A 71,866-nucleotide genomic window follows, 5' to 3' on the forward strand; every position below is an offset into this window, starting at 1 on the left:
GAAGACGAGCAAGTCAGGCAGGGACTTAAAGTCTTTTCCGAGTGGCCGACGTACCCACAACTTTACGTCAAAGGTCAGTAATATTTGATGTTTTATGCAAAATTCAGCAATAGTTATATTCAATAATCATAATAATGGTGTAAATTCTGCTATTTTTTAACTGTTATTGGTATGGCAAAGTTTTAAAGCAAAGTGGCAAATCAAAGAAATTAAAAGTATTTTTTAACGAAAGTTGTGTATAAGTTGTTTGATACGGAGTTTTTTTTAAATATGTCTACATAAATGAATAAATTTCCATTTATTGTTATTTTTTTTAATTTAAGGTGAACTTATTGGTGGATTGGATATTGTCAAGGATATGGTAAATGAAGGGGAACTAAAGAATGTTCTTCCTCAAGCAAAAACGCTAAACCAACGAATTGAGGTAAACAAAAAGTTTTCAATTTAGTGCAAAAATATCACCTTTCTCTCGCGAAAATGGTATCACCACTTTCTCATTTAAAAAAATAATCATTCTGTCACAAATTTAATTATTGTAGCTCTTTGAAGCATAACTAATGTGTTAGGCCGCGGGAACTGCCGTCCGGGTCGGCTACCCGTCGCCACGGTTTCCCCTCAGGAATAGGACTTTGTGTGAATTTCGCAGCCTCGGTTTTCTCGGCGCTGCGTGATATCTTTGTGTCGATTTCGTTTGCTATTGCGTGGTGTCGTTTTGAGATCATTCGTCGGGTGGATACCGAGAGAATCAGACGCATTTGAGCACGGTTTGCAATCTCGTTGGTTAGAGACAAGCTGTAGCCTTATGCGAGCACTTGGTGTGCATGGTTGTTTGCCGTACTGATTATCGTTCTGTCCAATAAACGTCTTGCTCGAGAAAGTAAAGTCATTCCTGTCCTTAGCAGCTACTTTGGGGATCGTGTCCCGATCTAGTCTGCGACACATTCTATTCATGATTTGCATTTCATTTGGAATTGCAACACTAATTTCCACCAGTAACTAGCTGCCCTTTGCAATACATTATATTGTGAATTAAAAAAAATCCTTAAATATGTAGGGAGACGTTTTTATCCCCATTGTTAATATGACGTGTTAAGCTCTCAAGTTATTTTATTTAAAATTGCCAAAACTTATACGATTTTAGTATTTAAATTTAAAAAAAAAAAAATTGAAAACGAGTTAAATTACTTTATTTTCAAACGTTTCGGCAAATGCTCATGCCATCATCAGTGATATGAAGGCCACATCAGTTACACCCGTTTATATACACTTTGGTCGCACCAAGAAATGATCTGACGAAACAGGTGCAGATCAACTGCGACATACAATACAATAACAAGTTGTTATCATTCTTATCATTCCTTTGTTAGACCAAAGTGTATATAAACGGGTGTAACTGATGTGGCCTTCATATCACTGATGATGGCATGAGCATTTGCCGAAACGTTTGAAAATAAAGCATGTCGCTTTTAACGTCTATTTGGGCCGTTATTTTCATCATTAAACTTATGAACAGATCCGTATATAGTGTTCCAAAGTTAAATTACATTTTTTTTATGAAACGAGTGTTTTTCAGATTATAAGCCACAATTAAATTATAGTTTTCAATTAATGAGTCCGAATAAATTTAGTTAAGAACATTATTTTTTTATTTCCAGGAAATTCTAAATCGCCACAAAATCATGCTTTTCATGAAAGGCGACCCAACAGCGCCACGGTGCGGATTCAGCCGTCAGATCGTCGACATTTTAAACGCAACTGGGGTGAAATATTCGCACTTCGATATTCTAAGTGACGAGGAAATAAGGCAAGGCCTCAAGAAGTACTCTGATTGGCCGACGTATCCGCAACTTTACGTTTCCGGCGAGCTGATTGGTGGATTGGATGTTATTAAGGAAATGAAGGAGGCTGAAGAATTGAAAGACGCTTTGGAAGGATAATTATGTAATAAATGCCAAAAATAGAGTTAAGGTCGCCTTATAAACATTTGACCATAGTTGTGTAACAACAATTGTCAGGCAATAACAATTTCAACTGGTCGTCATTAAATAAATTAAGATTTTTGTGCTAGAACCAACGCAACAGCATACCTTGTTTTTGGGTGTTACTTGAAACTGTTTGTTTCCCAACCCGTTGAACTGTCTGTTCCTTGTGCATATTTCCTTCAATTTGTACATCTTCACACCTTTAGATGCTTTGTTTTTGCGGTAAGATTAAAAATATAAACATTGTAAACTTCGACTTACTGTTGTTGATATTGAACCTTAACCCAGTGGTCGGCAAACTGTGGGCCGCAGCCTAAATGTGGGCCGCGTACTTTAATGTAGTTGTGGCCGCGTGATAGCCGTACAGACACAGAATTTTTAATTGTGCTCAGCTTTAAAAGGCCCCATGCCAAATGTGGTCCTGGGAGCTTGTTGGACTACGTTATTGTGTTATATTTCACTTTAAAATCAAATATGCTGAATCCGCCAGTTTTTCGTGGTGTTACGTAGCGGGCCTTCAGTAGCTGTGAAAAGATTACTTTGGGCCGCGACAAAAAAGTTTGCTGACCACTGCCTTAATGTTTGTGTTTTTGTCACCAATATCACATTAAGTTTAGCGAATTTCACAATTTTTAAGACAAACTACAATACTTAATTAAGGAGTTTCATGGAATTGTGTTTTTAAGCGCATTCCCTTAATTTGTGCCTTTGCCGTCAAGTTACACAATCTGTTCTGAACGTTGGAAATAAAAGCATTAAAAACTTTGTTTATTTCTGTGTTATAAGCAGTGCACTCCACCAAGTTATATGTTATACAACAACGGTAATTTATCACGGTCTCCACGTTTAACAAAGTGGTTCCAAGTATGGGTCGCTCAAGCACGAAAAGTTTTTTGTCTCTTGCAAAGTTATCTATGAACATTTCGTTGCATCAAACGCATTTTTTGGGTTTTATATCATGAACAGTTTCGGAAAAGTCATAAATTCACTAAAACTATCATATTTCAAAGTAGTTTTGGGTCCTGGGTCCGAGTGTTCACAAAACTCAAATTTAAGTTGCACTCAACAACGTTTTGTGAAGCCACTGATCTTACAGAAGGAACGCGGCAGCATGACAAACAAAGTATATTGGCGGCCTCGGTTGTTTGCGAAACGATTGACAATTTTCACCAATGAAAACTACGTCATAACGTGACATTAAAATAACTAAACTTAAATGCGAGCTAGATCCAAGTTTAAAGGAAGGAATTGTGCGAAAGTGAAATGGCATATAGATTGCCGACCTAAATAAAATCTACCAGGAACGGTGTTGTGAGGACTTAAGCTGATTTAATCGGATTGTGATGGTTTAATATGCCTTTCTTTTCACATCAGTTGACGAGACAGAAAAATTGTGCCAGGTGTTGGTGGCCTACTTATCTAGTTCAGGTTAACTGCTAATTCGAGGTTAGCATATTGATACTTTAGCGCAGGGCGAGCAACATACGGCCGCGACGGGATTTTGAGCGCCCCACAGACAGTTTCCGGCCGTAAATGATATTGTCCGCGGCCTCATTTCGCTACTAAAATCATTATACTTAATGATGCTTTGAGCAGCGAAATATTGTTATCTTATAACATCACATTCCAAACAAACTGATTTTCGGTTTAGTAAGTTCTGCACTTATTTATTCTAAGCGCAATGACATAAGCCGCCATTATGCGACAAAACATGCAAGCTCTTGCAGTAGTTAATCTGGCCCGCCAACCGGGAGAAGTCACCCGTCCGCTAATTCATGCACTTTTTTATATATTAGGGTAGGTTAAGAACCCCTGGTTTGATCTGACTAAAAAACATTATAGTTCCTTCTGCATAGAACTAGTTATTAGCTACAAAATCACTTCCTTCAATGCTTACAAAATTCGTTTATTTATTGGTTTGAAAGAAAAAGGCAGAATTCCAATTATCATGGAGATACATAGAAATCACAACCAACGAGGATAGCAGGGTACGGGGGAAAAACATATTTGGGGTCGAGCAGCAAAACTAAAATATGCGTATAATAATATTCACAATTTTGGAAATAGATGCAATAAGTGTTTTGTTAATGAACATCAAAAAGTGTAAATAGTTGCATGGAGTTGTTGAAACTTCACTTCCTGTGAAATTTACCAAATCTCGAGTTTTAGATTTTGTGAACTTTACAACAACGGCTAGACAGTGTGTTGGGCTGGATCCTTAAGAAAACTATTTAGAATAGCGTCAAGAACTTAAGAACAAAGGGATGTTGGTGATCTTTAGTCGACCTCTTCCATCCTGGACGAGTCCTCCTCATCACCATCTCCCTCCAGTGGTGGCATGTCCTCCATTTCGTCGGCGGCTTGTTGCTCTTCTTCACTGTCGTCGATTCCTGCACACATAGTACATTTTAATGGTGGTTTTGTACATTAAGGCTTGGGAAACCCTTACTTGCAATATTCCTTTTTTTTTTGAAAACCCTCTACAATTTTTGTTTTGGAAGATTGAATGTTGCGACAAGTGCAAATATACCTCATAAAATCGCTAATATTACTGGGGGGGTATTCAGTTATTTTTTCAAAATGAATTTTTAAATGAACATTGTATTTAATTTAAAAAATATTGCGTTCTTTTAACTTTTGAGAAAAATCGAATATAAACGGAATGTATAAATTTGCAAGAGGCTATAAGTGTTTAATTCCTTCAACAACTCACCAAGGCCGAGCTTGATCATTCTGTGGATGCGAGAAGCGTGGACTGATGGCTCCTCCAGTGAGAATCCGGATGCAAGGAGCGAAGTCTCGTACAAAAGCATCACAAGATCCTTCACAGATCTAAAACAAAAAAACACAATTTAAATATCTGTGCTACCTTGACACACTTGTGCATTTAAATTAAAAAACAAGTGGTTCATTACAAGTGTGTCAAGATAATTTAAAATCCTGTACAAATTTGCTTCAGCTTCAATATTTGTGATTGAGTTTAAACATTTTGGCCAAATTAATTTCAGGAAAGATTTGTATTAGATCAAGGTATTAAAATAAAACAATAATATACTTTTTATTTATTTACTTAATATTTCAGTTTTAGTTTGGTTATTGCAAAAAAATTATTGTTATTGCAAAAACTTTGTGGGAAATTTAGAGCATAATTCCAAAAAAGTGCAAGACAATCGAAATTAAGTCTTAAAAACGAGCATTATCCCAGCCTACTTGTCGTTCTTGTCAGCTTCCGCCTTCTCCCTCAGTTTCTCGATGACCGAGTGGTCGGGGTTGATCTCGAGGTGTTTCTTCGCAGCCATGTAACCCATGGTAGAAGTATCGCGCAAAGCTTGCGCCTTCATGATGCGCTCCATGTTCGCCGACCAACCGTACTGTGACGTCACAATACAACACGGGGAGGAGACGAGGCGGTTCGAAACAACGACCTGAAAAGAAAATTATAGTTGCTCAATAATCCAAGCTTAATTCTTTGTTTATGGGATTCTATTATTTTTAACAGGACTTCTAATGTTGCGTCAATTAAGTTTATTTAAATGACAATATTTTAACCAAAATGATTTGTTTAAAATAAACCAGATAAAAAGGAGTTTGCAAAAAAACAAAAAATGATTTCTAATAATTTTTTACAGAAAAAGAAATCAACGAATACATTTCTTCTTAGGATTTAGCCGTTTACACTGAATTTACTACTTTGGCAAATTTTCTGGTAAAAAAAATTGTTGGTGGTTTATTTAAGCTTTGAAATTAAACAACTTTTTACCTTCTCCACTTTCTTGTCAAGGATTTCCTTGACAACTTTGCAGAGGTTCTCGAACTTGGCCTTTGCCTCCTCGAACTTCTTCTTCTCATCTTCGTCCTCGGGAAGTTCAAGTCCTTCCTTGGTGATCGACACAAGGTTCTTGCCGTCAAACTCCTGCAACAAGGAATGGTGGTGTTAAGAGAAAAGTAAAATAGTTATGAAAAAACAAAAAGAAAAGTATTGAAGTTGTATTTCATAATGGCTGTAGGTTATAGTATAAAAAATATCAAAGCCCATCAGAAGTAGGTAGCATTTTGTAAACTTTCGAATAAATCGTTATTTCAAATGCGTTAAGTCTTATCTTTAGCCACTTTAAAATCAGTGCTGCTGTAAAAATGTTTAATATTTAACATGGCAAAGTATCAAAATGGGGTGTTTTTGAAGTCCATATTTTGCTTTAATAAAAAAAAGCCATTCATGCTTTAATTTTTTAAAGAAAAACATCAGCAGCAAATTCAAGTCTAGTTATGGGTTGTGAAGTGCCCTTTATTACTGTAATTTATGCTGTTTTTACCTTGAGTTGTTGGATGCAGTACTCGTCGATTGGTTCGACCATGTACAGCACTTCGAAGCCACGCTTTGTGACTCGCTCCACGAATGCAGAGTTGGCGACCTGATCACGTGATTCTCCCGTGATGTAGTAGATGTCCTTCTGGTTCTCCTTCATTCGGGTCACGTAATCTCCAAGTGAAGTCACTTCTTCGCCTTAAATATAAAATTTAGTTTTTATAGACATTGTAAGAATAACAAAGTTCATTAGTAGGTGGTATTTTGATCTTTTTAAATCTCTTCAGAGAATTGTTTTTCCTTTTAACACAAGTTAATAAGATTTTTAGACAAGAAAATGTTTCAATCCTAAAATCTGGTATTATTTAAAAACATTTTAGGAGCTTGTTATAGTGAATGGTGAAATATCCATTTTGAAGCTAAAGATTTGCCAGGTATTTAAAGACTTGATTAACACTAAACGTTTTATGAATTTTTTTCTGCTCAGACATCCAAGGAAGGATCTTGCAACCGTCATAAGCCGAGCATCGATTTTACCCACAAACAACTTGTGCTATTGTGTATACGTTTATACACAATAAAGTAGTTTGTCGGTAAAACCTTATCTCTGGTCTGGTGGAAACTGCGAATGTTGGAATACATCATCATAGCAGAAAAGAGTAAAACAAACTTGAAAACTGGTATTTTTTTGCTGGATATAGTGTATATATTAAGCCCAGTTCCCTTTTTGTTTCAAGTTTAGCGAAAATGATTTGACTAACTTTCTTTAAATTTAACTTTGAACTATCTTAGCTAATTAAAAGTTTTATGCTGTAATAGTTGTTCAAACAACCTTTGCTTATTAACTTACCAGACTGTGACGAGTGGTATCGGAGGAATCCTGCAATCTTCTTTCGGTTTTGTGAATCTTCGTGGATTCCAAGCTTAAGGTTCTTGGAAAATTGCTCGAAGAACTTCTTGAATTGTTCCTTATCCTCTGAGATTTCAGTGAAAAGCTCCATGCACTTCTTGACGATGTTCTTGCGGATCACCTTCAGGATCTTACTCTGTTGGAGAGTCTCACGAGAGATGTTGAGGGGAAGATCCTCGCTGTCCACAACTCCCTTCACAAAGTCTGTGGAAAAGTTAAGAAATTATTAAAAGTAATTAAGGATCTTCACTGGTCACTAATCCCTTTTACAAATTCCTCACATTGTTGCTTTTAAGTTTAGTGACTATTCTATTATCCCAAAGCCTGTGCGGAAAAATTTGAAGAATGGTAACAGAAGTTTTCAGCACGGCCAATTTTTAGCAAAATTACATTTTTGGTACAGAAATTGTCAAACAAACATAAATTTTATAAAATCCTAAGAAAATAAATAATAAAAATGTCAAATAACTAGTCTGTTCAGGTCATCGGTTTGGTTATCATTTTCTAATCAACTTGGGTAATACCAATCATCATTACAGACATGGAAAAAATAAGGTATAAAAAAGTAAAGTCTTCGCAAACTCCTTCCCATTAATTTTAAGCAATTTGTTGAACCCTAATGAGTCTGACACCAGTTTAGTTTCATGCCTTGAAGAAAAGATATTGCATAACATGTTAAGCAAAACACTAATTTGACCACAGTAAACCGAATTTGGATGAACAACTTACTGAGGTATTCTGGGATGAGGTCTTCACAGTTGTCCATGATGAACACCCGTCTCACATACAACTTGATGTTGTTCTTCATCTTGCGGTTCTCGAACAAGTCAAACGGAGCTCGTTTGGGGACGAAAAGAAGCGCTCGGAATTCAAGTTGGCCCTCAACTGAAAAGTGCTGAAAATACGAAAATAAAATTAAAGCCAGTAAACAGAAAAATTTGCTAACAAAAAACTTTCAAAATTAAGGTTTGGTAACCTAAACACTTAAATTTTATAAATAGTTCACTTCTAACAAGAATTTTATTTCGTAATTTAAGATTTCAAAGTTTGGTTGTAAGAGTAAGACCATAACTTTTAAAAATCAAATTATTTTAATTTTTAATATGATTGATTTTTCTGCTCAGACATCCAAGGAAGGATCTTGCAACCGTCATAAGTCGAGCATCGATTTTACCCACAAACAACTTGTGCTATTGTGTATACGTTTATACACAATAAAGTAATTTGTCGGTAAAATTTTATCTCTGGTCTGGTGGAAACTGCGAATGTTGGAATACATCATCATAGCAGAAAAGTTAAAACTTTTAAATTTGAAAAATTTTAATAATAGCTAGGGTTGTAGTTAACATTAAAAGAATATTAAAGCCTATACAGTAGTAGGGTCGCATTTTGAGAATGGAAACAACAACAAAAATCAATAATGCCAAAAGATTTGCTCAAACTGTCCAAAAATGCTACCTACAGATTTGTGGGTTTTATATTCTTTTGACAACTTGGCAAATAGCTTACCTTAACAGCAAGATGGTCTTCCCAATCGTTTGTGAGACTTTTGTAGAACTCCCCGTACTCGTCGGTCGAGATATCGTCGGGGTTGCGAGTCCACAACGGTTTGGTCTTGTTCAACTCTTCAAGGTCTATGTACTTTTCCTATAAAAGATAAAAAAATTAGATTTTGGAAGTTAATCATCTAACGAAGTTTAGAAAACAAGTTCAGGTTTATAGTAAAAAAATAGTTGTTTATTTCTGCTCAGACATCCAAGGAAGGATCTTGCAACCGTCATAAGTCGAGCATCGATTTTACCCACAAACAACTTGTGCTATTGTGTATACGTTTATACACAATAAAGTAGTTTGTCGGTAAAATTTTATCTCTGGTCTGGTGGAAACTGCGAATGTTGGAATACATCATCATAGCAGAATAAAAAAATTACAACTTTTTGATCGGGTTTATAGGATGCTTTCATTTGTTAGTAGTTCAGTTAATTGCACATAATAACGTCTTTATTAAACATTGAATTCTTATTAAACGAAAAAAACAAGAGCTTTTATTTCAAAGCTAATTCCCCATATAAGTTGTGTTAATTATCAGGAAAGAAAATTAACCTTAATCTAAAGCTTGGTGCAAACCTTTATGGTCTTCTTTTTCTTCTTGTCATCTTTCGAGTCATCCTCTCCCTCCTCATCGAGGTCTTCCACCTTGGGTTTGTCGGCATCTTCCTCATCCTTTTGTTCCTCCTCTTTTTGTTCTTCCTTCTTCTCTTCCTCCTCATCTTCATCGTCGCTGATCTCCTTCTCTCGTTCCTTCTCAACGTGGAGCGAGATTGGGTATCCGATGAACTGAGAGTGCTTCTTCACAATCTCCTTGATCTTTTTCTCCTCCAAGTATTCTTTCTGGTCCTCCTGCAAGAAAATTCAATAAAAACATGAAAATTGTTTTAAGCCAAAATTAAGTGTCAAACACTAAATTCGGGAGTATTTTTTTAGATGACATTAACATGTGTACTATGTAGTTTAATACAAAGATTTTTAAAATATTAATGGAACCAATAAGTCTCTCATGTTTTAAAAAAAATGGTTAATTTGCAAATCAGCAGAAAGACTGGAATATTTATATCTGTAATAACCAAAAGAGAACTAACTTATTTTTTTGAGAATCATTCTAAAATGTCAATTACTGTGGTGTAACTGCATGCAATTGACTTGTTAAATTAACTTTAAAAGTTCTACCCTAAAAGTTTATGGTTTTTGCTGCAATTTTCCACAAATGTTCAGGTTACCTTCATGTAGAGAACGATCTTTGTTCCGCGACCAACATCTTCATCAACTTCAGTTTCCACGGTGAACGAACCACCAGCTGATGACTGCCAGGTGTACTGCTCGTCATCGTTGTGCTTTGACACGACGCGAACCTTATCGGCGACCAGGAAAGCAGAGTAGAAACCCACACCGAACTGACCGATCATAGAGATGTCGGCACCAGACTGAAATAAAGACATAAAATGTGTCAAATGTTATTAAAATAGTTTTTCTAGACTTTAAACGTTTTTTTTTCAAAGTCTTTTTATCAAAAAAAAATGTGTAATTGTTTTTATAAACTGTTTTTTTTTTTATTAAACCTAACTTTAGTTAAGTCATTCTTGTAGGTATTTAAGATTTATTTCAATGAAAAGTATATAAAAAATTTTCAAATTTTTTTTCAGTTTTTTTGTAAAACTTGTTTGTTTTTTATGTCATTTATTAAAAATGATTTAGAGTAAAAAACTGGTAATTTCATTTCTGAGCTAGCAAATAATAGGGTGTTTAAATATGTATAATTTTTTATGAACCACATTAAATTTCTTTCTGCTCAGACATCCAAGGAAGGATCTTGCAACCGTCATAAGCCGAGCATCGATTTTACCCACAAACAACTTGTGCTATTGTGTATACGTTTATACACGATAAAGTAATTTATCGGTAAAATTTTATCTCTGGTCTGGTGGAAACTGCGAATGTTGGAATACATCATCATAGCAGAAAGAATAAAACTTTATTAGCGCCATTCAACTTTATCATTTTTTAACCCCCCCCGAAATTATACTTCATTTTTTTATCCCGAAATTAAAAGCATTAAATTATATCAAAGCTTGTTATACCTGAAGTGCTTCCATGAAGGCCTTGGTTCCGGACTTTGCGATGGTTCCGAGGTTGTTAATGAGGTCGGACTTGGTCATTCCGACTCCGGTGTCGAAGATCGTCAGAGTGTTGTCCTCCTTGTTGGGTATGATTTCTATCTTCAGCTCCTTTCCGCTATCCAATTTACTCGGGTCCGTCAAACTCTCGTAACGGATTTTGTCCAACGCCTGAAAAAAGTAGCAAAAAATATTAAAAACAAAATAGGACAACATAAAAAAAGAAGTAAAAATAAACTTGACCCTTTTAACTTGTCTTATTATTTTATTTTATTACAGCTGTTTTTTTTTTTATTATTCATTGAATAAGTAAATTTGATTTAAGAAACAACTGAGGAAATACAATTTAAAAACTATATTTTATAACAAAAACAGAAAATTACATCGGACGAGTTTGAGATGAGTTCCCTGAGGAAGATTTCTTTGTTGCTGTAAAAGGTGTTAATGATCAAACTCATCAACTGAGCGATCTCAGCTTGGAAGAAGAAAGTCTCCGCATCCTTCTGAACTTCGTCGGACATCTGGAAAAAATAAGAACTGTTTAAATTTGAGATCAAAACTAGCTAAAATTATTTATTTGCTAGATTTCAGGTAAAAAATAAAGATTAGGAGTTCAGAGGCTAAAACTAAAAATTTAATTGAAATTTTGGGCGCTGGTCTAGAATCCTACCACAACGAAACACCATTTGTGTTAGGGTGCGGGTTAGCGTTTGGGTTAAGGTGGGTCAAGTATTATTATTAAACAAAGAATATAATAATACTTGACCCACCCACACCCAAACGCTAACCCGCACCCTAACTCAAATTTTGTGCGTTGATTTGAGAACTGTGGTAGAATTCTAGACCAGCGCCAAATTTTGAGCTTTTAAATATATATTTAAAACTGTGTAGGTTACTGAATTACTTTAAGCATTACTAGGGAATCCACTTATGTTTAAAAAGATGAGAATCAAATTAAAAAAAAATCGTTTAAATTAATTTTTACAATGAAGTTTTTCACTTACGTTTAAAAGTTGTTGATTCCTTTCGGAAGAAATTTAGATTCAATTCAATTAAGATTCTGTAAAACAGAAATAAATTTATTGTAGACTCTGCTTGAAAAAGCGTTGCTGAATAAATAAGAAACTATTCTGAATTTCAACTCAAAACTCCCAAGTTCGGCGAATTTTAGATTTTGTAGAAACAACTCACTTAAAAAAAAAGTTGGCGCTGGTCTAGAATCCTACCACAGTTCTAAAATCAACGCACAAAATTTGAGTTAGGGTGCGGGTTAGCGTTCGGGTGTGGGTGGGTCAAGTATTATTATATTCTTTGTTTAATAATAATACTTGACCCACCTTAACCCAAACGCTAACCCGCAACCTAACCCAAATGGTGTTTCGTTGTGGTAGGATTCTAGACCAGCGCCAAAAAGTTAACAGGACTAAGCACTTGACAATTTTTGGCGCTGGTCTAGAATCCTACCACAGTTCTAAAATCAACGCACAAAATTTGAGTTAGGGTGCGGGTTAGCGTTTGGGTGTGGGTGGGTCAAGTATTATTATATTCTTTGTTTAATAATAATACTTGACCCACCTTAACCCAAACGCTAACCCGCACCCTAACACAAATGGTGTTTCGTTGTGGTAGGATTCTAGACCAGCGCCCAATTTTTAGTTAAAAACACTTTCTAGCTGACTTAAAGCGAAATTAATTCAGTTTTAATCAATAATTATTTCTACATGTTTTTATAATTTATTTGGTCACTAAACAAAGCAGCCTAACACAATTTCCAGTTCACTAAAACGCTTTCATCTACTCCTTTCAAAGCGCAAGTTTTTAACGATCCGACGCAGATTGAAAAGCGCTGCCAACCTCGCCGAAGCAAGTGGTTTATGAACACGTGTTCCACGCGAACATCGCGACTTCCATTCTTTTTTCAATTCTTGCCGCTTTCTCGAACAATCCTCTCCAACCGGCACAAATATTCATCCGCCAACCGCATTTTAACTCAAGTTTTACAAATTCTGCAAAATAATTCCTCAAAAATTATTGCCTATATTATTTTGATAGTACATTATTTATCAGTATAGTAACATATTTTGCCCGAAATATCAGTTTTGAGAAAAACACGTGGTACTATTTACGGAAATGAAATTATACTTAGTTTTGTTCGAGAAGCTTCGTTGATTTTCGGGTGACGGTTGAGGGGAAACCCCTACTTCTCTTTGTGCAATGTGGAAATGATTCAGTAACGATTTTTCTGGAAGATGATTTTCAAAACTGCTGTTTAAGTAGTGGCGTTTTATTTCGTATTGTACTTGCATGTTTATTATTAAATTGGAAAAATAATAGTAATGGTTCAGAAATGCTAGATAAAGCATTGCGGACTTGTTTTATAAATGGAAATCTATAACAAGATATTATTTCGTTGGAAAGTATATAAGCCCATTTCTTCGTACAGTACTTGACATGGTTAAGAAGAAAAGCTATTAAATTAACCTTAATTTATGCCGGGATAAGACATTTGGTTTACTAAAACTAATTTCAAAAGTAAAAAAACGTTTAGTAATTTGATACAATTGGTAGAGTGTTTTTCTCGAACATAGTTTTGTAAAGGTTAAATTCTTTTGTGAAACTGCTGTAGCCACGTTCATTTTAACAACGTGTCTTTGTTGTTGCACAGTTTTGCCGAACCTTCTAGTACAAAAGTTTAAACTGCTAAAAGAAGTTCCGTTTACACAACCTGCTGTAACTTTAGTCGCATTGTTCGGTCTGCAAGTAAACAAACCAACAGGCAACTGAATTTGAGTAAATTTTAGGCTGAAATCTTAATTAAGATTGTTTTATATACCTCCCTATTTAATATAATATTTGAAACTCCCATTGATATAGATATAGGTTTAAATAAAGTGTTAACTTACTCGTTTTGATCTGACCCCCCTTTTTATTTGAACAACCATAGGTAACGAATAATTTTAGCCTAAACTGATTTGATTTTGAATAAATATCACGCATGTTGACAAACAACGATAAAACCAGCATTCTTTAGTTCTTTTAATATTTTGTCAACCTTAATAAATATTAGCCGGGCAAAACCATTCCACCTAATCTACATTAAATAAACGAAGGCACGATTTTTGGGGAATTTTAAGCTAGACCCACCTGTCACCCGTCGCGAATCAAGGATTTTTGTTTTAGGCTTAGGCTTGAAATCGCGCGGAGCGTCAAAAATTTTGCATTCACATAATGAAAAATGCCCCGCCCTGAATACGCCCTGTTTGTCACATCAAGCTAGATTCGATTTGTCAACTAGCCTTAGTTTTAAATACACATCTTATTTACTATTTTGCTTGCATTTTAACTGTGTCTATCCACTCAAATAAATAGTTCTGTATTTCATTCCAGAGAACAAATGTCAAACGGTAAACATTAGTATTTTATTACAAATAGAAATGAACCTGCAACGATCTAAAGACGGGGTTAGTAAGAAAAAAAAAAAACGAATAAAGACACAAAAAATATTCCAACCTGGCAGTAATTCTCAGGTTGTTAAGATTAGTTAAACTAAGCACCTTTCAAGCAAAATGTACTAAATGAAAATTAATTTATGCAAAATGTGAAAAACATGTTTCAAAGCACAAAATCAAGAATTTGAGTTGCTAAATTTTGCTGTTTACATTTTGATATAATTGTAAATATTTCAACAAAGGATTCAAAAACAAAATAATAAAAAGGAAAAATATATAGACAAAAACAATATACAGATGTTAGCGATTGGTCAATACAAGAAATGTTATGCATAAAATATTTAACGAAAATGTAGAATATTTATTTAGAATATGAACCGCTTGCAAATTAAACATTAAAAGCGAAATACTGTTCTTGGCAACACAGAATGGTCAGAAATAAAATAACTATAAAAATATCAACTTGAAATGTGAATCGCTTTGTTCGATTTTCACAATGAAATAATAAACAACTGCTTTGTTCAAATGTCTGGAAAGTCTTTTTACAGGCAAATGCAGTTTTCACAATGCTTTAAGTTTGTCACAATTGCTCAAAACAAAAAATAGATGTTTTAGGTTCGCATAAAAATGTGCTTATTGTTTGAAAAAAGCGCCTTTTTGACAGAATAAACAACAATATTATGACATACAGCACTTTTTATGTAGTACCTGCAATTCAAATACACGTAATGAAGAAAGGAGCACTGTTAATAGTAAAATATTAGATTAGCACGATTGTAAAGTAATTTTAAGATGATTCGCACAATTTTTATGAAAAATAAGCTTCAGAAAAACAAGTAAAACAAAAAATTGGCGAAACGTCTGTTGTTAAACAGCTGGTCAAACGGACTTCTCAGCATGAGATTTGGCGCCAGCAGATTAACCTACATTCGAGAATACTGGTCAACCGGTTATGACGTAATAATCCTCTTTGTCGGATATTACACTTTCTAGAACGTGAACAATGGAGGAAGTGTCACTAACAGGATTTTGTTTTTAGCACACGTTTCGTGAAATTTTGATTTAATCTTCACCACATTTTGAGTTTAATAGATAAAACTAACTTCTTATCGCGGGGCAATTATGGACAAGTTTGGAAAATAAAATATTTCCGCCTTTTTTATTCTTTTTGCAACAATTAGCCATTAAATATGTGGACGTGAAAAAAAGTGCCAGCTGTGTTAATTCAGACACTTGCGTCGCACATTTTAACTGCCGCACATCTTCACAACATACTGCATCGGTTTTTGTAGCGGACGGTCGTAAAACAACCGAATCGACAGAGAGGCACGGTTGCAAAACACACACAAGGTACGGTATCAAACACACAATAAAAGCTCAACGTTGGAAAAATGCTGCAATAATCAAAGCCAGCCACCGAAGTCTAAATGCTGTATTTAAGCCATAAATAAAATAAGTATATGAACAACATTATAAGACAGCAGTCAATCAAAATAACTGACAGATAAAAATCAAATAACTGACAGGTGTCAATCAAAACAACCTAAATGTGCCAATCAAATAAATGACCGGTTTTAATTAAAGTTAATGGATCCTGTTTTCATACAAAATGAGCACTTGGCACAGAGAATTCTAGCAAAACCTTTCGACTTATTTTAGGTTATGCTTGGTAGCAGCAGTTTAATCTCCATTTACCAGTAATTAAATGAGTTTGTCAATTTTAAACAAAGTGGTCAGTCATAACTTTAACATTATACAACCAATGCGGTTAGCACAGTTCAGTAAATAGGACCAGCTCATGTAGACATGAAATAATATTGATCTTTTCCAACATCTGTGTGTTGTCCGACAACAAATATATGGGAAAGTTTACCGAAACGGTGTAGCTCTGTTTTTCAACTCTGGTTACACATTGTCAAGTTTGGGAATCCACAAGTTCCAACTTAATCCTAGGTAGGATACTAAAGAGCGCCGAAATGTTTTTCCTGGAGTATTCCGTTTGCCGCAAAAGCAACCGCAACCATCAGCGCTCATGTACAAAGCTACCTGTTGGGCCTCAATGGTCATCTCTCAGTTGCTCATTATTGGTCAGTCAAGCCAAGCCGCTGGAACCCACTGTGGTTCATTGTCCAGCTTGTTAATAAGTCGTAGCAGCTCAGCGTATGATCTTCCCAGCTCCAGGTTCCTTATTGTTTCGTCGAAGTAGTGGGCGTAGGTCCGCTCAATCTCGCGAGCGCTTTCGATTATCTTGCGCAACTCGTCCTCCTGAGACAATGGTCATTGTTCGGTTTGAATTGGGGTGAATTAAATGATGCTTTTTGTGGAAATTGTAAACTTTAAATGGTTTTAGGATTCAAAAGGAATGGAAACAAACTGTATCTAATTTTAATGCAGTTTAAGCGGTATTTAAACAGTTAAAAAAACTTTTTTCGATTATTGGAAAACAGAAAGTTACTTTTCATCGGTAGCACAAACTAATTATCACGATTTTTTTTACCTATAAAACATTAAGTAAATACGCAAAAATACGTTGACATGCAAATGATTTCTTTTCAATTTTTCGTCAATTTAAACCAGGGCTGCGGAGTCGGATTCGAGTAAGACCACATGAAACTACCCGAGTCCCGAGTCCGGCATGCGCAGTACCGAATTTTAAAACTGATATTCCCGCCAACTGTAAATTGTAAAGGTGGAATAGCATAAGGTTGAATATTTTCCAACCATGTGTTGTGAGTGAATGAATTATACGACACCCCTATAAGTGGATTGCTGAACATCCACGTTATTTTAGTTGCGTAAATTGGTGAAATACAGGCTGTAGAGTTAGAGTGGGGCTCGGGACTCGGACTCGGGTTATTTCTAACCGACTCCGCAGCCCTGGATTAAACACTTAATGCTGCTTGCTCAATCCAGCAATATTTATTTGTTTTTGACATTTCAGTTGTTTGAAGCATTACATGCAAGACAATGGTGTTTGTTATTCAACAATGGGTTACCTTAAGTTGTTTTCCCTCTTTCGACATGTTCATTCTTAACCTTTCCAAGGGTGGAGGGGCGATGAAGACGACGTAAGGTTTCAAACCAGAAGTGTAGAGTGCCTTCAGCGACTGAACAAAATATAAAACCAGGCTATTTTAAGAACTTTTACCCAACATTGTATGTCGTAATTAAGAAAATGTATCTATTTTAAATCTTTTATAAAATTCGCAAAACAAAACGTTTTTTCAGTAAACTGAAGAACGAAGCAACTCTGATCAAACATTGTATTTCGTATATTTGTAAGTAAGGAAATATAGTAGACTTGGTACCATTTCAATAAAAGTTGATAAAACTACTTCTTACTAAACTGCAGAACTGCTGAAATAAAAGAACATATTCAATTCAGGTTTTTCCAAAAATCGTAAAATTGAAGCTACTAAATTTACATTTAAACATAAAGAACTTTTATCATAATTCAGGAGTAGTTACTAAAATATATTTAGTTTTTCATGCCCTAAAACAGACTAATATAATGAATATAATATAACAGTACACCATTGCAAATATCATTGTCGGTCATAGATAGTACCCCTACTACAGACTAGCAACATTTAAAAGAAAAAACAAAATATATTTAGTTATTTAAAAAAAAAATTAAAAAACAAGTTATTTCCCAACCTCAGCATGTAGATTAAGCACACATATCTTGCCGAGGTCGATTATTTTCCCCACGCAGTCCACAGTTGTCCCGTACAAGGTCTTCTGGTACGATCCATACTCCACGAACTTGTGTTGCTCCACCATAGACTCGAACTCAGTCACCGACACAAAGTGGTAGTCCTGGCCCTCCTGCTCGCCATCTTGCGGCGGACGCGTCGTGTCTGAAACCACCACTAGAGGGTTAGCGAGTAACCACAGCTTTCAAGCCAATTATAAAGCTGTGGTTTTTAAACTGGGGTGTGAGATTTTAAAGCCGCAGTAGTTTGTATGGCGCTGTGATAAATTTAGAGTAGTTTTTTTATTGTATTCAAAATTAACCAAAAACGGTAAAACAAAAGTTTCAGATTGATACTTACGTAATACTAAACAGCCTCTTGCAAAACTTACATTTCTACTAAAATCCACAATATCCCTTTGTACAATTTATATTTTACCTATTTTGACGATATAAGTAACAGGTTGCTAATAAATGTTCTGTTTTGTTGATTTTATGGGAATTAACCGAAGAGCATCATATATTTCTATTGATGTAAATAAATCGATCTTTACACAACGTTGTTAGATAATCTCTATACAAAAGAAAGTAGCTTAACTTTTACTATATTTTACTCACGTGAGATAGGTGAGGCGAACCTCTCCCGGTCATTATCGACCAGCCTCTGCCTGAGCTCGTGTCTCCCCACATTAGGAGGTCCTATCAGCACTATCGGTCGCTTCCTACCCTCGGGCTGGTGGTACAAGGCCATCTCCTCGTAAGTGTGGATCTCATCGTCTGTAAACAACATTACGGGTGTTAGTGGGTTCAGGGGTTAGTTAAGGGGGTTGGTTTGTGGCAATTCGGTTGTTTAAGTGGGTGATTGGAACAATTAGTGAGTCTTGGAAAACGGACGTCTGATACTTCACATTTTATTTCGATACTGATATGTCATATTTGGCAAAATTATCGCGATTCTAACCGAAACCTGATCACGTGATAACTACGATCCAAAAAGGAATAGATAAAACCAAAATTTTAATGGAATATTTTTCAGCTGTGCTAAAAATTTTAGTTACCTACCAGTTTTATCCTATTATTTTTCTGCTAAAATTACTTTTTAATTTAGAATCGACAGTGGTAGTATCGGTACTCGTCCGTTTCTAGGGTGGCATCGTTGCTGTTTAAACGGCAACCGTTTTCAATATTTGACCACAATAATGGTCACTTGATATAGGGTCGGACCTGTGCATTTGTTTAAAAAAATACTAAAAAATATTAGAAATCATTATATATTGATCTGACCTTGGTCGGCGTTGTACAGCTTCTTCGCTTCTTTCGTTTTTTTCTTCTTTTTTCCACAAAATAAACTTTTCTTGCTCTCTGGCGCCTCACTTTCTTTAGTGAGCGAAATGCGAATTGTCTCACGTCTGAAAATATTTACAGATAATTAAAACAACATCATAAATAAACGGCGACGCCGGCGTAATTTTTTCTCTATTTTTAAACAACACAGTAACAACGACGGTTAAGGTGATTTAAAACAAAAGTTTTCAAAATAAAATCCAGGATTGACATTCCTAGATCCTAGTATACACTATAGAGATATACACTTCTGTTAAAAAAATGCTGCGATAAACGCATTTTTTCCACTAAAATAAGGTAATGGCAAGATATCGAAGCACCACAAAATAATATTTTCTTCTCTGGTATTTTCAATGTTTGAAAGAAATATGTTACAGACATCTCTAATTCCTATATATCAGGGGTGGCCAACCAATTAGTTACAAAGAACCGCATTTGTTACTTGGTTAACCGCAAAGAGCCACACCTCACACATGGAAGGAAATGAATAGCGTATCACTACATTTCTTACTCACTACCACAAAGCGATCGCACAGAGCGCGAACAAGTGTCTTTATTTCGTCGAATAGACAAAATTTAAATTTAAAAGGAGACGCGACGCATTGGATGAAAACAAACACATTTCTCGATATAATATTATATATAAATAATCGAACATATGCTTTGCGTTTATTTCGTTTCAAAAGTGTTACTAGAAATGCAATGGCCTTCGGCAAACAGTTGAGTCGAAACCGAATTATATTTTCTTCTCTGGTATTTTCAATGTTTGAATGAAAAACCTTACAGACATCTCTAATTCCTATATACAGATACACATGGGAACTGTTCAGAAGGAATAAGTTCGTGTATTTACCAAAAATATTGTTATATTATACACAATTAATCACTGGTGTTACAACTGCGCTAAAAGTTCGTAGATCCACAACATTAACTAACTAATGTTAGAACTGCTGTGAAGGTGTGGCCCACCATCTCGGCCAACATAAAGTCCTACACATAACGTATGTCAGGCCAAACATATTTATTACAAGCCAGTGTTCCTCAACCATAGGACGCGACTCGAAATTGCGGCACCTACTGACTGGTTATGAGCAAGAATTCTCGAAAAGAGAAAAAGACATGCTCATATTAATTTAATTTAAACTTATTTATGCTGATACCTTATATTTTTTGTTCGCTTACAAAATTTTAGTGAAGGCAGTCAAGTCGCCAGAGCGTCGCTGTTTCACTTACCCATTAGTAATTAGGTCGCCGCGAGAAAGGTTGAGAAACAAATCAATACAAGTGCACTAACTCACTAAAGTTGGAGCTAATGCGACGGTATGCTCCACAGTTATGGACAAATAAACGTCATACGCAAAATGTAATTTATTAAGTCAAATACATCGTTATAAGAGCATTCACTCACTGATGGTTTTTAGATGTCCTGCATTCAACACCATCATATATAGCAAGCAAAGGTTAGAAACCTTAAGTTTAAAGTGCCCCACCGCCGCAGGCTAGTTGTTTTCTTGGCCTTGCTTATACTACAACCCTGATCAGGCTGACCAAGTCCACCGAAAGCCATCGCAGACTCACCGAATCTGTCGATCAATGATGCAAGCAGGACAGGCTAAAAACAACTAGCCTGCAGTGAGGTTCGAACTCACGATCTCCGGTCAAGCCGGGACCGTCGCTCTACCAACTGAGCTATGCAGGCTCAGAAGGGAACGAGTCGAGAAACAACTATACGCCAATGTTTGCTGACTGATTTCGGATTAAGCATTTTCGCAGGCATCTTGTGCAAGTATATTTATTTTTACTTACTGATGTTGGAACTGCTGCGACGGTATGAGTCCAGCAAGTGTGAGGTGAGTATCTGCATCGTCATCCCTGTAAGCTTGCCACCAGTCAGGGTCGTCCACACACATCACCCTCAGCACTTCACCCTTCTGGAAGGATAACCCCAACTCCCTGCATGGAAGGTAGGGGTCGTCCAGCGGTTCGTAGTCGAACAACGCGCGAACGTGCTTCTGCAGATACAAGGTCAATGTGATGGTTAGTTTAATAAAAAAATGATAAAAATATATATTGAAATGGGGGCTTGGCTTAATGAACCAGAAATATAGTTTAGTTTGCTAAGTATAGATCAGCTCTGATCAGAGTTATCTACATTACGAATAAAAAAAATATATTTAATTTTGCAAACAAAAATGTCAAAAAAATATGTTTTTTGTAATAAAAAGGCGTACAACTTGTGCTCCAAGGCACAGGCCGTTTTTTCCGCTCTAAAGGTGTTTTTGACTTTTAAAAAACATGTATCGTTTTGTTGAATCCTAGAATAACTTACAAGACAGGAGAATGGTTAGTTCGCTGTTATTTTACAAAAATACATTAAAATGGTGGGTTTACTGAGAAAAATATCTAAATAAAAATATACAAAAAATCTTCTCTATTCTGTACAAAATCACAATCACAATCCCAAGGTATTTAAAGCACAACTGACAGCAGCAGCCAAACCGGTACAAGCCTGCTCATATTTTATTTTTATTTCCAGTTCATAAGAACTCAAGACTCAATTTAAAGCACAAAAAAATAAAAAAAAAATAAAAAATAATAATATATATTAAATGATTGGTTTGCTGAATGGTTTAGCTGGCGGGAAATTGCACAAAAAGAACAAAAAATATAGGTTTCTCTGTTTTAATTAGAAAAATATACAAGAAAACATATAAAAAATCGGTTTAATTTTGCAAACGAAGAAAATCTGTCCCGAAAATTGGTTTGTTCGAAAATAAAATCTTTGGATTTTAACAGTAAAATGCGAATAACAACAATCCCTTCAATCCTAAGGTATTTAAAGCAACAACCAACCACAGCAGCGAGATCTTTTGCATCAGGGATATTCCCGTTCACCCCTGCCCCCTTAACTGGGGCCGCCAGCACGAACACCAGGGTCCCGTTCATCGAACCGATGACGTCACCAACTTCGTTGACGTCAAGACCCCGCATTGACCTCCCGTTGACCTCTATGACCTCATCACCCTCGTGTAGGAGGAGGCTTGTGGAAGCGAGACCCCCGCTGATGATGCGACTGATCGTCACTGTTCCGTCCTCCTCGCTACGAACTGTGGCTCCCTGGGTCAAGTGAAAGTACATATTTGACCTCTAAAGTCGATATTTGACTTCTTAAACTCGGTATTTGACTTCTTAAAGTCGATATTTGACCTATAAAGTCGAAATTTGGCCTCTAGTAGAATTAATATTTGACGTCTTAAGTCGATATTCGAACTCTATTAGTTGATATTTGACCTTCAGTAGTTTCTCCCATATATACAAGTTTTGTCCAAATTGTGATTTCTGATCTATTCCACTACACCCTAAACATTAACAGCCTCCGAAAATAATTGGTTAAATCACCTGCGTAATCCACAAACTACTCACAATTTGATCTCCAAAGCCGACATTTAAGCCTTATAAGTCGAAATTTGTAAAGTGTATATTTAACCTTTGGCTGTCAATATTTGACATCAATACTCTATAGTCAATATTCAAGTTCTAAAATACAGATCATTTTCTTGGTACAAACTACTCACAAGAGCGTCTGATGTCTTTTCGATCCTGACGATGCGGACTTTCTTGTCGGTGTACTGGGATATCCTCCTCAGTATCTCCTCATCTTCCTCGAGGTGGATGTTAACGTCATCTTCATCATCTTCAGGAGGTCCGCTGATCTCCGCACAACTGTCGTGAGCCGATTGCAAGCCCTGGGATAATAAAAAAATTTAAGTTTTTTTACAGACTACAGTGGATGGAGACGATGTGTCAGTAATATCATTTTCAAGTCAGGAGCCTGTGATTTTGTCCCCATTTTTCAACCCTAGCCCAGGTCTCTCTGTTTTTCTGTAAACCTTTTTAGTTTTTACATTAATTAGTAAAAGGTAAATAAAACACATGTGTTCAACTGTGATCTAGCCCTTCTGAAGCTGGTTTTTGACCAACGATTATGGCTTATGTATTATTATTAGTCCACCGAAAGCCATTGCAGACTCACCAAATCTGTGGATCAATGATGCAAGCAGAGCAGGATGGAAAAACAACTAGACTGCAGTGAGGTTCGAACTCACGACCTATTTTTTACATGACTGTGTATGTCAATTGTCAATATATCTGCACTGTTTGTGTTTACTTGTAGACTGTCTATTTATCGTGCCCTGTTTTTTGGCAGAAGTTTTGGAGAAATGGATGAAAAATTAAAGGAATCAAAGAAATTAAACAAGAGAAGGTATAAATTTTACAAATTTTTTTATGAAAGCCAATCAATTCAGGGTTTTTCAAGTTTTTTTAAAATAATTGCAAAAATGTAGTTCTCTACTAGGAAATAACTTAATATTTGTTCAATTTACTTGCACATAATAAATAAAAGTTGTATGGAAGAAAAAAGCAAACACCATAAATCACATCTTTATAAAAAAAAAGAAAAACAACTTCAACAAATATTTCAAAAACTTTAAAAATATAAAATATTGCATTGACCAAATTAAATGGGTGGGATTATCTTGTTGAAAGTGAAAGTTATCTTACACTCTCATCAATGCTTTTATCAGTATCCAACCTAAAATATCACTTTCATTTATAAGGGTTAGTATTGATCCAGGCAGTGTTATTTCGAAGGTGTTTTGGGGGACCTAAACGGTCCCCCAAATTTCTCCAGCGGTTTCCCAAATTTTGGACTTGCGACTTTTTGGTATTCAATTGAAACACTTGCGGTCTCTTAAAACTACTTAGCGGTCACCCAAACCAAACCTTAAAAAAAATGGATTCAGGTATTATTAAATTGTTGCAAAAAAAAAAACAATGTCAAAAAACATATCGCTAATAAGGAATAGTGAAAGTAATGTATTTCCAAAATCAAAATATATTTATCTTAATCAACAAAAAACAATACCATGGATGGTCTTACACAAAAAAAACAAAAAACAAAGCAAATATGTTTGATTTACTAGTTTGGGAGTTAATATACTGATGTTTATTAAGTGGCGTGCTAATTTAAAAACCGCAGGTCAAACTATTTCACAGCTTATGAATTATGCAGCTTATAATATTATAATGCAAGATGCTGTTATGCTGTGGATTAAGTTTATAAACAATTGTGCTGCACTTATGTATGCTTATTTTAGTAGTTTGTATGCGTTGTAATGAAACATGGATCTCCTATTTATGTGCGATTAACAATAACGGAATTTTATGAAATGTCAGTTTATTACTCACACCAGAAGGCATTATAATGAATAATATTGTGTTCACGTATATTACTTTTGGCTAAGTAATTAGGTTTATGTAGATTATATTTATAAACGACTTTGTGCTACACTACAAGCAAATGAGAGATACCCATTGCAACATTTTAATGCATTGTAATGATAGAAAACAAAGTCTTGTATTTTTTGGTTAAAATGGCACTGTACAACTCCAATAAGATCAGAATATTTTTAATGATTAATACGTTTCTAAATAATGTATATGTCTAGTCTAGTGAAGTTATTTCTTTTTGATGAAACATATTTGTTGCAGTTGGGATAATGTTTAACAGTGAAAGTATATGGGAATGAAGTTATCACATACTTGTAAGTAAATGTAAAGCCATTAAACACAAACTCTGGGATCTAATACCTTATCCAATGTACCATTAGCATTTAAGTAAGTAAAGACAGACTTGAGTTTTAGAAAATGACTTTTTATGTAAAATAATGTACCTATATTAACTTCCGTTATTATATTTATATAAAATGAATACCCAAGGTTGTACAATTGCATGCATACATATTATTTATATAATGATATACCCATTTATAAATATTCTTCAGTCTTAGGACTGCCCCCTTGAATATCGTTAAATCAATATGGAAAAAAAAGTAAAAATTAATTTTTGCTTATGAAGATAAACATGGTGAAATGCTTGCAATGATTACCTTCATGATTGGAGAACACAGGATCTTTATAAGGTTTGTAGCTTGAGGTAGTTCGCTGTATTGCAAATCATCACAAACCTGAAACAAAATATCTTGAACGTTTGCTTGAGGGACAAAGTGACATGTGGCATCTGGACTATACGTAGGTTTTTTTAATAAAGCTTATATATGGAAATAACTTAAATTAATTGACAATATAATGCAAGTAACATTTATTTAACCCATATTGTATCTTTTTGCATAATAACTTTGCATTAAACTAAACGCCCTAAACAAAACTACATGTTTAATAATTCTGCCATGAAAATGAAAACAAATGACAAATCAACAAGTTCAAATATTTTATTGCTTGTAAGAAAAATATATTATAATAGTAAAATTTCTGACAACATTTAGCAACCTTATAATCAGTAGGAGTGGAACATTGGCTGAGATTGTCCGTAGAGCGATATATCAGTGTGTGCTACTTTTTATATTTATACATTTATCTACCTCTGTGGTCATTTCTTGCAGCTCGTTTGTGATTGGTTTGGGATGGCCGGCAGCATTACTGGAAAGGGTTTTGTGCAAATCGAACGCCTCCTGCATTAAAACAACATTCTATGTGAGATAAATAATTGAATATAAAACACCGAGCAAAAGTGACTGGTAAGAACTTTTATTAGCATGATCAATTTGGAACTTCAACAATTCATAGAATTCACCAAAGTAAATATGCCCAATAATTTGCTTCGAAAAGAATAGTTTTCCTTATGTTTAGATAGAAGGACACGTGGGCCTTAAATGAATTAAAAACCACATATTTCCAACCTGAAATGTGTCTTGTTGAACGAGTTGTTTTAGGAAGGAGAGGTCGTCTAAAAGTGACGGATCGTCAACCTTCATACTGATGTTGTTCAAAGATGCAAACATCGCCTCCAAACCTGTAACGCAATAAAGTGGTTATTTGTGTGCACGTTTATGTCAATGGTTTTTTTTAATATATATAAAAAAAAATATTTGCTTTTAACAGTTTTTAAAATATAACATTAAACAATTTAAAGGATTAATGAGATTCAATTATTTAGTTTCTTCCTGATATTAGTATGAATTTAATAAATAAATTTAATTGTTAAAATTCAGAAATTACCATTAAAGCAGGGTTCTTAAACTTTGGCCTCCTTATGAAAGTTTAGAAGGGCCGAGATAATATGTTTATAAACAGCTGGTTTTTTACTGATTTGAATCTTAGACTAATACTTATCGACCAGGATTACTTTTATTTTCTTGTTTAAAAAATTGATGAGTTCTGCCACAATTTCATGAAAACAAAGCGATATGTCAGGTGGAAAGATTGACAAGCACCTTTTAAAGTAAAATTTTAATTTAAAATGTATGAACATCCGCTGATATCACTTTTGAATGCTTCAACTTTAATTTTTTTTTATTCAATATCTTTCTGATACTAGCATGAATTTTATAAACAAAGCTTAAAAAGTGAGGAAAATACTGTTAAAAATTCAGAAAATACCATTAAAGCATTTGTTCACAAACTGGGGTCAATGAACCCTTGAAGGGTAATAAAGAAGTTTTTAAGGGTCAGTATGACATCTTTAATATACATCAGTAAACAGCTGTGAACAACATTTAGTTTATACAGTCACTTATTTCACTATAAGAGTAATTATTGAAGCGTGTTTATTTTTAGGTTTCTGTGTCCCAACCTTTATGGAGTCAGTTATAATTTCTAGAAAGTAAAATGGTCCGGTAAAAAGAAAGTTTATCGAGCAGGAAATGTACCCACCGATATCACTGTGTGACGCCCCTGCATCGATGTAGCTGTCCCTGATGTAACCCTCGTTCTCAAACCCCTTCAGATTCGCTCGATTTGCTTCATCAGCTCCCTTCCCCTTCAAACTACAACAAATTAAATATTCAAAAATCTTGTTTTTCAATTAGAACTGATTAGCCCTTTTTATTTTGGACAACCAACCAAACCATAATTATTATGGGAATGCTATTTTAAATAGATTTATTAACACTTTTGACTTTGATAAATTCTTGCTAAAAGGGAAACAACCAAAACAAAAAAGGTTATATTTTATAAAAACAAACCAATTTTTTAAATACAAAACTGATTTTTTAACCTTGGCCCTATATATGTAAAACAGTTTTAATACAAAATTTTAAAACAAAATTAATTAAGTTTATTAAACAAAATATGTCATCAATGAACCAAAAATGCCAACCATTAACTAAACAAAATTGTCAAAATGAATAAAAATGTTTTCACCGATCAATTTTCTCCGCGCCCTCTCCTGCCATCTGCTGGCGGATTCTTGCGTCTCTTTGTTTTTGTTCCTTCTGTCGTCTCGCAGACTCCCTCATGCGGTGGATTCGTTGGAAGTTCATCTCGGGTTGCGGAAGCGTGGAAGCAACTTCAGCTGCAGCCTGAACACAATTAACATAACCATGTCAACTACAACATAACGTCAACAGCTTTAAATGTATTGTGCAGCACAGGAGTCACCAAGCTATGGTCCGTAGGATTAAGATAAAGTACAAATCTTGTTGGATGCAACTCAAAATTAAATTTGATGAAATTTTAAACTTAACGACAATATACTAAAGCATCAGATGCAGCCTGGGCACAACAACAACACTGTAAAACTACAACAGAACAACAACAGCCTTCGCAAGTCACCAAACTATGGCCAGCGGCATATTGTCTTAATAAAGATGCACAGTTAAAAGTCTTTGATGCTATTCCAAACTAAGTTGTTGGATTAGTTTTATGAAAATGTAAACAAAATAACTGCTTTTAAAATAATGTTGGGATTTCTTTGCAAAAGAGGAAACAAATGTTTGGCTAGACAATATCAATAGATCATTAATATAAAAACATTATATCATAATAATAATAATAATAGTTCTTGTCATTATCAGTTTTAAAAATGTATGAATGTGATAAAATATAGTAATCTAATTTACATTGTAAACTAGCTGGGCTTGTAATGATTTAAATTTAAAAAATAGGAAATAAAGAATAACTAGTCTTGTCAGAATTTGAATAATTATAGACAGGAAACATTTAGAGTATAATTATGAAGTTTTAGCATGTTAACCTTATAACTAGTTTAATAATGAAGTATTCAAAAATTAATGACAAAACCAGAAAAATATAATCACAAGGTCATTGATTTTACTAAATATATAATTGTGATGATACATAATAAATATATATTGCACAACAAGGAGATTATGGCTTGCTATGTATGGTTGAAAAGTTTGTTCAACTGGTTGGGTCACCAAGTTTTTACATGGTTAGATTAATTGAAATTGGGTTTGAGCAAGACTGTTTAAATATATATATATGAGACATAAGCCTAACTTCAATTCGGATTTGTTTATCTTATTTGTCTTCTGTATAGTTCTCTTAAAAAAATTAGTTAAAAGTCTAATGTTGCCAAAGCTTTGCTGTTTACCACAATTACCACACACTTGGCATTTTGGTTGCTTTAAGAAAAAAGGTTGATAAGCGCTACACAACCCATCTCTGCAATGTTGCACTGACAAGGTAGCATGTGTGTTACCAAACCAAGCATTATATCCTAACCAACTTATATGTCTCATCCTGAATCAACAACTTTTTAACTATACTAAGTGGGAACTACATAAGATTATTATGTATAATACTGCTTTTCATTCAAAATATTGTAAGAATATTAAAATGGAGGACTGTACAACTATAAAGTGGAGAATAGCATATCAGGATTTAAACCAAGCAATCAAATTTTACTTTTTTGTAAATATTGTAATATGTGAAGATAACTCCCTATACTGAATTTCCAAAAAAATGATGGTAGGTTGCAAAATATAACAAAAGTACTTAAGTTCTATTATAAGAAAAATGTCAATGGTTTCTGCAAATGTTGTATTGTCCACAGATAAATTACATATATAATGGTGACAGTGACCCCATACAATTCAGTGAAGCATCAATTTGTGTTGACAGTAAACATGCCTTTTTCCTGAAATTTTGTTGCTTTTTTATTATAAAAATCTCTTGGTTTGAAATAAAAGAGCAGCCAATATTGCAGCACTTAATTTCTTTCAAAGAATATTTAAACAAACAGTTTTGCTGCCATATTATTAGTTCAACAACCAACAAATTTGTGTGAAGCAAAAGCCTGCAGGGCACTAACAAGCTTGTTGTGATGCAATTTATTGCATTGAATTAGGGCAATTTATCAATACTGGTGCATTTTGCAAGGTGTGTATATTTAATAAGGATACAAGGCATGTTTGTAAGCAATTACTTTACATAGGTTTACAAAAGCACATATTGCTTGATGCTCTCTTGACCACTTGAACAACACAAAAGGCTAATTTCATGTTACAATGACTTTATGGAATGTGGAGAATTTAGAAGTAATGGTTGGACCAAAATGCTGCAGGACGGCATTAAATAATGGACCTTGCTTGTTTTATTATATAAATATATAACATATATATAGCTTTTACCTTGAAAAATGTTTGCCCAAATTTACTTACTGATTTATAAATTTATGTTTTAGATAAAGATATGAAAGCATGTCTAGGACCCAAGGCTGCAAATTTTACACCTTAAATTTTTAAAGAATTTTAGTCTGTTTTTTAAGAATTTTAGTCTGTTTTAGAAACACATGAAGTTTACTGTTACTATATTATATAAAAAATAGCTAATGTGCCAAAAGTCAAACCACAAAATATAGGCAGAGTATTGTGTGCTACAGCTTATCCGCGTAGCTAGTACAACAAACATATTAAAAAAATAAATGCTATATGTTCACTGGTTTGGTTTGTTGGAGGAGTAAACAAATTAGGACAATCTTACAAAACAAATCATGTGATATTGCTTTACAAGGTAAAACCAGTCACGTAACCCTAACTTTGCTAAAACATTACCAACATAAAGCCAACCAAAAGCAAGGAAAATTTACAATCAATCAAACGCCTTGCTCCCATTTGCCAGCCGCAGGTTTTAGATTAAATTTTATTTTAATGCACTGGCAAAAAAAGAGAATGTTAGCAGCCACAATTATATTACATTTCATTTTTTAAACATTGTCTGTCACCAATCTTAGTTTTTGGTAATGCATAATTATGAAATAATAAAGTGGGTTTTATGATGTCTCTTGTGATCGTGGGGGCCAAAAACAATTTCATCGCTGGCCAAAAACAATTTTAGCTGCGAAATATCAAAATAATTGCAACAAGTCCACTAGGCAAATTTTTTAGAAAAGTTTGGGAACCGCAAGTTTCTAAACTAAGTTTTCTCTACGCTTCAGATTCACTAGTGGCATATTTTAGTTCAATAAAATTTTGTTACATTTTCTAAAAAAAAAAAAACAAGTTTACCTAAGGTGTTTCTACTTAATAAGGTCATATTGATCACACACACGACTTACCTCCAAGTCTTTTGCAGTCTTTCCTTTTGTTCCATTAGCCCCTCCTAGTGGTGTAGGGGGTGGAACTTCGAAGGCGCTTCGTGGGGTCGAGGTGCCGCTTCTAGGGGGGTGCGCGGCCACATAAGCTGGAGGGCAATCTATCGCCATTTCCGTGGTTGTTTCGTCGGGGGGTAAAACCGAACCAAGACCCCCATTCATCGAATAATGGTTTTTACCACTTCTGGGCATGGCAACGGCCATTGTGGAAGTTTGATTGTCAGGTTTTTTCAGTCGTTTTTTCGCTACAGGCAAACTTTTATCCGAATAGTTTGTCTTTGCTTGATTTTGTGCTAAAGTTTTTTCCTCAAGCTTTTTAGTTTCTTTTGATTCCCCTTTTTCTAATTTTTCTGCTGTTTTTGTGTTTTGCTCAAAGGTTTTTGCTCCAGACTGTTCAGTTTCACTTTTTTCTGATTTTTCAGGTGTTTTTGTGCTTAGTTTAAAGTTATCCTTGAAGAGTTGCACAAGGTAAAGGTGTTTCGAGGAGTTTAGAACATCTTGAAGGTCGGTTGGCAATCGTTTGCTTGGAATCCTTTTAACGCATCCTTTTTTATCGAGTCTTGCAAGTCTTTGTTCCCCAGAAACTTCTATTGAACAAGCGAGCGCTTTATTTCCATCCAACCAGTTCGAAAAGCCTGTGAATATATCACAAGAATATTAACATGAGCTCAAATTTAAATACAAGCTTAACAATGAAACCATTTTTTGTACGAAATATTTTTTAGAAAGTCTTTCTAGGTGTATTTTAAAACATAAGGCTTTTGCCGACTTTACTACTTCCTTCAGAATGAAAATTGCCTATTTTAAACTGAACATTTTTTTAATTTTATCCTTCAGAATAAAAGAACATTTAGTAACAAAGTTACAGATAGTCAAGTTTAGCATAAAGGTTTAACTTTAGAAATATCTGAAAAATAACTGAAGATAAGTTTCAGTTTGTCACTAAAACAAATTGTTCTCTTTTTTAACAAACTTGAGCAATTCTTCAAAAATAGTTCGCTTAACAGTTTTAAAAAATTCTTTTCAAAATATGCATTAATGCTACTTATAGATAGGTAGCTTATAGAATTTAGAGCTTAACTTACTTAAAGGTGTTTGGCCTCGTTTAACCTTGATGGAAATCTTTTTGGACTTTGTGCACTGAAAATAAAAAGCACATTTTACAACAATGTTCATTTAAATTATGAGGTTAATATTACAAAAAAATAAATAACTTTATAGCTGTGCTATAATGATACCCAATAATTGGTCACAAAAAAGAGATTAGCCTGTCCTTTCAACAAAACATAACTACATCTGCTCTTAGCACAACTAAGCCATCTTAAAGAGTCTGTTAAGTCGCTGTATAGCACAACCCTTGATGTAGTCATGCGTGAGCAAGCAGAGCTATGTGTGTCAACACAGGGAACCAAAATACAAACATACCAAGGGACGTGGCCAGAGCAGAGGCCTGTCTGTGCTGATAAGGCACTGCCTGAAGTATGAGGGCTGGGGGATGTTTACCTTGGTGTGGTGAAATGACTCTAAATTAAGTGAATCACACAAATGATGAACTCTCTGTGTGGAAAGGAGAATGTAACAAACAATTCAGTTAATACACCTCAACACAGTTTTAATGGGGATCTAGTTACAATTGAATAAACACGATACAGAGACAATTATACTTTGGATACTGAACAGGGGCACTTAGGACATCTGTGTGGTTATTTCTGCAAAATATTTTGTATTAAGAACGCAACAATCAAATGTTCAATACATTAAAATATTGATATGAGAAACAATTACCCAAACTTGGAATTAAACCACATTGTTTTGTTGGGAATTAGTTTTATAAACCTTGGTGTGGTGAAATGGTTAAAAAATTAAGTGAATCACACAAATGATGAACTCTGTGTGTGGAAAGAAGAATGGAACAAACAATTGAGCTAATACACCTCAACACAGTTTTAATGGGGATTAAGTTTCAATTGAATAAACCTGATACAGTGGAAATTTGAAATATGATACAAAATGAAAGCACTCTAGAGCTGTTTGTAGTAAATCTGCTGTAAAATATTCTGCTCTGCCAACAATGTTGCAAGATGCGTATGTCTATTTGTAAAACAGTTACCTAAATTTTCATTTATACATTGTTTAGCTGAAATCTATATTGATAAACAGTAGTTAATCCAACATAACAAAAAAAAATGCTTGGTTGCTTTTCACTTCAAGTGGACTGACAACTCTTCAGTAGAATATTTGCAACTCATTTTATATTTAAATAATAACAACACACAGTGAATTATAAAGCACATTAATCTTTTTACAACACTGCCAGACAATTTAAATTCACATCCATAGAATAGTGGACATAGAAATTATGATTATAGTTATACATTTGAAGGCCACCGGTGTATAGAAATTAACCAGCACTAATAACAGGGTAAAAATTTGTGTAGCAATTATCCAGGTGCATATTCAGTGTGCAACAGGTATTTAAGAAAACCTGATTAAGCTATGGCATGCTGGTGGCTTTAAATGCAGCAACTATGAACAAGCAAGAATCACATCTTGTCGAAAATCTAAATTTTTTAACAATATTTCAACCAGGATTGCCAAACTTTTCAAAAAAGTGTAAAACTCCTGATATAAACAAACTTCACACAGTAATATATTTAGTATTTATATACTGTTTTTATTTACTTCCAGCATAAACAATCAAACATATCACTTCACTTTGCTACATGTACAGGCAGTTGTAAAAAGGTTGAGTCACACATTAAGTTAACATCTTATAAAATGACTTGTGACAAAACATATAAAGATTTACTTTAATTCGAAGTCATTGAGTTTGTTTACTTAAGGCGAGAAGATTTATTGTTTATAAACATTTAGTTTGTCATAGAAGTAATTATGACTTGAAAATTTTAGCTCTGTTTTACAATAGCATCTCACTATTATGCTCCGAAAACACTTCTAGGAGGAATATATTTTCAGTTAATTTTTAAGTAACTTGACCATTTCGTAGAATAGTTATGTAGAATGAAAACTGAAAGGGCTTTGATATTCATTCTATGTATATAACTTCAACCTCCAGCCATTTGGTCCAAAATGTGATCATATAATTTAAAAAATTTTGATAGTAACTCCAAATGTTGCTTTACCTTTTCGATATATTGCAAGACCTCAGCGTATGACAGATTCTCAAACGAACACTCGTTTATTTCCTTAATAACATCAATGGAACTGAGATCATCACAAGCATTCAAATGTGGAGAACCTAAACCCGACACCAAAATTATCAAAAGGTTTAAACCTTCACGCTACATTACTGAACATAATGGGCCGTTCACACCAGACTTTATATCAATTGATTGTTAGCCTGGAGCTATCTTATTCAAAAGTCGGTCATTCAACGAAGTGGCTCTATACTACGATTAAAACTGCTTGGTAACCACAACAGATGACAGCTAATTGTTTAGAAATTTAATTAACTTAACAAATCGCCAGTTAAATGCTAATTTAAATTTTGGGATTGCGTAAAAATAATAAAGAAAGGTATTGTTATTACTTTTTTAAGATCAATTTTAGGGTTAACAAAATGTTAAAACATCTTGTTGGTCAACACATTTAGACAAATTATTAGTAAAACAATATAAAAAAACTAATAAAAACTTTAAACTTAAATAACTGAAATGTGCTAAGCCAATGAAGAAATATTATTATTATATTTTTTATGATCAATCTTAGATGACACAACCACACAATTTCTAAAATATTTGAAAACAATGGTAATAAAAAAAATTTAATAAAAAATATCAAAAACCAAACCCACCATATAACTGCATTTTGTTATCGGAGCAGCTAACAATGAGGATGACATAGCCAGCCAAACCTTCCATTACAACACAACAACGAATAAAGCAAGTTTCACGACGCAGGCATTTAACGGGACTCTGGGGCACTAAAAACAACTTGAGCACACTCAACAAGGCAACAGAACAAACTTTGTGCGACGAGTGCACTTTGAACGACCGATAGCTGATCCAAGACTTGTTCAAACAAGTCACTTTCATAAAAACAACACAAACCGCAGCCTCGGTCAAGTACATCGCCTCCCCACAAATCAATTTATAACCGAATGTCATGCCAACCATTTGACTCTGCTTAAGTGATATCATGTGGCTATATTAATATTTCAGAGTTGTAGCAGTAAGTATAAGTCTCAATGTTTTAAGTGACCAGTCTATTATTTTTACCCTTTTTTATTGTTGCATGCAAACATAGTCCCATAAATGCTTATATTTAGCAAAAAATACCAAAATGTAAATATTCAACAAAAAACATAGGTCAAGTGTGCTGCCTTGCGACAAACCAATTTATTACCCAGGTCGATATCACACCAACCATCTATCTATGCTTAATTGATATCCTGTAGCTATATTAATATTCAAGAGTTTTAGCATTAAGTCAAAGTCTGATCAACCTTTTAGGTGACTTTTATATTTAGTTTTAACATTTTTAAATTTTGTATGCAAAAGTATGTTTTGCAATCACAGTCTAAAAAATATTGATATTTAGGGCGAAAAATACCATTTAAATGCAAATAATCACAACAAAAAATATGTCAAGTGTGCTGCCTTCCGACAAATCAATTTATTACCAAGGTCGATCACAAGCCAGCCATTTACCTCTGCTCAAGTGATATCATGTGTTTATAATAATATTTGAGAGTCAAGTGTGGTGTAGCTTTAAGCAAAGTCTGAATCAATGCTTTGAGTGGGCATTGTATTCATAATCTTATTCTTTTTAATTTTTTGCAACAGTTTTTTTTTTTGCAATTACAGTCTGATAAATGCTTATATATATAATATTGAAGTAAGTCAGAAAGCACTAATTAAATGTAAATAATCACAAGATGCACATTGACTTGTGATTCATAAATCATTTTATTTTGATATTTTTTTTTGCAATTAAAGACGAATAATAAATGCTTATATTTAAGCAGAAATAAGGCCAATCAATTGAAAATGTTCACAACACACTTCAAGTACATTGCCTCTCGACTAACATATCAGTTTATTAAATAATCATCCCAAATTTACAATTGTCAACTTTAAGCCATATATCCTGTAGCCATGGTGATATTTAAGAGTTGTAGCATTAGGTAAAAGTCTGAGCTATATTATACTACTTTGACCAGCTGATGTAGCTGGTATTTTTTCTTAATATTTCTAATTTTAAAAATTGACGTTTTGGAAGTGACAGTCCGAATAATGTTTTGACTTAAGGCAAATAAATGCCACTCAAATAAAAAATGATGAAAAACAAAAACCTACGTCAACTACATTGCTTTTGAGAAATCGATTTATTAAGGAGGCAAATATTGTGCCAACCACCATACTTTAAGTGAGATATTGTGTATCAATATCAGTATTGAAGAGTAAATTGAGACACCAAATAAAAGTCGAAGTGTTTACTCAATCAATATTCAAAGTAAATTCACTTTTGATTGATTCTTATAGTCGGTATAATAATCTCATTATTTAACAATTTAAAAATTACCTAACGCACTCACTAGATGATAAATTTACGCCAAATTGTCAAAAACTGAGGAGTTTAATTGTATAAAGGACCTTCAGCAAATTAAAACAACAAGTTTTTCCATGAAACTTGCAGTATCTTAATCGTTTCTCATTCAAGAGTTTAGTGTTTCGGGTGCAGGTGCATATGGGTAGAGACCAGTCATTACATGTAAGTAAGGAGCTGGCTCTTAAGGTAAACACCAATGGCTGCATAAGTCTCTTACATGTTACTTATAGGTATCAGACTCCAAGAAACAGGCCGTTAAAATACCTGTCATTAACTTCTTGAATGCTAGACAAAGTCACTTTTAAAATTGCTTGGTGAGTGTTAACAAATCTCATTACACACAATTACGTAACAAGTTGATTCAAGCTGCTAGCATAATAATTGGCAGACACCTTTACCGAGTTTTCTCAAGCTACAAACTTTACATTACGTAATGCTGCTAACTTTATAAACCTATATATAATTTTTTCAAAGATACAAAACAAGAGAAAGAGCAAAACGCAATAATTCAGGCAAATTTACACCTTTAAAGTCTTATATATATTCCATTAACCACTTGAAAAAGGACAAAAATACTCTACAAATAGGGGCATATTTTGGAAAAGATATTATATCTCAGGTAATGATACCTGTCTCTTTGTAAAATGACAATTATGATTTGTTATGAATATTCAATGAAACATATGCACACACATATGTGTGTTAACAACTGGAGTCTAACCCTTCTGAAGCTGCGTTTTGACCAACGATTACGGCTTACATATCAATAGTACACTGAAAGTCATCGCAGACTCAACGAACCTGTCGATCAATGATGCAAGCAAGGCAGGATAGAAAAACAACTAGCCTGTAGTGAGGTTCGAACTCACAACCTCGGTCAAGCCGGGACCGTCGCTCTACCAACTAGTTGTTTTTCTAGCCTGCTCTGCTTGCATCATTGATCGACTGATTCTGTGAGTCTGCAATGGCTTTCAGTGTTGTTATAAATATGCGACAAATTCAACATAAGAGTAAAGTTAAATGACATTTAAGACAAGCAAACAATTAGCATCCCAAAAGCAATTCCACAGGATTTGAATTAAAATATTTATGCACTTAGGTACAGCTAATTTATTTATTCTTAGACACATCATTGGACATATAGACATTTCCAAAATATATACATTGCAAATATGTGATACATACAATAACGCATAATAATCCCGTACTTAATGAAGCAAAACTAAACATCGTCTATATTTACGCAATCTAACCTGAAGTCTGTTTTCAAGAGTTAACTGCAAAGCCATTTATGTAAAACAACTTACCTGGAACTGATTCCTTGTTCAACAGAATTGTCGTTTACAATTTTAAAAAACACAAATCTGAAAAATAAAGAAATTGTAACTTAAATACCTTATTATTTTGGTAAAATTATCATGATATTAAAACTGTATATATAGTCCAACTTTGATACTATGCCACCCTTTGAAACCGAGAGAAAATGCCATGTTGTGTAGTACGATTATAATTTACTACAGTAAAGGTACAGTACAGTAATGCAGTTCCGAATGGTAAAGTTTGTTTCAGATGCAGAATGAGAGTTTGTAAAAAATAGGCTTGTGACATGACAATGTACTGTAATGCCTTGTTGTGTTGTTTGGGCTTATCTACAGTCATGATAACTTGATCTACAGTCATAATAAAATACATGAACATAGATATACTTTTGCCGTTTGAAAGCCGTTTAATCGCGTCATTTGTAACAAACCTGGCAGGAAAAAGATTGATTATTATTGCTGCTATGAACGGGAGAGTCGATAGAAGTAGATGGAATGGGCAAGGGGTGGCATAGTATCGAAGTTTGACTGTATATGGATGTTGGCAATCTTAGAAAATAAATTATAAAAGTACTGTATTATTTGTTTCTAAATAGCCATGAACTACATTTATTGACTATAGCTTAATTTTGTGCAAAAATTTTGAAGAATTGGACGGTCTTAACAAAATTATTAGGAACAGACCAGTCTGGAAAGTATGGCAGATCTCGCAAGTTCTATAGAGGGTGCATGGCCCAAAAAATTTGTGTTTTTAGGCGCACAAGCGTATTTGGGATGAAGTTCAAATTTATTCGGGGTGCACTTTTGAAAAGTTGAAAAATACTCGCTGGTACACTTGCCATATTTTCCACAGTGGGGAACAGAAGTACTTAACATACAAGCAATGCATTATCCAATAGAAACACTTGCTTCGGGGAGATTAAATGCAAATTTTAATAATAAATAACTTATATACAATACAGCTTCACCATGACATTAAATATATTTCAGTCACATTGACTAATAATAATACAACTGCGTATTTAATTGTCTTTATCATCATAATGTCAATTTAGTCAAACTGTTCAATTTTAAAATACAGCCGCACATATTAAAAGCTGCACACAGATCTGACATCTCTCCTCACAATATTAAAAGTTTCCAATCTGGTATGTTTTCCAAAAAAGACAAATATTTTAAATTGTTTACTTAATTTTTGCTGATTTTTTTTAGCTTGAAAAACACACAGGGTTCACAGTTGAACTTAATAATCTGTTTGCTTTATAAGCGACTCAGCTAATTGAGTCATGTGATGCGAGTGCGACCACAAATATACTTCCCACTTATGATGTCATTTCATGGCACAGGTCTTGAAGTTTGATTTAAAAAAACATAAATTCAAGGAAATGATGGTAAAGCTTAAAATGATTTTTGTTAAAACCGAACTGTGAAGTAAACCAGAAAATTTCTAAAAATAACGTAGTCCTAAAAGTAAACCTGAATAATTGCAATAATATTTCAGAGTATTTATTGATTAAGTTCTGCGTAATTTAAAGTTTTTACAATATTATTTCTATTAACAAACAATTCATATTACAAAAAGTTAAAACTTAAAAACAAAGCTGCGAAGAATTTACAATTCCAAGGCAGGTTCAAAATCTTCCAAGCGTGACTTTAATTGTAATTTTAAATAGCTTTGAAAAAGTCTACAGCCATTACGATAAGCTACGAGTGATTCAAAAATAAAGATTTTATGTACTTGATAAAATAAAGTATATAATAATTGCACAATAAATAATGAGAACTAAACTTCTCTCTCAATTTTATCTTTCAGAATGCGGCGTACAGCTTTCTAAAAAAGGTCATTAAAAAAAATTATGATTGAGTATTTTATGACTGTTTTTTATAAACTATTTTTAGAAAATATTTAGTAATCAACTTATCGCCTCGAAACTATGCAGCAATGCTATTTAACTATCCATACGCTCGAAACCCTTAAAATAGCCTTGTTAAATGACTCACATTGTTTAAATTAATCTTAGCTTTGTTGCGAAAAAAAATTAGGCAAACAATAACAAAATAGGATACAATTTATTAAAAATAGGTACGTCTGGAATATTATATGCCAGAGCAGTGGTCGGCAAACTTTTTTTGTCGCGGCCCAATATTCTTTTCCATAACCTGTTGGCGGCCCACTAAGTTAAACCACTACAACAAAACCAATTAATGTTAAAGCCAAAGATTAATCGCTTGTACAACGCACTAGCTTGTTACAAAATCTTATTGCTACCAGCACAATTCTCAGTTATCAGACTACCAATAACGACAAATTGCGTTTTAACAGGAATTTTGGGTTACAAGAAAACTAAACAACGATAGCAAAACAAAAGAGCAAAAATCGTAATGTCAGTTTCCTCCGTTGAAGCCAAAGCAAACCAATACGTAAAATTTGACACTAAATGGACAAAATACCGATATTACTGTCACACAGCATTTTAATCGTCAGGCTTAGAGGAGCTAGCTAATTACGTATCAGTATTTTCTCATTTTATTAACCATTCAGTGCGACAAGTGAAACTGTTTGCATTCGCTAGTAGCAAAATCTGGAAGGAAGTTAGTTGTTGTGGCAACAAGTAAGTTTTTCAGGCTCGTATCCTGCAAGCGGTTTCTGCGAGCTGATTTTATTTTATTTGTTTCATTGCTGAGAAAGACTGCTCGCACATATACGTAGTGCTGAACATTGATATAATTCGGTTCGCTTCTTTTTTCAAGTATGGAAATTGCTCGTGATGAAGCTCCTGCCAAAACTTCAAGACAGATGAACTATAATTACCATTGGTATCGCTTTTTGGGGCTTTGCTTTGGAGACTTTTCGTCACACTGAAGTTGCAATATTATCTCCAGTTGAAATTTAGCTCTTACTTCATCTCCATCTGGCCTGCAGTCGCTAGCATCATTATCAAACGGATTACGAATTAATTTCGCAGAGACACCTAGGTCGGTAAATTCAGAAAACCTTTTCTCCATTTCTTCATAAACGTGATTTATATTTTGTACAAATGCCTTCATTTTCCTTCATTTCTTCTTTACAAAATTGTTCATTTTCGTCAGTTACACACAAGTTTGGAAAATGAGTAAGATCTCCGTTTTGCAACTGTCGTTTAAAGAGAATTAACTTTCGTTTCATAAAATTAATATTCTGCATCATGTCACGTAACAAAAGACCCCTACCTTGCAAATTAACATTTAATTTGTTAAATTTCGACGTGGTGATCTGTCAGGTAGCCCAGTTTGTATTTAAAGATGGGCAAGTTATTTAATGCAGGAAATTCTTTCTTTTTTTCGGATAGAACGGTGATTATTTGAGGCAAACACTCACTAAATCTTTTCAATACACACCCTCTGGATAACCATCGAACCTCAGTATAAAACAAAAGATCACCGTACTCATTGTTATATTCATCAAGCAAAACACGAAATTGACGACGGTGAAGTGGCTGTGCACGAATATAGTTCACGATCTCCAATTTTCCTTCGTTTTGTTCTGATGCTGTCTGATAACAAATAACACATTAAGGATCATTACTTTTTCTTTCAATGAAAAAGTATTTGTTTTCCCATTCTTTATTCCATTTTCTATTTTGGGGCATAATGGTTGGAGGTTGTAGTAAGACGTAATAAGAATATCTAAGCCCATACAGAAGTAGGTATCATTTTGGACGTTTAGAGTTATTCCAAACGTTCAAAATGAAACCTACTTCTGTATGGGCTTTGATTTTCTATTTACTTTTCTCTTTTTCGAAACAGACATGATTCGTCTTCTAAATCCTGCTGCCTGCACTATACGCCGTATAGTATACGGCGTTGTCTAAAACGTTTAATTCTAAAGCAGATCCTACGTCTAAATGTAACACACCCACCCTAGCCTAAACAAAATATGGAACATAATATTTAGTTTATACAAAAGCCTCCAAGATAACCGGTGAGCCAGTGTGTTTACTCCTAGAATAACGTTTTGCCAAACTGCAGTGACCAACCTTACCCTTTCTCAATCTCTAAAGAGCCTCGCCTTGAAAACCATGATTGAAGATAATTACGCCTGTTTCGCATACCAGTATTGTTAAACTTAACAATGCAACTGTGATGTAACAATGATGCAAATTAACAACTTTTAGCCACACCAACATTTAAAATTCAGACGATTACGCGGCCTATAATGACCTTATTAAACTAAACTTTTAAAAAGTACCTACAACTACGTGATTAAACTAAACTATTAAAATACAGCTTGCGGCCCACTAAAAATGGCTCCGCGGCCCACAGTTTGCCGACCACTGTGCCAGAGGAACCAATTTTAAATATACTATGCCTGATAGCAACAGCACATTTATAGGATGCAATTGTCCGGTTTCGTTTTCAAATCTCTTTTAAATAAAGGAAATGTGTTAACATCTGTCATGACTAATTACAAAGCGCTCATTTGCTCTTGACTTGCTTTAGATATTTGGCCATACGTCGATTGTACTTTCAAGTATATATTGTTTTATTCTTTTACGTTAAGTGTGTCGCAAGTGTAAAAAGGTTGCGGAGAACAGTGTTAGGCGACCTTGCAAATCTGAGAAATTTCAGTTGGAACATCGCAACTGCAATTTCTACAAACATGGCTTCACGACACTATTCACAAGTTAATAGTAAAGGTGAAAGCTTGCACGAAATCAGACAAAGTTTCGCTGCTAAGCCCTAAGCCAGTGCTTCTCAACCTATTTTCGACCCAAATATTAAAGGTATAAGTATAAGAGTGAACCTTCGCCGAAACAACTGTTTTTTGTTTTTTTGTGAGCGAAATAAAAACTATAGCGAAAAAATAGGCATTAGCATAAAGATTAGATCAACAGATTCGGAGATGGCTTTCGGTGTACTTAGATATTTTGCTTGTACTAAATATTTTGCTTCTTTAATTTTCCTAATTGAGAATTTCTCTCTCAGAACCAATCTCAATTAGTATAAACATGTGAGCTACTGCGGTCGGCGACCCAGCCAAACCAAACGTCGCCACAATTTCGGGTCGCGACCCATAGGTTGAGAAGCACTGGGTTAAGGACTTTCAAACTTAATCAAAACCTTTCTCCAATTAAACACCAAAGCCAAAGGCACTGTGAACTTTTACAACTGTACAGAACAGTTGTGTAAGTAGAATCATTTTCTTACCGGGCGCTTGCAAATTTTAGTGATGACGTCACAAAGTTACGTCATAACGTTACGTATAAAACAAGAAACCTGAGGTTATAGTTAGATGAAATGCACAATATGCAACTGAAATCTTAGTTTAATTGCATTCAGGGGGATGACGGGCCGACCTGGTAAAAAAGAACATGGCCGCGTAAAAAATTGTTTTTAATTTTTTCTTATTTTACCGGAACGCCGGTCCGCTAGCTTTTCTTTTTAGGCTTACTTGGTTCAGAAGCAAAAAACGAGCGGCTGTAGATTACAAACACATTGCATTATGTTTAGGCTAATTGTTGTCGTGAGCTTTGCTATACTTTCGACATTGAGTCATAAGGTTTATTATTATGCGGGGATAGTGTAAAGTCAACTCAGCAAGTTTAAATAATAGCACAGGGTTTTGTCGTTTCATGAGTTGTATTTTACTGTTGTTTTTGACTTTCGAGCCTTTTTAAAATTCACGTAATTATTTGCAAATAAACATTTTAAAATAAACGTGGAAAGCGGTTTGTTCAAATTAAACTCTCAAGGCATCAGTAGGTGCGGCAAATCAGTGGCTCCTAATTTCTGTAAATTAATGTAAAGCAGCCTATATATTATTTAAAACTCAACATAAATCAAGTTAACGAAGCGTAAGCGCATTCATCGCAAAACACCTTGTTATTATTTTTGTGTGTCTTTAATTATAACTATTAAATAATTTTAAGATCATATATTAAATATGTTTTTTGTCAATCGTTTCACTTTATATTATATTACACTATGAGCCAAACATCGTTAAAAAATGCAGAGTACCCCGCCGTGCAAAGGTTAAAAGTGTGGAAACCATTGGGAGGCTTAAAATAAACTTGTTTTGCTCAAGCAGCAGCGAAAACGTTAAACAGATGCAGCTAGAACGCGAATAATCAACGTCAGTAATATATTAAGCTGGTCTATAATAAGCACACAAGTCCGTAGTATTCAGCAAGCCGTCAATGTAAGGGAAGTTGTCGTCTTTTTCCTGCAGCGGCATGTTATAAGCTTGTTATAACGATAAATAATATTACGGCCGCAGTTTAACCAACGACCAATAGAGGTTACAGCCAGTGCGGAAATGCACATTGCGTTCTGTTGCTCAAGAATGTGATTTTAAGTATTTTAAACGAAGCTGTAATTAGGGATAACGTTGGTTGTATAGAATATGTCTTCATATTTGAAATTTTGAATCATAATGGCTGAAGGCTGTAGTAAGACGTATATAGTAAGCTTATCTAAGCCCATACAGAAGTAGATAGTATTTTGAAGGTTTTAAATGACTCTTAAGATAATGGCTAGAGGTTGTAGTAGTCATATCAAAGCCCATACAGAAAGTAAGGTATTTCGTGGACGTTTTAAATAAATCTTTGTTCTTTTTTGTTGAAAATGAATATAAAGCTACCGTATTTAAAACGTTTAAAATGATATTTACTTATGTATGGGCCTTGCATTTTTAGGATGTTTTTAAGAATTTGCCAAAACGCTTTTCTCGAATGAGTCATTTTCAACCTAAATTATAGAATTTATATCGTGTTCAAATATAAGAATAGCCTGAAAAATAATGTCATTAAATTCTCACAACAATATTTAGTTGGGTAAATCAATGCAAAAACCTGTTTAACCAACAGCATATGCATTATTAGGTGGCCCACTCTCGCGGAAACGCAAATTGTGGTGTGCTATTTCGGGGTGATTTCGAGTAGTTTTGAACGTAGTGGTAAATTAAGATAACGTTTGTTGTATTGAAACATGCATTTTCTTTCGAAGATTTTTTTAAGCGTATACCATTTTGAATAAATATAATAATCGATGGGCACTATATAAAGACAAATTTAATTTAAATTTTGACGAGTTTTGCACAACCGTGAATTACCAGGTCAAAGTAGAAAAATAGAAAAAGGATTTTCTACTCTAACCTGCGCAGTAAGCACAGTTGTGCAAAAGCTCGTCAAGATTTTAGTAGAATTTGTTGTTAAACACCATTTGATTACAAAATTTAGAACTATACAAATGCGGTTATTTAAAAAGACCTTTTTTTCAGAATACATTATATTATAGTTTGCAAGAATATTGCAAAAGTTGGCGCTGGTTTGTAATTCTACCACATTTTCGTCGGGTGGTTTATATTACTAACAATATTTGGGCTAGGGCGAGAGTTAGCGTTTGGGTGGGTCGAGTATTATTATCACATTTATTTATTTCTTACAATTCTTGCAATTTCGGTTTTGACAACTCGTCTTGTCGCTGTAAAAAAATAAGTTAGGATTCAAGACCAGCGCCAAAAAGTTTTGTTTCACGATTAAGCTTGATCTATAGTCGTTTGTGAATCGGGCATCTATCTGTCCTATTAATATTGATGTCGACAACAAATCGAGTCAAAAGATGAAGCCTACCAGAACGCAAAGGAAATAGGTTTAATGAGCTGTTAGTAATGGCAAAGTTGTGGACTTAAACTGCACACATTTAATTTGGAACTGTGCGAGTGAGATCGTAGTAAGGTGTAATTATAGAGGAAATCTGAAAGGTTATATAGACAAAGGTGGCAAAAAACGAGCGTTTCGACAAACTTAAATAATGTTTTTAAAATTTATTTTTGCATCGAATGCGCGTGCAAAACTACCAGCTAAGTATTGAGCTTTAACCTACTTGTAGTAAAATTCCAGGGTGTAGATTCATAATTTAATCATCTAACTAAAAAAAACGAAATATTTTGCTTATAGGCAACAGTTACAATACAAAAAAAGAAATAGTTTTGCTTAACATTGATCTTTGCTAGCTGTGCGAGTTTGATTGTAATAAGATGTAATAAGATAAAAATGAAAAGTAATACACATGATAGAAGGTTGCTCGTTTCAATTCAGCTTCGCAAAGAATATTTGTTTAGAAATTTTAATCTTTAAATTAAGGTCCGACAAGTCGGTAAATTGGCTTTGCTAGTTACAGTTGAGATTGTAAACAAGGTGTGTGGTTCAGTGAGTTGTAATCAATCAATCGTTATGTAGTTGACTTATTCCGCAGGAAGAGGGTTTAATTGCGTCGGTTGTGAGTTGCTAGTTGTGCTGGTGCTGTAATACTGCAATATACAACAGTGTGTTAAAGTCACGACCCTTTATGTGATACACATTATAGCATGTTGTAAACAAGTTCAGTGAAAAAGATCAAATCTTGTTAAAATAAAAGCTTAAGTAGGTTAGGTACTGAACCGTACTGATGTCTTTTGGTAGATATAGTTTTGGGGAAATTGTATTCGTCACCCAAATACTTGCAGATTTAGTTGTGTCAAGTACGGCATTTATTTTTTTGAATTTTGGTATTATGGCAAATTATTTAATTAATAAGACTTTGTCTTCAAAGCATAAACTTTATTCTCTTACATATCGGTATTTCGAAAGTTAATTTTAGTTCTAAACATCCTAATTTAAAGCATAAACTGCGTTTGTGCCCTGTGAATTTATTGTCTATAACTCTACAGGGTATTAAAAAAATAGTTTTGCATTCTCTATAATCTTTAAATTTGATCGGTAAATAGTTTTGAAAGTTTTCAGCGTTAACAATTACATTACGGGTAATGTGGTTTTGTGACGGTAAACTTAAAACTGGTTACAATATGTTTAATGTTGAATTCATTAAATACCCTAATTTAACTTAAACTAATACTCATAAAGATAATCTACATTCCTAAACTTTTAAATGAAATTCTTTTCGGAATGTTAGTATAAGTCTTATCTTGCACTAGATTTATGGTTTTCGACAAATGATAAAACACCTTATTGATTAATTTGTTTTTGTCGATCACAATATAACAATAATTTACAAAACAAATTTAGCCAGACTAGATTTTCTTTAATCATAAAACTATTATGTCGCGTAATTATCAGGATTTATACAGTACTAACAAATTTTAGCTAGACTATAATTTTTAGGCAGTAGTGTAAATTAAAATGGCAAGCTACTATGGAACGCCACCAACAACAAGAAGAAACATTCAAAGCAGCAATCTACTGAGCGCTCCAAGTCACAATTACAGAAGGAATTCGACTGGAAATGTTGATTCATCGGGGTTAAAAGAACCCGAAGACGAAAAAGAAAAAGCGCCCCTTACTCTGCTTGAAAAAACAGCTCTCTTTCGCCAAAAGCGGTCGAAAAAATGGCGGGAACAGCAAAAGAACCGGCTTGAACGGACCAATGAGCTTCTTGGAAAGTTCGAGGCTGCTGGTTACGTGAAAGCCTTGAACGAAAAGCTGGTTCAGAAACGAAGGAATAGCGAACAAGTTGAATTCCAACAGAAACGCGAGGTAATAATCAGCAGGGTCAATGTAAAATGTACAGTACACCGAAAAGCCATCACAGACTCGCCGAATCTGTCGATCTATGATGCAAGCAGAGCAAGCCAGAAAAACAACTTGCCTGCAGTGAGGTTCGAACTCACGACCTCCGGTCAAGCCGGGACCGTACTAACAAAATGTGCAAGTATTGGCGCATGGTTGTTTCTCGACTCGCTCCTCTCTGAGCCTGCATAGCTCAGTTGGTAGAGCGACGGTCCCGGCTTGACCGGAGGTCGTGAGTTCGAACCTCACTGCAGGCCAGTTGTTTTTCTGGCTTGCTCTGCTTGCATCATAGATCGACAGATTCGGCGAGTCTGCGATGGCTTTTCGGTGTACTATTGATACGGAAGCCGTAATCGTTGGTCATAAAGCAACTTCCGAGGGGCTAGATCACAGATGTTATTAAACACATATGTTTGTGTGTGTCTTTCATTCATAAAATGTACAGGGATGAGATTGATCGATATAAAATGTTCATGAAATGATACGAATCGATATAGAATCAATAGGATGGATAAGAGTAGGCCCAGTTAAACTAACGTAAATAAAAATGTGAGAGTTAGAACTAAAATTTAGGAAAATCATTTTATAGTGAGTCAATTCAAACAACGAACGCCGACCAAAAATGGCTTTATGTGGTGTTTCCTTGGCAACCTTTATTCTTCTTTATTTAAACCACCTAATGATAAAATGGGTCTATTGTAAGCAGTCTTTGAAAACACTTTTTGATAAATGTTTGTCTGTGAAGCATGGTAGCTTTGCTCACTGCCATAAGTTACTGCGCGTAACAAATTTCGTTTGTAAAACTGAATAGTGACACATTTTGCCATTCTATTAACGAAACCTGTAAAATCAATTGTCTTTGTTTTCCAGCCTCGCCAACTTGAAGTTTTCGTTCAACTTTGCGTTTCAAAGGACTCGGAACGAAGGTAATTTCAACTAAACTTATTTCTCTAATGCGAAATTATCTAAACTAAAAAGAATATTGGCCCAAAAAACTGGAAAAAATAAACTTTAAACGATTGTAATTTTTTTTCGACTAATTTGTGCATATTATGACGTAATTTGGTAATGTATCGCGATACTATTTGTCCAAAATATCGGGTATCGGTATAGGAATAGAATGGCGAGTACCGGACATCCATATGGTTATCATGTAGGGTGGCAATAAAAAACACAACACAAGGTATATTAGAAATATCACAAAAATATAACAAAAATTTATAAACTGGTGCTACAAGAATATTAATCAAGGAATTGAAACACAGTTATCATTGGAACTATTCTTATTTAATTATGGTGGATATCTTTCATATAATGATAATATTTCCAGTTCTGAAAGTTCCACCACCAGCATTCTAAACCTTGGCGGTCAAAGTGACGCAACAATCACCACCTATGACCTCATACTAACCGCCAGCCGTGGATTGTTCCTTCACAATCGGATGAACGATCACACGGAGATAATGGAGCTTTGTTGCGTCAAAATCATGCTTTTTCCCGACCAGGAGAAGGGCGACACCAAGCGGTCGAGTGCCTATCTTAACATCGCAAAAACCGGAAGATGCCAGTGAGTGAACGGGCAACAATACCCCACCGAACTTACAGTTTAAAACAGGGGTGGGGAATTTTATTTTGAATGAGGTTAAATAAGAAGCAAAAAATATCTTGAAGGGCTTGGTCAGAATAGAGTTTGAATTCTCATTGAAGTGTGATTCTTTATGGCAGAATCCTGTAAATATCCTTGTTTCAATAAGCATATTTTTTATGTAAATTTCATGAAACCGCACAATGAATGTTTTTTTTCCCTAATTTTTAGTTGGGATCACGACTTCGTTATAAAAGGCCTGACAAGGGACGACTTCTTGCGGAAATACATCAGCATAAAGTTGTTTGGCAAAAATAACGGCGGGAAAGTTTGCATGGGGCAGTACATACTGGCTGGAGCAAAAGGTGATTAATTTTTTTTACAAAGGAGCCACCTACTTTACCTTCAATCATTGACTTGACTTGATCAAACAGTAAAAGCAAGTTTATTTAATGCAGCCAGACATTCGTAGAAAAATACTTTTAACCTGTTCCATATTTAAAATGGAATGTCTGATCTAGATTTACTTCCGTTTTAAGCATTAAAATTGTTTAGCGACTAGCGAAGTTAACACCGACTGAGTATTATTGTGTAAAAAGTAAAACTAAACAAACGAGAGTTAAAGGTTGGAGGTTGTAGTTACAGTAAATATCGAAGCCCATACATACGTAGGTAGCGTTTTGTGAACGTTTCGAACAACTTTTTATTGCTTTATAACAACATATGGGCTTTGTTATTTCTAAGACGTCTTAATAAAACCTCCAACCATTGTGCTTCAATGTTTTTACCTAATTTTAAAAGTTATTTTTAGTTAAGGTTTCTTTCAATGTCATTTCAGCTCAAATCAAGGAAGGTAGTCGGTTGTACAGAGGAGCAAAGTCCCAGGAGAAGAAGCTTTTATCGGATGCTGACGCGAAGTTGGGAGTTTGTCTTTCATCAACGCTCGTCTTGTATCTCGATGGTAAGTTTTAACTGATCTCAGGAGGGATATCTAACACAGGGGTTCTTAAACCTTTTTTACCGAGCACCCCTAAATATTTTTTGCTTCGTATGGATCAGTGTAAACTAGAAATTTTTATAGATGACGTCATAAATTGACGCCACAATACTGAAAGACTTCATGAATTCACTGTTTCCGGTCAAAAAAATGTGAAATAAAATGTAGTCCAACTATATTCAGTGCAAAAACGTTTTGTTTTTTACTACATTATTTTCTTTGAAAAATTAGTTACTTTTTAGATATACCCTAATATTTCAATTAGGGCTTTAGGGGGTCTACCCCTAAAACTAGTTCGCGTACCCCAAGGGGTTCATGGACCCCAGTTAAAGAACCCCCCGTGCTTGCTTTTGTCGTATTTTAACAAAGCAACAATTGTAAATGCAAACCTGTTGATCAATCTGGTGCCACAGCTTATTCCAAAGGGCTCAGTGTTTTCATAGCTGGGGCTAGTCGGTTAAAATATCCCGAATCCGACTCCGTAGATGGACTTCAATTAAAATAATAAACCCGAGTCCAACATCTGAGCCTTGAGCGACTCAAATCCTGGTGTGCGGAGTCGGTTAACAATAACTTGTTCCGACAAATGCACGTGAGTCTTAACCCGAGCTAATGCGTGATTCTGTAGAGTCCCGGAGCCGGCTCACACTTATACAGCCTGTATTCCTCCCACTTGTGTAACTAAAATAAAGTGGACATTTAATCCACTCATAGGAGGTCTTAATAACTCCTCCATCCACAATACGAGGTTGGAAAATATCCACCATTTGCTATTCCACCTTTACAAATTACAGTTTGCGGTCACACAGGTTCGAACTCTTACTGCTGCGCATGAGAACGTCGGACTATAGACTCGCAAAAGAAAAGTTTGTCGAGAAATCAATACAATTTAAATAAAGACAAATTGTGTTGATTTCTCAACAAACTTTCTCACAACCGTGCTTCATTTATACTTTGACCTGATGAACAAGGTTGTGCGAAAACTTGACATTTCAATATAATTTGCCTTTATACATTGCCACCCGGTTACCCTATTTAGAATTTTACAAAGATGAGTTTCAAGGAGTTACCTTTTTTTTATTTGTCATAAATAACTTGTATGGTTTAAGTTATTTCAAAACTTATGGCAAAAAAACTTTTATCTTGCAGAAAACCACGGTGAAAACGAGAAGATTGACAAGAAGAAGAGGATTCTTCGCAAAGGAGCAGTGAAGAGCAGCAGGAGCGAGAGCATCCCGAACTCAAACAACCAGGAATCTGGAAACTCTCTTAACCAGAAGTTTGCAAAGTTGGGCTCGTGAAGACAGAGTTGTAGTGCTTGGAGGCGATACACGTTTAGACCTATGGTGCAATAACATCTAAAGCGGGATTACCTATAATACCATTTTATCAAGGCCAGCAAAATAATAACTTAAAACGAAGCAATATATGACATGATTAACATCTAACATCGTCTGAAAAAGACCTAAACCATTTGGAATAAGTCATAACTAATTAAAATAAGACCTAAAAATTATGTAAATAACGCCTAAAACTATAGGAAAGGGTATGGGACTATTTAGTACCTTCGTTCTAACATCGACCTTTCTAACATCCATGTTTGGGTGTTTTAACAGCGCCGCTGTTTTGTCATCTTATTGCTTGCAATTGTTTGGGGCTAAGGGTTGGTAATGGATGGGGTTACAAGTCGGGTTAGGGTTACAAATATTGTTTGAGTTAGTATTGGAGTTGGGGGGTGGTTTGGGGATGGATAAAATGATTCTTTAGACGTTATTATTACTATTAGGTAATATTCCTATTTTGATCTTATTCCGAACTGCGTTTTGTTTCGACGTTGATGTTATATTAATTTCAGTCTTATGGCTGGAGTCCTTAGAGCTATTGCTGGTTGTTATAAACTGCGCTGTCTAGTGCGAATTAACACCAAAGTTTTATAAAGTGCAATATGATGCTCTTATGTAACAACTTAAGATGGTGACTACAGCCGAGGTTTTCCAAAGACTTTCTCGATTAACAACCTTGTGCCATATTACATCAATAATAAGTTACCTTCTGTAAATGCTTTTCTTTTTTGATGTTTAAATGATTGAAACATCTGGTTCAGAATTAAAGTTTTATTTAATGCTGTTTATAAATCTTTGTCATAAATAAATTGCAAGACGAAACAAGCTATGTCAAAAATATTTTATTGCAATACGTTGTATGTTACTTTAAACAGGGGGATCTAGGGGGTAAGAGGTCATGCCCCCCAAAATAATTTTTATCAACCTTAATTACCTAAACGCCAAAATGTTGGACTCCTCTCACAAACTCTTATACTGGATCCACCCCTGACTTCTGACATACTGTATTTCTGTAATATTGCCTGTTATGTGATATATGTAAGTTTATTGCAGGGATGTTAACTATGTATTTTACAAAGTTATGTTTATATACTGAGGGTGTTATAACGACGCACAACATTGATTTCTGGCTTTTATTATTTAACAGCTTTAAAAATATATAATACGTTTTCGTATTTATAATATTGATGGCAATGGGACAATTATAGCAGATTATTCAGATGACGTAAACTTTTGATGACGTCCATAATTAGAAACAACACAAAAGTACGTTAATGATTTTATTCCGAGCACAAACTTTTTATTTTTATGGTAATTTTAAATTAAGCACAAAATAATTAAATCTACTTCTGAATATCTTGATAGTCTTCCATTTCAGCATCTCCTGAAAAATAATGATAAGTTTAAGCAAATAACTCCAGACTTGCAGAAAATCATATTTTGTTCTGTGTTACTTGGTGCCTCGTCAACTTCGTTTGTATAATTCTACAAACTTACGCTAAAAACTTTAAATGCTAAAAATGTATTTAATAATATGCGGGCTGCAAGTGAATTATGAGTTTCTTAGAGATTATGCCTCGGATTGGTTATTTAGTGTTCGCAAATCATCGCTAAAATTTCTACAATAGATCGGTATCGGTTTTGCATCGATACCACCCTAGTATCGGACAAGTATCGATACCACCCTAGTATCGGACGAGTATCGATACCACCCTAGTATCGGACGAGTATCGATACCACCCTAGTATCGGACAAGTATCGATACCACCCTAGTATCGGACGAGTATCGATACCACCCTAGTATCGGACAAGCATCGATACCACCCTAGTATCGGACAAGTATCGATACCACCCTAGTATCGGACGAGTATCGATACCACCCTAGTATCGGACAAGTATCGATACCACCCTAGTATCGGACGAGTATCGATACCACCCTAGTATCGGACAAGTATCGATACCACCCTAGTATCGGACGAGTATCGATACCACCCTAGTATCGGACAAGTATCGATACCACCCTAGTATCGGACGAGTATCGATACCACCCTAGTATCGGACAAGTATCGATACCACCCTAGTATCGGACAAGTATCGAAACTATCACTTGGCATGGGTATCGGTATCTCTAGTTTAGTAATTTGTTTACTTTTGGTATTATTTAGGTCTTTACGTACAAGTTGTGAGCTTGGCGTAACACTCTTATTTATTTAAATATTTGAAACTTTTCGTTATATCTTTTGAAATGTACAAAATTTATTAAAGTGCCAACGTTTCAATCACCTATTCGGGCAATCTTCTCAAAGGCGAAAACATATATATATATACCAAGCAAGCAATATAAGAAAGAAAAAAATCAATATAGTTCTTGTATGCTAGACTGCGCAAACGCTAAATAATAATTTTGCCGTATAACACCAAGCTTTGGCGAGTAAAATTTGAATGTATATTCTTTGGTTAAGTTATTGAATTTGTAGGTCGCTGTTAGTTTTTGGGTTAGCACTTGTCTTAAAGTATGGTTCCTTAAAAGCCTTTTTGTTAAACGATTAATTACAGTTAGTTACAAAAATAATAACAGTTAGTTACAAAAATAATGAGGAAGAATTTAAGTGTTATTTCTAAGTCTTAGTGAATTAACTTATTGTACTTGACCTGTCGACGCTAAACTTTAGCTCAAAGTTTTCTGATCAATATGACGTCACTAAATGCGTTTTGCAAAGATGAGAGAGATCATGGAAAATTAAAGTTATAGTTGTTTGACTAACTGTCAGAATTTATGTGAAAATAGCGTGATCACTCGCAGAAAACGTAATAATTCTTTAGTAGCATTTATTTTGAAGTTTGGTTTCTTACCCAATCGATGTCCCAAGTGGTAGAAACAAAAGTTGGTCCCTGGGTGCTTGCTGTCCCAGCAGCATCCCTTGCTTCTGCAGTGAGCTGCGCTCATTCCAGGCCTGCCACAATCAACCCGACGGTGCGGGTTCACAGCAGCGCAAGCTGTGGGTAAATCAAAAAAAAAATATTTAAGGATTCTGACGATTTGTGGTTCAATATGAACATCTTAAGCACGACCTTGTTGGACTAACATTGGCTGCCACACGGGCTGTGAAATAAACCAACATTTAAACGATGGATTTTTTTCTGTTTGTATGTTATATGTAGGGCGATTATTTTGTTACCTAAAAATTAAAATTTTGACAAAATTTTGACCTGTTAGAAATACATTAATTTAAATAACCTAGGCGTCGTTATTCACGCGTTTTTTATACCGTATATATCCCTAATCAACATATCCCTAATGAAGATAGAATACGGTTAAAATGACTTTAAACACAAATCAAAACTAATTTTTTTTGATAAAATTTAACGATAAATTTTAAAACAACTGAACGACCAATTTTAAAAAGCTGACTATAATTTTTTTTCAATTTTGTAAACTATTTATGTGCATTTTTTCGATTTTGACTTGAAAAGTTTTTGACAAAGTTTGACCTAACGTGTAAATTATGACAAATTTTTTCTATTGACAAAGATTTTTTTTGACAAATAAAAAACAAGTAAAACAAATCGCCCTAGTTATATGCTGAAACGATAACCTCTATAGTTTAACGCGAGTAACGTAAAGGGAATTATTGGAACGTTTGTAAACACTTTCTACAAGTTACAGACAAAACCCAAAAGTTTAATCAATTAAACTAAATCTAAATTAAAATCATAAAATATCCAAAATTTTTGTTATTTTCATCCTCAAACCAAATCACTGATTCTCCTTAATCTTATGACTTTGCGTTAAATTGGATAAAGATAACATAATGATTAAGTGTTTGCTTGCAGGAAATATAGCCGAATTTAGCCTTGAAATGTAGCCTCAGAGCTTACGTTAGTGAAGCATTCTAATATTAACATCAAGGAATAAAAATTAAATTATAAGAATTTTGTGGTAACTATTTAAATATATTAAAAAAAATGGGGATGACTAAAGGTGGACTGATAACGAACTTTCACGTCTTCAAAATAGAAACAGCGCTATAGTAATGTATTTCTAACTTTGTCAAACTGGAATGCGTTGACTGTAAATTTCTATAGCCTACGTATAGAATTTTATGAAATTTTCTAAATTGTGTATAAGGTTTAGTAAGTGTGTTAGGTGACTGTAATCAGTAACAAGTTACACCGTAAGTAGCTTTAGGAGCTGCCATAATTAGAAATTACAGTTGTGGAAAATTTGCAAAGTTGTAAACAATTATTTTTAACTGGCTAAGCCAGTCAAGTGTTTTGCAAAAAAAAAAACATTCAAAATGAAGGTATTGTTTTCATACAGCAACTAAAGTCAAACCAAAGATGGCCGCACTGAATAGGTATAAGTAATTCGCAGTGCAGAAATTCTCGATTCAAGCACACTTACCGCGGTGTAGAAGCGCGCCAGATAATCGAGCTTCACTGGGCTGGAAACTGGAGAACAAGAAGCAGCACAGAAGCGCAAAGACGAACATTTGTTTCATTTTAGTGATTTTCTGGTAATTTTTTTACTGATGCGCTATAGTATGGCTGGAACTAATACAAATATTATCAGGATATTTACAAATATGTTTTATATTGTTTAATTAATACTCTTTAGGTAAGAAACATTGAAATAATTACTGACAACTTACAGTAAGGCTGATAAACAGATTGATAAAAATATTTTCGCTATTTTGTTATATTTTAGGTAATCGTTAGCTTGGTTTAATTTTTAATTTCAAGTTCAAACTACAAGGAAAACGTCTAGAATAGGAGGTTACATTTACAAATTAATCTTACCATGCAATCAGACCTAAAATAATTTGGCCTAATTTACTGTTTAAGGCAGAGAATTCAATTTTAACTATAACGAATTAATTTGTTTAACTCTTACAACCTAAAAAAAACAATTTCTTCCTGCATTTTAAAAAAACTTGCTTTGTCATAAAATTAAAACTATTCGTAAACCGTCAAAAAGAGTTCAAAATTATACATTTACTATATTCTTAGAATTTTTTAAGGCTTTAAGTATCAGCCGCTTAAATACTCTGGAGAACAATATTTTTGATGCAGGGCATATGTATCCTGTATACCGGATGTGACGCAACAATAGACTCTTTATTACAAAGGCATGGACTCCTTTTCCAACAAATATTTATGGAAGTTATGACCTCATTGATTTAGCAACTTGTATTGTGTGTCGGGAGACAACCAACTTTAACCACAGTGTGACCCCCTACTTTTCCATATGCCGTTTATAACGGGATTCCGTTTGCAATTAGCTAGGGTTACACGAGCCCTTTGACCCACATTTACCCCCTAACAAACAGGGGTGTATCCAAGGGGTCACTTTACGTTCTAATCCGTTGGTGTAAATAAAGCAAAAAACAAGTATTTTAATTAATTCATGATTTTATAAACGTTTATAAGAAATAAAATATATAGCCGCACATTTACGTTCAGCAAGTGTGTTCTAGCCCAGGTGTGATCAAATGATTTCTTCTATGCTCCACCACAGCCAAACCTGACAACATGATGATCCACCAAATACGAATAGTAAACATATTGGACAGGCTTCAATTTTTATGGTGCTTTATTTAAATGTGATAAGTTTAATAGTTAATCTTGTTTAGTATTTGTTAACCTTTCAAAGTCAGGGCGCACGTGGCGAACGAAGCGAGCTCGATTTTTTTAGGTATACCGGCATTTATTTTAAATTTCTTGCAAGTTTTTATTACACTGCCGAAAATACAAAATGTTAAAAAATATTTGTTTAACATTTTTTAAGGCGTTTTTCATTAACGGTAGCGAAGCGCTGGTCTAGTTCAAAAGACCGCATCAAAACGTAAACAAGCCGGACGTAGAAAGATGATTCGCGCGAAGCGCGAAAATTTTTCGCACTTACGAGTTAAAACACCCGGCTTGACCGGAGGTCGTGAGTTCGAACCTCACTGCAGGCTAGTTGTTTTTCTAGTTTGCTCTGCTTGCATCATTGATCGACAGATTCGGTAAGTCTGCAATGGCTTTTCGGTGTACTAATAATACGTAAGCCGTTATCGTTGGTCAAAAAGCAGCTTCAGAAGGGCTAGATCTCAGTTGTAAGCACACATATATGTGTGTACATATGTTTCATTGTATTACGAGTTAAAATTGTCAAAAAGTATTTGCAATGGACTCGTATCTAGTTTGTCAAAGAGGCGGCGGGGCTCATCCGGCCCGTGGGCCGTAGATTGCCGACCCCTGTTTTATACTTTAGGTCTTACAATAGCATCGAATTGAGACTTTCTGTCGCTGACTGATATCCTCAAACACTCACAACGATTAGCATTTGGGAGTCTCGTTCTATGCTTGATTTTTTACAAAATTCATCAACACTGACAATTGGTTTATACATGAAAACACTGTAGAAAGTTTGTTTCTAAGACTACATTAGAAGATCCGCACAAAACGCTGAAAAGATCCGGAACCGGATCGAGATCCGTCATTTGAACATGACCGTTGTAGCCCTTCCTAAGCCTTTTTGACCAACGATAAAAAGTTGCAAGCAAGGCAGGAAAAAAACTACAGCCTTTGTAGAACCAACTGGTTTTAAATAACTTCACTTGACTAATCTGGAAGAATGACCTGACTTACGGACAAAACACCTAACTTTGACTTAAGTCATTAAGGTGTTTTTATCAAATAGTTTTTGGTAAAATTTGATTAGTTTTACCCTAATTTATGCTGGTAAAACAGTGTACTTTAATCATGTCACGTTTTTGTTGTTTGCCAATTTAAATATCACTACGATCAGACAAGTTTACCAGTTTCTTTTGACAATGACTTGATAGGGACTTGACGTGCTAAGAACAGTGGTAAGTTAAAGAATACATAAGTCTATTTAAATATTGGATTGGCCCTTCAAAGCATTTTAACGGTTAGTTGTTGAATGTACTTTGCATATTGATTGGGCGAAACGAGGTTGTTGGCCGGTGTGCGATCTTAACGCAACATTCCTTAAGCCAGTGGTCGGCAACCGCCGGTCCGTAGCAGGGTTGCCAGATTAAAATTTTGAGTTAAACCCAAACTGTACGTAAAATGCCAAAAAACTAAAAAATAAGTCAAAAACAATTAAATGTAGTTTTCTATTCAATACACAGTAACTTTCGCTTTAACATACTCCATGGTTGATGGATATGATAAAAAATTTCAATTAGTATTAAGCTCTGGTGAGGTTCAAAATAAATCAGTGTGCTGATATGAGATGCATTGCAGAACGAATTTAATTGGTTCCTTGAAAAAAGGGTTGTAATAAATTGCCTTTACTGAACATTTGTTGTTTCAACCCGGTCCGCAGGGCCAAAAAGGTTGCCGACACCTGTCTTAAGCGACAGAACTTAATTTTGAATTTTGTTGAATGCAAAAACAAACAAGCTAAATGGACAAAGAAAAAATGTTTAACACAAAGAGGCAATTACTATCTTCATATAAAACTGGTTTCGGCCACCTTTGCCCATCATTTTAACAACATAATTAGATTCGCGAAAAGTTTTGCAGCATTTTTGGGCAATAAATGAAAAAACTCAAAACTATCCATTTTGTGACTATAAAAAGAAACAAACAAAATTAGATTAACCCTTTTTGAGCAATAATTTAAAATGCAACTAATTGAAAATAAGATTAACAGTTACTTAAAACCTGTATTTTTACTGCTGGCGAACGTACTAAACTAGTTACTGTGAGACAACACATCTTAACTGTTACTTATTTGTTACATTGTTGCCTAAATTTTTCGCACCGGTAAAACCGCTTTAATGCGATAATTTTTCAAAACTGTGAAAAAGCTGTAACATTTAGAAATGCTTTGCGGTCCACCAATGGGTCGCAACCCGTCGGTTGGGAAGCACTGCTGTAAGTTATATTAGGCTGGTTAATGCTAGGTAGGTATTCTACCAGTTATTTTTAGTAAGATAGCAAAAAAAAAGATTTGCAATCATAAAGTCGCGTTTAAATTTAAATGATTCAACGCTCAACGCTGAGAACAAAACAACTAACATTAAGTGGTTTATAATGTTGCTTCAGGCATTGTATCAATTAAACGCTAAGCATTTAAGCTGTCGTGTGAAAAGTTGAGGCACAATGCTTTTGAGGTACAACGCAACTTCAATGTGAATATATGTTGGGTTAAGTTTTAATACGCAATCCTGCCTAAATAATTATGGTGCTTATCGCGGGTGGCTGTTTCGTCACAATGTTGTTGTTTATTGTGGCAGCCTGGGTTGGTTTCAGGCTCCCAACCATCCGCTAAATTCCTGATAAATGTTGATGTTGCTTGGAGGAATGATATGTGGAATTCTACCTCACAACATCCGCTTGATTCCTTGTAAATGTTGATGTTGCTTGGAGGAACGCTCTGATGCCTCACATCATTGCGTCATATTCCTGATAAATGTTGATGTTGCTTGGAGGGATGATTTGCTGTATTCTACTTCACATCATTGCGTCAGATTGGTGCAAATGTTTACTGCGAACGACTGCGACGTCCAGCGCTGCTGAGATCGCAAACATGAGCTAGTCGGAAGCTTACTTGGAAGTGACAGGACGTTCTCCGTTCAAACCAACTCCATTGACCCTCTAGCTTCTGCGTAATTATCTTTTTATCCCAATATGGCTTTTTTTCTTGAGGCGTCCTGCCCATAAAACCTCCAGCAATCTTGCATTTGAAGCAGTTAGAGGCAAAATTTTGTAGGCGAGGCTATTTATTATAAACCAGGTAAAACGCGCTAACAAAATAGTTGATAGAATTTTTGGTAAACTATTTTTGTGTAATTTATGTTCATTGAAAACCGCCGAAGTGATACATTAGGTATGTTGCATGTTTTTTTCCTTATTTCCATATTTTTGACTGAAGTTCGAGATGACATATAGCCCGTTATTTGCGATAAAAGTCAAACATATAAATTCGTAAAAAAACTAAAAAACGATAGATATATGTATTGTATATATCATCACATTTGGATGAATATAGTGTAAAGTTAATTGTAACGACCGCCGTCATTAATCTTATCAAATAAGTTTCTACATATACGTTCTGAAAACAACAACATTTGGTTAAAATAATTTACAATATAACTAACAATATACAACTTTCGGATCGGATAATGTACCTTCAAAATTGGTGTTTTATTTTTGTTTTGAAATATAAACAAATTACATATTAGTTGCAAGGAGTTTGTTGCCTGATTCTCACATATATTCAAAAACTTTTGGCACCATATGCACGGATTAATGTGGATTGATAATAAATTTTAAAGTCAAAAAGGTCGAGTAGATCGACATCATCTTGTAAGACGTTTCGATACAAACAAGGTGATTTCGATCTAATTAACATTTTTGCTTTGACATTTATTATAAAGCTTCGTTAATTTTATTTGAATAAAATATTTACGGGATTTAGATTTTTGCGAAACGGTTTACACGACAAGAGAGGCCCCAACTAAAAAAAAAAAAAAAAAAAAAAAAGACAAGAGAGGACACAACTAAACTACAAAGTTATTTAAAGTTCCCTAACTCGACAAGAGAGGCCCCAACTAAACTACAAAGTTATTTAACGTTCCCTAACTCGACAAGAGAGGCCCCAACTAAACTACAAAGTTTTTTAAAATTCCCCGACACGACAAGAGAGACTCCAACTAAACTATAAAGTTATTTAATGTTCCCTAACTCGACAAGAGAGGCCCCAACTAAACTACAAAGTTTTTTAAAATTCCCCGGCACGACAAGAGAGGTCCCAACTAAACTACAAAGTTATTTAACGTTCCCTAACTCGACAAGAGAGGCCCCAACTAAATTACAAAGTTATTTAAAGTTCCTTTACATGACAAGAGAGGCCCCAACTAAATTACAAAGTTATTTAAAGTTCCTTTACATGACAAGAGAGGCCCCAACTAAACTACAAAGTTATTTAATTTTCCCGGCACGACAAGAGAGGCCCCAACTAAACTACAAAGTTATTTAATGTTCCCTAACTCGACAAGAGAGGCCCCAACTAAACTACAAAGTTATTTAACGTTCCCTAACTCGACAAGAGAGGCCCCAACTAAACTACAAAGTTTTTTAAAATTCCCCGACACGACAAGAGAGACTCCAACTAAACTATAAAGTTATTTAAATCCCCGGCACGACAAGAGAGGTCCCAACTAAACTACAAAGTTATTTAACGTTCCCTAACTCGACAAGAGAGGCCCCAACTAAACTACAAAGTTATTTAAAGTTCCCTAACTCGACAAGAGGCCCCAACTAAACTACAAAGTTTTTTAAAATTCCCCGACACGACAAGACAGGCTCCAACTAAACTATAAAGTAATTTTAAGTTCCCCGGCACGACAAGAGAGGTCTCAACTAAACTACAAAGTTATTTGAAGTTCCCTGGCACGACAAGAGAAGCCCTAACTAAACTACAAAGTTATTTAAAGTTCCCCGTCACGACAAGAGAGGCCCCAACTAAACTAGGAAATTATTTAAAGTTTCCGGCACGACAAAAGAAGCCCTAACTAAACTACAAAGTTATTTAAAGTTCCTTTACATGACAAAAGAGGCCCCAACTAAACTACAAAGTTATTTAATTTTCCCGGCACGACAAGAGAGGCCCCAACTAAACTACAAAGTTATTTAATGTTCCCTAACTCGACAAGAGAGGCCCTAACTAAACTACAAAGTTATTTAAAGCTCCCGGCACGACAAGACAGGTCCCAACTAAACTACAAAGTTATTTAAAGTTCCTTAACTCGACAAGAGAGGCCCCAACTAAACTACAAAATATTTAACGTTCCCTAACTCGACAAGAGAGGCCCCAACTAAACTACAAAGTTTTTTAAAATTCCCCGACACGACAAGAAAGACTCCAACTAAACTATAAAGTTATTTAAATCCCCGGCACGACAAGAGAGGTCCCAACTAAACTACAAAGTTATTTAACGTTCCCTAACTCGACAAGAGAGGCCCCAACTAAACTACAAAGTTATTTAAAGTTCCCTAACTCGACAAGAGAGGCCCCAACTAAATTACAAAGTTATTTAAAGTTCCTTTACATGACAAGAGAGGCCCCAACTAAACTACAAAGTTATTTAATGTTCCCTAACTCGACAAGAGAGGCCCCAACTAAACTACAAAGTTATTTAAAGCTCCCGGCACGACAAGAGAGGCCCCAACTAAACTACAAAGTTATTTAATGTTCCCTAACTCGACAAGAGAGGCCCCAACTAAACTACAAAGTTATTTAACGTTCCCTAACTCGACAAGAGAGGCCCCAACTAAACTACAAAGTTATTTAAAGCTCCCGGCACGACAAGACAGGTCCCAACTAAACTACAAAGTTATTTAAAGTTCCCTAACTCGACAAGAGAGGCCCCAACTAAACTACAAAGTTATTTAAAGCTCCCGGCACGACAAGACAGGTCCCAATTAAACTACAAAGTTATTTAAAGTTCCCTAACTCGACAAGAGAGGCCCCAACTAAACTACAAAGTTATTTAACGTTCCCTAACTCGACAAGAGAGGCCCCAACTAAACTACAAAGTTATTTAATGTTCCCTAACTCGACAAGAGAGGCCCCAACTAAACTACAAAGTTATTTAAAGCTCCCGGCACGACAAGACAGGTCCCAACTAAACTACAAAGTTATTTAAAGTTCCCTAACTCGACAAGAGAGGCCCCAACTAAACTACAAAGTTATTTAAAGCTCCCGGCACGACAAGACAGGTCCCAATTAAACTACAAAGTTATTTAAAGTTCCCTAACTCGACAAGAGAGGCCCCAACTAAACTACAAAGTTATTTAACGTTCCCTAACTCGACAAGAGAGGCCCCAACTAAACTACAAAGTTTTTTAAAATTCCCCGACACGACAAGAGAGACTCCAACTAAACTATAAAGTTATTTAAATCCCCGGCACGACAAGAGAGGTCCCAACTAAACTACAAAGTTATTTAACGTTCCCTAACTCGACAAGAGAGGCCCCAACTAAATTACAAAGTTATTTAAAGTTCCTTTACATGACAAGAGAGGCCCCAACTAAACTACAAAGTTATTTAATTTTCCCGGCACGACAAGAGAGGCCCCAACTAAACTACAAAGTTATTTAATGTTCCCTAACTCGACAAGAGAGGCCCCAACTAAACTACAAAGTTATTTAACGTTCCCTAACTCGACAAGAGAGGCCCCAACTAAACTACAAAGTTTTTTAAAATTCCCCGACACGACAAGAGAGACTCCAACTAAACTATAAAGTTATTTAAATCCCCGGCACGACAAGAGAGGTCCCAACTAAACTACAAAGTTATTTAACGTACCCTAACTCGACAAGAGAGGCCCCAACTAAACTACAAAGTTATTTAAAGTTCCCTAACTCGACAAGAGGCCCCAACTAAACTACAAAGTTTTTTAAAATTCCCCGACACGACAAGAGAGGCTCCAACTAAACTATAAAGTAATTTTAAGTTCCCCGGCACGACAAGAGAGGTCTCAACTAAACTACAAAGTTATTTGAAGTTCCCTGGCACGACAAGAGAAGCCCTAACTAAACTACAAAGTTATTTAAAGTTCCCCGTCACGACAAGAGAGGCCCCAACTAAACTAGGAAATTATTTAAAGTTTCCGGCACGACAAAAGAAGCCCTAACTAAACTACAAAGTTATTTAAAGTTCCTTTACATGACAAAAGAGGCCCCAACTAAACTACAAAGTTATTTAATTTTCCCGGCACGACAAGAGAGGCCCCAACTAAACTACAAAGTTATTTAATGTTCCCTAACTCGACAAGAGAGGCCCTAACTAAACTACAAATTATTTAAAGCTCCCGGCACGACAAGACAGGTCCCAACTAAACTACAAAGTTATTTAAAGTTCCCTAACTCGACAAGAGAGGCCCCAACTAAACTACAAAATATTTAACGTTCCCTAACTCGACAAGAGAGGCCCCAACTAAACTACAAAGTTTTTTAAAATTCCCCGACACGACAAGAGAGACTCCAACTAATTATAAAGTTATTTAAATCCCCGGCACGACAAGAGAGGTCCCAACTAAACTACAAAGTTATTTAACGTTTCCTAACTCGACAAGAGAGGCCCCAACTAAACTACAAAGTTATTTAAAGTTCCCTAACTCGACAAGAGAGGCCCCAACTAAATTACAAAGTTATTTAAAGTTCCTTTACATGACAAGAGAGGCCCCAACTAAACTACAAAGTTATTTAATTTTCCCGGCACGACAAGAGAGGCCCCAACTAAACTACAAAGTTATTTAATGTTCCCTAACTCGACAAGAGAGGCCCCAACTAAACTACAAAGTTATTTAAAGCTCCCGGCACGACAAGACAGGTCCCAACTAAACTACAAAGTTATTTAAAGTTCCCTAACTCGACAAGAGAGGCCCCAACTAAACTACAAAGTTATTTAACGTTCCCTAACTCGACAAGAGAGGCCCCAACTAAACTACAAAGTTTTTTAAAATTCCCCGACACGACAAGAGAGACTCCAACTAAACTATAAAGTTATTTAAATCCCCGGCACGACAAGAGAGGTCCCAACTAAACTACAAAGTTATTTAACGTTCCCTAACTTGACAAGAGAGGCCCCAACTAAACTACAAAGTTATTTAAAGTTCCCTAACTCGACAAGAGAGGCCCCAACTAAACTACAAAGTTATTTGAAGTTCCCTGGCACGACAAGAGAAGCCCTAACTAAACTACAAAGTTATTTAAAGTTCCCTAACTCGACAAGAGGGGCCCCAACTAAACTACAAAGTTATTTAACGTTCCCTAACTCGACAAGAGAGGCCCCAACTAAACTACAAAGTTTTTTAAAATTCCCCGACACGACAAGAGAGACTCCAACTAAACTATAAAGTTATTTAAATCCCCGGCACGACAAGAGAGGTCCCAACTAAACTACAAAGTTATTTAACGTTCCCTAACTCGACAAGAGAGGCCCCAACTAAACTACAAAGTTATTTAAAGTTCCCTAACTCGACAAGAGAGGCCCCAACTAAACTACAAAGTTATTTGAAGTTCCCTGGCACGACAAGAGAAGCCCTAACTAAACTACAAAGTTATTTAAAGTTCCCCGTCACGACAAGAGAGGCCCCAACTAAACTAGGAAATTATTTAAAGTTTCCGGCACGACAAAAGAGGCCCTAACTAAACTACAAAGTTATTTGACGTTCCCCGGCACGACAAGAGAAGCCCCAATTAAACTACAAAGTTATTTAACGTTCCCTAACTCGACAAGAGAGGCCCCAACTAAACTACAAAGTTATTTAAAGTTCCCTAACTCGACAAGAGAGGCCCCAACTAAATTACAAAGTTATTTAAAGTTCCTTTACATGACAAGAGAGGCCCCAACTAAACTACAAAGTTATTTAATTTTCCCGGCACGACAAGAGAGGCCCCAACTAAACTACAAAGTTATTTAATGTTCCCTAACTCGACAAGAGAGGCCCCAACTAAACTACAAAGATATTTAAAGCTCCCGGCACGACAAGACAGGTCCCAACTAAACTACAAAGTTATTTAAAGTTCCCTAACTCGACAAGAGAGGCCCCAACTAAACTACAAAGTTATTTAACGTTCCCTAACTCGACAAGAGAGGCCCCAACTAAACTACAAAGTTTTTTAAAATTCCCCGACACGACAAGAGACACTCCAACTAAACTATAAAGTTATTTAAATCCCCGGCACGACAAGAGAGGTCCCAACTAAATTACAAAGTTATTTAACGTTCCCTAACTCGACAAGAGAGGCCCCAACTAAACTACAAAGTTATTTAAAGTTCCCTAACTCGACAAGAGGCCCCAACTAAACTACAAAGTTTTTTAAAATTCCCCGACACGACAAGAGAGGCTCCAACTAAACTATAAAGTAATTTAAGTTCCCCGGCACGACAAGAGAGGTCTCAACTAAACTACAAAGTTATTTGAAGTTCCCTGGCACGACAAGAGAAGCCCTAACTAAACTACAAAGTTATTTAAAGTTCCCCGTCACGACAAGAGAGGCCCCAACTAAACTAGGAAATTATTTAAAGTTTCCGGCACGACAAAAGAAGCCCTAACTAAACTACAAAGTTATTTAAAGTTCCTTTACATGACAAAAGAGGCCCCAACTAAACTACAAAGTTATATAATTTTCCCGGCACGACAAGAGAGGCCCCAACTAAACTACAAAGTTATTTAATGTTCCCTAACTCGACAAGAGAGGCCCTAACTAAACTACAAAGTTATTTAAAGCTCCCGGCACGACAAAACAGGTCCCAACTAAACTACAAAGTTATTTAAAGTTCCCTAACTCGACAAGAGAGGCCCCAACTAAACTACAAAATATTTAACGTTCCCTAACTCGACAAGAGAGGCCCCAACTAAACTACAAAGTTTTTTAAAATTCCCCGACACGACTAGAGAGACTCCAACTAAACTACAAAGTTATTTAAATCCCCGGCACGACAAGAGAGGTCCCAACTAAACTACAAAGTTATTTAACGTTCCCTAACTCGACAAGAGAGGCCCCAACTAAACTACAAAGTTATTTAAAGTTCCCTAACTCGACAAGAGAGGCCCCAACTAAATTACAAAGTTATTTAAAGTTCCTTTACATGACAAGAGAGGCCCCAACTAAACTACAAAGTTATTTAATTTTCCCGGCACGACAAGAGAGGCCCCAACTAAACTACAAAGTTATTTAATGTTCCCTAACTCGACAAGAGAGGCCCCAACTAAACTACAAAGTTATTTAAAGCTCCCGGCACGACAAGACAGGTCCCAACTAAACTACAAAGTTATTTAAAGTTCCCTAACTCGACAAGAGAGGCCCCAACTAAACTACAAAGTTATTTAACGTTCCCTAACTCGACAAGAGAGGCCCCAACTAAACTACAAAGTTTTTTAAAATTCCCCGACACGACAAGAGAGACTCCAACTAAACTATAAAGTTATTTAAATCCCCGGCACGACAAGAGAGGTCCCAACTAAACTACAAAGTTATTTAACGTTCCCTAACTCGACAAGAGAGGCCCCAACTAAACTACAAAGTTATTTAAAGTTCCCTAACTCGACAAGAGAGGCCCCAACTAAACTACAAAGTTATTTGAAGTTCCCTGGCACGACAAGAGAAGCCCTAACTAAACTACAAAGTTATTTAAAGTTCCCTAACTCGACAAGAGAGGCCCCAACTAAACTACAAAGTTATTTAACGTTCCCTAACTCGACAAGAGAGGCCCCAACTAAACTACAAAGTTTTTTAAAATTCCCCGACACGACAAGAGAGACTCCAACTAAACTATAAAGTTATTTAAATCCCCGGCACGACAAGAGAGGTCCCAACTAAACTACAAAGTTATTTAACGTTCCCTAACTCGACAAGAGAGGCCCCAACTAAACTACAAAGTTATTTAAAGTTCCCTAACTCGACAAGAGAGGCCCCAACTAAACTACAAAGTTATTTGAAGTTCCCTGGCACGACAAGAGAAGCCCTAACTAAACTACAAAGTTATTTAAAGTTCCCCGTCACGACAAGAGAGGCCCCAACTAAACTAGGAAATTATTTAAAGTTTCCGGCACGACAAAAGAGGCCCTAACTAAACTACAAAGTTATTTGACGTTCCCCGGCACGACAAGAGAAGCCCCAATTAAACTACAAAGTTATTTAACGTTCCCTAACTCGACAAGAGAGGCCCCAACTAAACTACAAAGTTATTTAAAGTTCCCTAACTCGACAAGAGAGGCCCCAACTAAATTACAAAGTTATTTAAAGTTCCTTTACATGACAAGAGAGGCCCCAACTAAACTACAAAGTTATTTAATTTTCCCGGCACGACAAGAGAGGCCCCAATTAAACTACAAAGTTATTTAATGTTCCCTAACTCGACAAGAGAGGCCCCAACTAAACTACAAAGATATTTAAAGCTCCCGGCACGACAAGACAGGTCCCAACTAAACTACAAAGTTATTTAAAGTTCCCTAACTCGACAAGAGAGGCCCCAACTAAACTACAAAGTTATTTAACGTTCCCTAACTCGACAAGAGAGGCCCCAACTAAACTACAAAGTTTTTTAAAATTCCCCGACACGACAAGAGAGACTCCAACTCAACTATAAAGTTATTTTAATCCCCGGCACGACAAGAGAGGTCCCAACTAAACTACAAAGTTATTTAACGTTCCCTAACTCGACAAGAGAGGCCCCAACTAAACTACAAAGTTATTTAAAGTTCCCTAACTCGACAAGAGAGGCCCCAACTAAACTACAAATTTATTTGAAGTTCCCTGGTACGACAAGAGAGGCCCCAACTAAACTAGGAAGTTATTTAAAGCTCCCGGCACGACAAGACAGGTCCCAACTAAACTACAAAGTTACTTAAAGTTCCCCGTCACGACAAGAGAGGCCCCAACTAAACTAGGAAGTTATTTAAAGCTCCCGGCACGACAAGACAGGTCCCAACTAAACTACAAAGTTATTTAACGTTCCCTAACTCGACAAGAGAGGCCCCAACTAAACTACAAAGTTATTTAAAGTTCCCCGTCACGACAAGAGAGTCCCCAACTAAACTAGGAAATTATTTAAAGTTTCCGGCACGACAAAAGAAGCCCTAACTAAACTACAAAGTTATTTAAAGTTCCTTTACATGACAAGAGAGGCCCCAACTAAACTACAAAGTTATTTAATTTTCCCGGCACGACAAGAGAGGCCCCAACTAAACTACAAAGTTATTTAATGTTCCCTAACTCGACAAGAGAGGCCCCAACTAAACTACAAAGTTATTTAAAGCTCCCGGCACGACAAGACAGGTCCCAACTAAACTACAAAGTTATTTAAAGTTCCCTAACTCGACAAGAGAGGCCCCAACTAAACTACAAAGTTATTTAACGTTCCCTAACTCGACAAGAGAGGCCCCAACTAAACTACAAAGTTTTTTAAAATTCCCCGACACGACAAGAGATACTCCAACTAAACTATAAAGTTATTTAAATCCCCGGCACGACAAGAGAGGTCCCAACTAAACTACAAAGTTATTTAACGTTCCCTAACTCGACAAGAGAGGCCCCAACTAAACTACAAAGTTATTTAAAGTTCCCTAACTCGACAAGAGAGGCCCCAACTAAACTACAAAGTTATTTGAAGTTCCCTGGCACGACAAGAGAAGCCCTAACTAAACTACAAAGTTATTTAAAGTTCCCCGTCACGACAAGAGAGGCCCCAACTAAACTAGGAAATTATTTAAAGTTTCCGGCACGACAAAAGAGGCCCTAACTAAACTACAAAGTTATTTGACGTTCCCCGGCACGACAAGAGAAGCCCCAATTAAACTACAAAGTTATTTAACGTTCCCTAACTCGACAAGAGAGGCCCCAACTAAACTACAAAGTTATTTAAAGTTCCCTAACTCGACAAGAGAGGCCTCAACTAAATTACAAAGTTATTTAAAGTTCCTTTACATGACAAGAGAGGCCCCAACTAAACTACAAAGTTATTTAATTTTCCCGGCACGACAAGAGAGGCCCCAACTAAACTACAAAGTTATTTAATGTTCCCTAACTCGACAAGAGAGGCCCCAACTAAACTACAAAGATATTTAAAGCTCCCGGCACGACAAGACAGGTCCCAACTAAACTACAAAGTTATTTAAAGTTCCCTAACTCGACAAGAGAGGCCCCAACTAAACTACAAAGTTATTTAACGTTCCCTAACTCGACAAGAGAGGCCCCAACTAAACTACAAAGTTTTTTAAAATTCCCCGACACGACAAGAGAGACTCCAACTCAACTATAAAGTTATTTTAATCCCCGGCACGACAAGAAAGGTCCCAACTAAACTACAAAGTTATTTAACGTTCCCTAACTCGACAAGAGAGGCCCCAACTAAACTACAAAGTTAGTTAAAGTTCCCTAACTCGACAAGAGAGGCCCCAACTAAACTACAAATTTATTTGAAGTTCCCTGGCACGACAAGAGAGGCCCCAACTAAACTAGAAAGTTATTTAAAGCTCCCGGCACGACAAGACAGGTCCCAACTAAACTACAAAGTTATTTAAAGTTCCCTAACTCGACAAGAGAGGCCCCAACTAAACTACAAAGTATTTAACGTTCCCTAACTCGACAAGAGAGGCCCCAACTAAACTACAAAGTTTTTTAAAATTCCCCGACACGACAAGAGAGACTCCAACTAAACTATAAAGTTATTTAAATCCCCGGCACGACAAGAGAGGTCCCAACTAAACTACAAAGTTATTTAACGTTCCATAACTCGACAAGAGAGGCCCCAACTAAACTACAAAGTTATTTAAAGTTCCTTTACATGACAAGAGAGGCCCCAACTAAACTACAAAGTTATTTAATTTTCCCGGCACGACAAGAGAGGCCCCAACTAAACTACAAAGTTATTTAATGTTCCCTAACTCGACAAGAGAGGCCCCAACTAAACTACAAAGTTATTTAAAGCTCCCGGCACGACAAGACAGGTCCCAACTAAACTACAAAGTTATTTAAAGTTCCCTAACTCGACAAGAGAGGCCCCAACTAAACTACAAAGTTATTTAACGTTCCCTAACTCGACAAGAGAGGCCCCAACTAAACTACAAAGTTTTTCAAAATTCCCCGACACGACAAGAGAGACTCCAACTAAACTATAAAGTTATTTAAATCCCCGGCACGACAAGAGAGGTCCCAACTAAACTACAAAGTTATTTAACGTTCCCTAACTCGACAAGAGAGGCCCCAACTAAACTACAAAGTTATTTAAAGTTCCCTAACTCGACAAGAGAGGCCCCAACTAAACTACAAAGTTATTTGAAGTTCCCTGGCACGACAAGAGAAGCCCTAACTAAACTACAAAGTTATTTAAAGTTCCCAGTCACGACAAGAGAGGCCCCAACTAAACTAGGAAATTATTTAAAGTTTCCGGCACGACAAAAGAGGCCCTAACTAAACTACAAAGTTATTTGACGTTCCCCGGCACGACAAGAGAAGCCCCAATTAAACTACAAAGTTATTTAACGTTCCCTAACTCGACAAGAGAGGCCCCAACTAAACTACAAAGTTATTTAAAGTTCCCTAACTCGACAAGAGAGGCCCCAACTAAATTACAAAGTTATTTAAAGTTCCTTTACATGACAAGAGAGGCCCCAACTAAACTACAAAGTTATTTAATTTTCCCGGCACGACAAGAGAGGCCCCAACTAAACTACAAAGTTATTTAATGTTCCCTAACTCGACAAGAGAGGCCCCAACTAAACTACAAAGATATTTAAAGCTCCCGGCACGACAAGACAGGTCCCAACTAAACTACAAAGTTATTTAAAGTTCCCTAACTCGACAAGAAAGGCCCCAACTAAACTACAAAGTTATTTAACGTTCCCTAACTCGACAAGAGAGGCCCCAACTAAACTACAAATTTTTTAAAATTCCCCGACACGACAAGAGAGACTCCAACTCAACTATAAAGTTATTTTAATCCCCGGCACGACAAGAGAGGTCCCAACTAAACTACAAAGTTATTTAACGTTCCCTAACTCGACAAGAGAGGCCCCAACTAAACTACAAAGTTATTTAAAGTTCCCTAACTCGACAAGAGAGGCCCCAACTAAACTACAAATTTATTTGAAGTTCCCTGGCACGACAAGAGAAGCCCTAACTAAACTACAAAGTTATTTAAAGTTCCACGTCACGACAAGAGAGGCCCCAACTAAACTAGGAAATTATTTAAAGTTTCCGGCAC

The 71,866-nt window shown here is 35.4% G+C and overlaps 5 protein-coding genes across 5 annotated transcripts in view; 2 read left to right on the forward strand and 3 right to left on the reverse strand.

Annotated features, from left to right (window-relative positions):
* LOC146139048 (glutaredoxin-3-like) overlaps window positions 1–2,115 on the forward strand; it is a 4,891-nt gene extending 2,776 nt beyond the window's left edge. The window contains exons 5-7 of the mRNA XM_083391657.1: window positions 1–73; window positions 324–424; window positions 1,656–2,115. The exon at window positions 1–73 is cut by the window's left edge and continues 93 nt beyond it. Coding sequence (XP_083247783.1) covers window positions 1–73; window positions 324–424; window positions 1,656–1,937 — 456 coding nt within the window. The 3' untranslated portion in view covers window positions 1,938–2,115. The remainder of the gene's footprint in view (window positions 74–323; window positions 425–1,655) is intronic.
* A 1,757-nt stretch (window positions 2,116–3,872) lies between these two features.
* LOC146139049 (heat shock protein HSP 90-alpha-like) lies at window positions 3,873–12,021 on the reverse strand. Its single transcript, XM_083393021.1, has 13 exons — window positions 11,874–12,021; window positions 11,253–11,390; window positions 10,834–11,040; window positions 9,976–10,179; window positions 9,326–9,598; window positions 8,708–8,845; window positions 7,928–8,093; window positions 7,139–7,402; window positions 6,296–6,486; window positions 5,743–5,895; window positions 5,193–5,407; window positions 4,696–4,814; window positions 3,873–4,372 (listed from the first exon to the last, which is right to left on the reverse strand). The coding sequence occupies exons 2-13, from the start codon at window positions 11,388–11,390 to the stop codon at window positions 4,260–4,262; spliced, it is 2,181 nt and encodes a 726-aa protein (XP_083249147.1). The 5' UTR covers window positions 11,874–12,021; the 3' UTR covers window positions 3,873–4,259.
* Window positions 12,022–14,933: 2,912 nt separating this feature from the next.
* On the reverse strand, window positions 14,934–37,732 carry LOC146139050 (protein PALS1-like). Its single transcript, XM_083393089.1, has 16 exons — window positions 37,651–37,732; window positions 31,858–31,912; window positions 30,737–31,407; window positions 27,580–27,737; window positions 27,091–27,203; window positions 26,118–26,230; window positions 25,800–25,889; window positions 25,308–25,385; window positions 22,932–23,102; window positions 22,210–22,473; window positions 21,163–21,368; window positions 19,297–19,421; window positions 18,631–18,789; window positions 17,976–18,178; window positions 17,315–17,425; window positions 14,934–16,583 (listed from the first exon to the last, which is right to left on the reverse strand). The coding sequence occupies exons 3-16, from the start codon at window positions 30,974–30,976 to the stop codon at window positions 16,407–16,409; spliced, it is 2,208 nt and encodes a 735-aa protein (XP_083249215.1). The 5' UTR covers window positions 30,977–31,407; window positions 31,858–31,912; window positions 37,651–37,732; the 3' UTR covers window positions 14,934–16,406.
* Window positions 37,733–46,820: 9,088 nt separating this feature from the next.
* On the forward strand, window positions 46,821–51,090 carry LOC146139051 (uncharacterized). The gene is made up of 6 exons (XM_083391595.1): window positions 46,821–47,174; window positions 48,078–48,133; window positions 48,538–48,774; window positions 49,024–49,157; window positions 49,631–49,753; window positions 50,939–51,090. Exons 1-6 carry the CDS (start codon window positions 46,821–46,823, stop codon window positions 51,088–51,090), a joined length of 1,056 nt encoding a protein of 351 aa, XP_083247721.1.
* A 1,327-nt stretch (window positions 51,091–52,417) lies between these two features.
* On the reverse strand, window positions 52,418–55,634 carry LOC146139052 (trefoil factor 2-like). The gene is made up of 3 exons (XM_083391596.1): window positions 55,538–55,634; window positions 53,986–54,129; window positions 52,418–52,516 (listed from the first exon to the last, which is right to left on the reverse strand). The coding sequence occupies exons 1-3, from the start codon at window positions 55,632–55,634 to the stop codon at window positions 52,476–52,478; spliced, it is 282 nt and encodes a 93-aa protein (XP_083247722.1). The 3' UTR covers window positions 52,418–52,475.
* Between the last annotated feature and the right edge of the window lie 16,232 nt (window positions 55,635–71,866).

Source organism: Ascidiella aspersa, chromosome 6 (assembly GCF_963924565.1).
Source record: "Ascidiella aspersa chromosome 6, kaAscAspe10.2, whole genome shotgun sequence".
Taxonomy (NCBI): Eukaryota; Metazoa; Chordata; class Ascidiacea; order Phlebobranchia; family Ascidiidae; genus Ascidiella; species Ascidiella aspersa.

What these genes read in the sequence shown, in the direction of transcription:
- LOC146139049 (XM_083393021.1), bottom strand. Translation starts at nt 11,390, where the DNA reads ATGTCCGACGAAGTTCAGAAGGATGCGGAGACTTTCTTCTTCCAAGCT. An exon ending in TCATCTCAAACTCGTCCGAT is followed by an intron (nt 11,041 to 11,252) that starts GTAATTTTCTGT and finishes TACTTTTTTCAG; the next exon opens with GCGTTGGACAAAATCCGTTA. An exon ending in AAGACCATCTTGCTGTTAAG is followed by an intron (nt 8,094 to 8,707) that starts GTAAGCTATTTG and finishes TCGTATTTTCAG; the next exon opens with CACTTTTCAGTTGAGGGCCA.
- LOC146139051 (XM_083391595.1), top strand. Translation starts at nt 46,821, where the DNA reads ATGGCAAGCTACTATGGAACGCCACCAACAACAAGAAGAAACATTCAA. An exon ending in AATTCCAACAGAAACGCGAG is followed by an intron (nt 47,175 to 48,077) that starts GTAATAATCAGC and finishes TTTGTTTTCCAG; the next exon opens with CCTCGCCAACTTGAAGTTTT. An exon ending in TCAAAGGACTCGGAACGAAG is followed by an intron (nt 48,134 to 48,537) that starts GTAATTTCAACT and finishes TAATATTTCCAG; the next exon opens with TTCTGAAAGTTCCACCACCA.
- LOC146139050 (XM_083393089.1), bottom strand. Translation starts at nt 30,976, where the DNA reads ATGGCCGTTGCCATGCCCAGAAGTGGTAAAAACCATTATTCGATGAAT. An exon ending in TCGCAGCAGTTCCAACATCA is followed by an intron (nt 19,422 to 21,162) that starts GTAAGTAAAAAT and finishes AAATATTTTCAG; the next exon opens with ACGTGAGACAATTCGCATTT. An exon ending in AAGAGGGAAAACAACTTAAG is followed by an intron (nt 16,584 to 17,314) that starts GTAACCCATTGT and finishes CCATTGTCTCAG; the next exon opens with GAGGACGAGTTGCGCAAGAT.
- LOC146139052 (XM_083391596.1), bottom strand. Translation starts at nt 55,634, where the DNA reads ATGAAACAAATGTTCGTCTTTGCGCTTCTGTGCTGCTTCTTGTTCTCC. An exon ending in TGGCGCGCTTCTACACCGCG is followed by an intron (nt 54,130 to 55,537) that starts GTAAGTGTGCTT and finishes ATTTACCCACAG; the next exon opens with CTTGCGCTGCTGTGAACCCG. An exon ending in CCACTTGGGACATCGATTGG is followed by an intron (nt 52,517 to 53,985) that starts GTAAGAAACCAA and finishes ATTATTTTTCAG; the next exon opens with GAGATGCTGAAATGGAAGAC.